Consider the following 71,644-nt stretch of genomic DNA (forward strand, 5'->3'; position numbering starts at 1 on the left):
AATACCATCAGGATGAATTCAATACAATATCAAGGTTGTGATGAGGTTTTATCTTTTAAGTGTGCCCTTCTTCAATGCCCTGTCACTACAGTCCTGGGCTAAAAGGCACCTTATTTGGCAGATCTCTCCAAGTAAAATAGTTTTTCTTTATCTACTCTTCTTGTGGCCATTGCTAATAGTTGGAAAATTCACCATCTTGTGTCTTTGAAATCTTCCAGTTAAATGATAAAAAGAAGTTGCTCATGAAATAGGCATTGTTGGACATATTCCTGACAGTTGCACAAGAAGGAACTGAAGCTTGCAAAGAAACAGAAGCTCTTAAATTTTGGCAGCATTCAGTAAACTGCCTCCCATTAATAAATAACTGACATAATTTCCAACTTTTTACTCCTTTACAGATGCTTTTTGCTTGGCAGCTGGCCTCATCCCAACCAAGTCAGGAGTAAAAATTCATGATGATTTCAGCTGGCCAAAGGGTCAGGAGGCTGAGGATGGATATCTGGATGCTGCAGCACTCTGGGGAGAGCAGGGAGCAGCAGCCTCTCCAAGAAGCCTCTGTGAGTAAAGGGTTCAGTCTGGTCTTCTTTAAAAGTTTTTCTCTGCATTTTAATCTTGGGCATAGATACACTCCATGAGAATCTGCTTCCAGCACTGCTTCACTGACTCCCTTTGCTCCTATTTCGTACTAGGAGCTCCATGGTACATGGCAGCTATGGGGGTCAGGTTTGGAGGGCTGAAGAGTGTGCATCCAGGCTAATCAATACTTGCCAGAGGGGTTAAAGCAACTCTACCATTCCTAACCATGCCCCTAACTGTACCCCATAAGCCCAGGAATAGGCAGGGAGGTGATGCTGTTGTTTAGCTGCCAATGCTGCATTTGCACTGGGGCTGCCTCCATCTCTCAGCCCCTGCTGCCATCAGTGGGGAAGAGGTGTGCCCTTGTAGCTTATAGACCCTATAGTCATGGGCAGCACAGAATAAAAATCCCACCCTGCATTTAAGCTTCAAATTGTAGCCCTGGTAACATTTGTTCCACTGGTGGAAGGTAGGCAGGAGCAGAACACAGGCTTGTGGAGGGTGCCTGCTTTTCCCTAAAATTCAGAGCTCATCTCAGCAGCGTGGCACTTACTGGTAATGACCCCAGGGGATCTCCTCTGTGCTGTGCAGGAATGGGCCTGAGCTTTCTTGCTGCCCTGCTGTTCAGGGAAGTTTGGGGAAGCTCAGAGTTGGAAGCAGAACTTTTGCCTTCAGCAGAGGCACTGCTGCTTGATAGGGCTCTGTGCCTGCCTGTGTAATCCAACTGCTGCGCTGCTTTTCCAGCAACAACTTTAAATGCCATTCATCAATAAATCCATTGGGCTGCTCGGCTTGTATTACATGCCACTGATTAACTACCATTAAATTAGCAGTTAGTGTAATCAGATATAAACATTCCTTTGTGGCTAAGCTGTTAAAGTTTTTTTCCTTTTTACAATTGCGTGTAACACATGTCGGCACGAGACAGGCTCAGTAATTTCACATTACTGCAGCTAAATTATGTTTGTGGGCTCCAGAAACGCTTCTGGTGCTACCAGGCTCGTAAACACCTACCTGGCAGGGAAAGGCTACAACTTCTGCCCCAGAGCATTCGGGCTTTAACAGCATTCGACGTAGTACAGTGAGTGGATTTATTACATAAATATGTGCCTGGCCTATGGGCAAGCGATTGGTAGGAGTTCAGAATTTGATTTCCTGATGTTGACTGCTGACTTTCACCCTGGATCACATTATTAATTAAGTCAGCATCTAACTTGTTACAGGGAGACATGAAAGAAAGGTAGGTGGTGGCAGTTTGAAAGGAGAGGGGTGTGACTCCATGTGGCTTTCAGCTCTGGGGACTCCAGGCTGTCCTAGTCAAAAGTCGATTTTCATTTTTTCAAAAGAAGACATTTCACAGGTATTGTTTTGTATTTTATGTGCAGTTCTATTCTCTCTCCATTGCTAAGTTTTTTTGTAACTCTTGAAAACAGAAATTAAATACACAGCTGCAGTTATTCTTATGCACCCATGCAATACAGAACATAATGAAATTATTACTGGAATCTGCTATTTCAATGCCTGTATTACATCATAAAAAAACCCCACCAGCATCCATGTTCCCATCATAGCATTTTGTGCCCTCACAATGCAAGAAAATAGCTAGAACATGCAGCCCACACAGAGCACAGATAATCTTCAGATAAAAAACATCTGTGGAAATTAATTTTTTAAAATGTTTGGGTGGTAGTGTTGCTATTTTGGCTTTTTTCCCTATATTATCTGATTATGTTTTTATTGCTTAGATATCACTGTATCAGCTTTTAGAAAAATACTTATATACTTTAAATTGTGTGCATGATCATAGGTGAAAATATACACCAACAGACTAATAACTTGGGAGCTAGAAATTGAACTACTAGATTAGCTGGTTTAAAAATTCAGTCTTGTCTCTTTAAAAAACATGACATTCAAAGCATTTAACTCAAGTTGTTGAGAATGATTTTTTTTTAAATTGTAGTGGTACTGTTTGGAAGAACTGTATGGATTGTTAAACTTGGATAATATGTTGTGTTTTGCTCTCATGGAAACCTGTAGTTTCTCCAATTATGTTCAGACAGTTTTCCTGAGACTTGGAATAGGAAAGCAAGAGAATTCAGCTTACACAACTTCCTATGTTGTCTTACATTATGTTTGACTATTTGACAAAACTTATGATACAAAAGATTTGGGTTTCTAAAACCTAATAGTGGGTTACCCTCCAAATATATTCTCCCTCGTTCTATGAGAAATGGAAATCTATATGGCTGCTCTTAATAGTTTCTTCAGGGGTGCAAACCTGTAGAAACTGGATTAGTGTGTTGACTCCCTCAATTAACTTTAATCTAATATCCTGCCTATTTAAATTAGTGTAAACATTGGTGTATAGGGCTAAGGGAAAGAGTTGAACTGAAAAAGATTTATTTAAGGATTAGTGTAGTAGCTAAATTAGAATTAAATCCAGGAAGTAAACATCCCAGCAATGCAAGTTGTGGGAAACAAGAGACCACAGCAAAGATCAGTGGTTTGAAACAATAATGTGCCACCATGGGAAGAGAAAGGAAGAAGAGGAGAAACAAGTAAATCAAGCATTACTGTACAAATAAGACTCTAAGCCTATTACTGCCACACAGGTTGTGGGGAAACTCCCAATTAAATGCAATGGAAAGAAACTTTTATCCTTTTCAGCTTTCTCCTTGATTTGCTCGGTTGAATTACACTGTGGACTGAAATATCCACAGCAATGAGAGTAAAAGGATAAATTTGTAGAAGAATCCCTGAAGGTACAGAAATTATCACATTTGCTGGCATCAGATTTGCTACAACATCTACTGAGGGTTTGTTAGACCCTTTGGATAAGAAAATCAGCAAAAAAAAGCAGTTCACTCTCTGTTAGGCTGCACTGGGAACCAGATTTGCCTGGGACATAAAATCATGAATGCTTTCCCAGACCTAGCAGAGATTTTATCTCTGTTCTGTCCAGCACTGCCATGGCAATGCTCTCAGGGCCACCAGCATGCAGCCAGCCAGGACTGGCTCAGCAATCCCACACCTTGCTGGGGTGAGCTGGGGTCAAACTCCTCTCGTGGGTAACAAGTGATAGAACAAGAGGAAAAGGCCTCAGGTTGTGTCAGGGAGGTTTAAGCTGGATATTAGGGAAATTTTCTTCACCAAATGGATTTTCAAAGACTGGAACAGCCTGTTCAGGGAAGTGTTGTAGTCACCATCTCTGGAGAGATGATGTAGGCGTGTAGATGCTGCACTTAGGGCCATGGTTTAGTGGCGACTTAGCAGGGCTGGATTAATGGTTGGACTTGGTCTTAGAGGCCTTTTCCAACCTTAACAATTCCATGGTTCCATGAAGCATCTGGGACTCCAGGTGTCCTTTGTGTGCCAAAGGCTAAAAGGAGAAGACTGTTCTCAGACTGTTGAAAGCTGCCTTCCAGATTTCAAATAAAAGAACTAAGTCTGCTCTTGTTATTTATTTTGTTGTATTTACTTGAATAAAAACATGCTATCTACTGAACTATGACTTTGGATGTGAATTATTTTTGCAGTTTGACTTGCATGTCAAACTTGCATGTTTCTGTTTGACAAAAATCTGACAAAAATTCAACCTGGGTAATATGGCTGAAGGATGCTGTGGCTGACTGATTTATAAATTAGGTAAGGGCTTGTGGTTTTTTTGCTAAATACAGTTTAAACTGATTTCCTTCCTATATACCCAACATCCTTAGCAAATGTGAGATATTCCCTTTTACCACTGGCCCTTATTGGCAGAAAAACCAGCCCAGTGCTACAGTGCCGCCAAGGAGCACAAGAGCCCCACGTTAAATGGGGCTCTGCCCATCAGCAGCCAAGGCCACAGCACTCTTGTCTGGAGGAGGAGGAGGATGGCTTGGATCTGCAGGCACCCGGCACGTGTGAGCCAGCCTCTCCCAGCAGAACATACAGATTGCTTCCCAGCCACGTATAGAACTCATTTTTTAAAATTGTTTTGGCAGTTTCTTTGCGCTTTATACCCCCGAAAGACTGAAATGATCCAGCCAGCTTATTCCAAAGGAAAATGTCTGAATTTCAGCTCCTATGAGCAATTGTCTTTTAAAGGCAGGCAGCTTAGTATTCCATCTTTTTGACTAAAGCAGCTTTTAACAAGCTTGTTCTTGGCAGAAGGTTTTGGACTTAAGCATGGCTGAAATACATCATGTGCCTTAAGAGCATGCTTTGTGTGAGCTGCCACCCTGCTTGGCAGGGGATATAAAGAAACACTGCTTCTGGGGGGACCTGAACCCTCGTAGTGTGTCTTCTGAGAGGTCAGCAGGGAGGAGTGAAAGAGTCCTGCATCACTCTTCATGGGACATCTGCTTGCTGGGCAGGAAGATAGTTTACAGGGCAGTTACTCACAGGACACAAAAACATCACTCCAGAAATTAATAATCCTTAGTCTAATCCTCTTCTCTGCCTGAGAAGAGAAACACCCTGAACACCCTGCCAAGCAAACCTTCCACAGGTCCCTTCTGGGTGGATGTGGATGGCAAACACAAATACAACAACTCCTCACTCACCTTAACAGGCACAGCCGTATCCACAGTGTTAAACATGAAGCAACAAGATCTCTGGGTAAATGCTCAGTCTAAGAGTGTGCTGATATACCTCCCCAGTCATGTAATTCAAGCTTTCTTCTGCCTGACACCTATTTCAGCTAAGCTGCTTGGGTTTAAGGCTCCATGGTATTTTCAATAATGTTGCTTGACTGGCCTTTAGTTAATGGGTGCCACTGTGATCCTGGGGTGTCTCAGCACAAATTGTATGATGAAAGTGGTGTGTTGGGCCAGAGGGGTCAGTACCCACCCCCAGGGCTGGGAAGACCTCTTGTCCCCCCTGTCCTGCAGAGGCTGTGCTGGCCCAGCCTGATGCTGTGAAGCACCGACTGCTCTCGCGTCCCACCATGCATATGTGAGAGAAGGCAGCACGGACAGAGAGGGTGCAGGATGGAGCACAAGGCTGACCCTAATCACCAGCCACTTTAGGGGTTTGCTGCTCTTTTTCCCAGTGCATGGTACCTCACTTCAGTAGCAGTGCCCCTGGGTTAGCAATTGATATCTTCCTCAAGTTAAGCAGGTCCATACTTTTCTGACAGTGTAGGAGGTCTTGGGTCTTTTATGAGAATTCTTTTATCAGATGCTGGTGAAAAGAAGTCATTGCATAAACATGAAGCTTATGCAGGACCCAGTCTGTGCAGAAAGGGCAAAAATCTGTCCATAGATCAACTTTCAATAAGCAATGGATGTAATTTAAGCCTGCTTAATTGTGTTATGAAGTTCTAAAAAATTGCAAGAGGCCTTTAGGTTCAGATGGGGCATAAAGAGAGAGTACAGGGTGCTGTTTCAAGGCTAAATCCTCTGTGCCTGTCTCTGAAAAATCAGGTCTGAAGAGCTCTCAGATGGAGTATTAATCCTGCGATGTTCACAGGGCACACTGGGCCAGTCTGGACCCATTTGCTGGTGTCCTGACAGGCCCCCAGGAACACACACATTGGGAGTTTGTATTATCCAGAATAACAAGAGTTTGCTGCCTCTACCAGTCTGTCATTTCACCAGCTTTACAGCAGCCTGGCAAAGAGGAGCTTTTGACTTGCAGAAACTTTAGGCTAAGCTGGGGCCACCAGCCCTGGTTGGTATTTGCCAGTGTTGGTTCTCTGTACGGCCCCAGCAATGCTCGTGCTGGAGGGGAAAGCAGCAGTGAGGTGGGGTGGCTGGGGCAGGGGAAGGAATCTCTGCCTCTGTGGGCTCACCTGTGCTCATTCACAGAGCTTACAAACATGCTGTCTTGATGCAACTTGGTGGAGTTTTTCCATTGACAGAAGATTTTTGGAGCAGGTCTTTGTCCAGGATCAGCAGGGATAATGCAAATTTACTTGTGCTGTCTTACTGCCCATTGCATGAACCCTGAATATAAAAAGAGATCATATGCGAGTAGTGCTTTCCTCCTCTTGTTTAAATGGATTCAACTGCTCAGCTTCCATTTCCTCATCAGAGCTCCACATCAGCCAGCCCTGTTTGTGCAAAAGCCAGCAGCTTTTGCAGCAGCAGCAGCCAGTGTGGGGTATTAATGCAGGAAGCCAGCACTGGGTTGGTTCTCCTTGTTCCTCTTGCTATAGAGTTTCACAGCCTGGGATATTAGTAAATATTTATGTTTAATTACTTTCACTTAAGCAAAAAAACCACAGCCAAGAAAACTACAGAGCAATTTAATGGATTTTAACTTGCCACACTAAACTGCCTTCTTAAACATAATGAATTATATGAAGTCATCCGGTTTCAGACTCTCTTAAAGAGGTAATTTAATTCAAATAAGGTTGCATATTACTAGCTTCAGTGTCTGAAAACATTTACAGTGCCAGTAACTGTTCCATTGCCCTGAGTTGTTCTGCAGCCTGAGAGACAATAGCAACCTAAGCTTAGAAAAGCTTGCTGTGGTTTGGTGCAAGTGATAGATGAAATTGCTATATTCATTGCCTCAGGCAAGAAGTGCCAGGTGAGTGTGTTGGAGTCTCCTTTTACATAAGGCAGTCTGTGTTAAAACAAAACCAGGAAAGTAAATATGACATTAGCTGCTCAACAGCATTGTTAAAAACCTTTTTCATGAGAAAACATCTTACAAAAGGGCTTCTTCCTTCTGGTTCCTAGACACCAGGCTGCCTTTCTCACATATGGTGATTAGATTCAGGTATATGTCCTTTGGTCCATTGTTGCAATATAACAGAAAGATGTTTCTGTTCCCTGGCAGCCCTACAGAGCTCATATTCAGGGAGAAAAGCAGAGGAATGTTGGGTTACCTACACAACTCTTTTTCTTTCCCCTGACAGGTACCTAATAGAAAGAACTAAAGAAATACCTGTACTATTCCACCTATAGATCCCCAGCTGCTGAACTATGTGTAGGATTAGAAATCAGGGCATTTTTCCCCTCAGAAGACAAAAGGTTATCATTGGATTCAGTTTGGCAGTTAAGAGTCAGAAGGTCTTGCCACAAAATCTATAAAACTTTGTGAGGCTTTCAGTGTCCTTTAAATGGTCTTTCTTTAAAGTAATTGCATACTCTAAAGCTCCTTATGGGGCTTAAGGGCTTTATTTGCCAGGACAATTGCACACCTTGTGAAAAAAAACCTGTAATCCAAATCCCAAGCTTGGTTCTGCCAACTTTCCAGATGTTGATAGCTAAACTTGCAAAAGCTGCTGGATGTTGATTACTAAGTATGTAGCCTGCATGTATGCCTGTCAACAAGGTAGGCAGAAGATACTCACAGAGAGGCCCTGTATTCTGATATATCTCCAAAGTTGAATACACAACTCACACTTTGCAACTTTGCTCCTCTGTTAAAAGCACATGTAATGACTGCAACACTGAGCAAAGATTACTGTACTAGAAAGTGCTGCAAGTGCAACAGTCCCCACACAAAAACAGTGCCATCAACCTTTAGCTGCCAACCATGACCAACTGTGGAGATAGTACTTTGCCAGATTTTGAATAGGACTTGTGAGCACACAACCTTCAGTTGTGTGCCTTGGCTTCGGAGCTTTTGTTTTCAGTTGGAACCAGCCTTGGCTTCGGAGCTTTTGAAGTCCCAGTGAAATCACAGTCCAAGGTTATTTAAGACCATGTTTTCCAGTCATCTTCTAGTTCAGACACCATTTCCCATCTATTGTCTGAGAACACAGTAATGCCTCCTGATTCATACTCCAGCCTTGGAGCAATTCAATGCCTTTGAAGCCAACTGATTGAAGAGTGAACCATTGATCAGTCTTTGTATGGGTAAAAATATCAGCTTTTGGATTGCTTAAAATTCTGGAAGATCACAGATTGTGAAGGGTTTCCTTCCAATACTTGTGGGATAGGGACTGTATCCTTCCTGGAGTCACACAGCATCTGCCTGAATGGAAGTGTAAGTGTGCAGGCACTGCAAACTACGTGCCTCTTATTTTGTTCTGATTGCAAGCTCTTCATGTCCATTCACATTCAGCTAGCTCTGACTGCTGATTAATTATGTGCTTAAAGTTTTGCTCTCATAATATAAAAGTCACTCCTGGGAGAACATTGGTGAGCATGCCTGATGAATGTACAACATCTTCTTTAAAAGAAGCCACGTATGAAGTTGCTCAGGTGTTCTTACAGAAGACTTCTGATAGGATTATAAGTGAGCATACAGCAATGGAAAAAAATATTCATTAGAAGGGATTACATTTAAACGTTTCAAGATGACTGATGTATTTTCCCTTTTAACTCTGACTTGCGTGAGCTGTTGAATGGAGCTCAGAGATTATTTCTTGTCAGAACCTATCAAAAAACCCTGAGATCACTAAGGCATTAGAGCATGTTAAACATGAAATTTTCATTGCCCTCTATGGTACATTTTAACAATGTCTAAAAACCAGTGTTCGCTGCTAAGGGTACTTAGTCATCTTTTAGAACTAATTTCATTTAAGCTCATGGTCAGTAATCAGTCTGGAAATGAAACCATTAATTTTAATGCAGTAAGTGCATGTATACATTAAATTTTATTGCTTTGTCTGAATTTAAAAGGGCAAAAGTAGGGCAATTTCAGGTCAGTGTAAAGTTGCAGGTGCCTGTAATTTACTGCTCACTTCTTAGGAAAGGAGAGCTCAATGTTTCAAACTTTTAGTCCTGCATATCAGTGAAATAAATTTCCATGCTGTACATTTCAGGAAGATTTGGATCAAGCTTTTGGACTGTACCATTTATGTGTGGGGACTCTCTCACCTAAAGACACAAGGTGTGTAAAGTGCACAACAGGCACGACTGTGTGCTGCCATTACAACCAGGAACAACACAGATTTCATGAGTCCTGAAACTTGCTACCCAAGCTTGATATACCTAAAGATCTATTGAGCCAACTATAAAGACATTAAAGAAAGCACAATAATAAGAGTGCAACTAAAGCCAAGAATATTTCCGTTTTTTCAAAGGCTTCCAAACGTTTTATATGTAGCAAGATCATGTGCAGACTCAAGGCATCACATTTCAAGTTAAAGTCAGGCATTCATCTGTAACTTTGAATATATGGGTTGGAATCAAACACAATATTTTCACGTTACTTGAGTTTAGGCTTTCTTTGTGTTTTTATGTTCCTGTTCAAAAGAAAGGAAATCCCTGATACCAAGACAAGTAATCTATGCTCTGAGCCAATAAATCCTCAGGGAATTTGAAACAGGTAGATTGTAAGAGGCCCTTTTTGGAGTCTGAAAAGCAATGGGTGACATTGGACCGATCTTAATGAGAGTTGCAGGTGCTCAGCTTTTAGGAAGAGGTCATTTCCTGTGTGCTGGCACAATGACAAAGATGGAAGATTGAATGGTTCTTCTGATTCACAACAACTCAGTAATACAGACTTCTTAACTGGAAACGGCTGGAAAGATACCCTTGGAATGCTCTTGGTGCCCTAACACATCCTAAACACTTAAGGCACATCTCAACATCATTAAAATAATAGATGCAAATAAGAACCTGCTAGCTGGTAATCAACAACAGCTCCTCTCCCAGTCCTTATTGTTTGGTTTCATGTTCAATACAGATATTCTGTGGGTTTGTTGTCATCCTGACTGCAGGAAAAAAAAGAAATAAACCCAAAACCCCCCAGCCACCAGTGCCAATGCATGTTCTTTGTATCTATTTTTAGGAATAACAATTGATCAAGGGGAGACTGGAGAGCCTGAGATATTTCTCTTAGCCTGCTGGGAAAGTGGAACTTTGACAACATGTCCAGCCATGGGCTGGGCCTAAAACATCATCTAAAATTACCTAAACTTTTTTGTTTGTCTCTTGACCTCTGTTTTTAGTCACAGCCAAGTGATTCAATATAAATTCCCTCGAATAAGCATGCAAGTAAAACCAGGTATTTACATTTGAAGTGGATTGTCATTAAGGTTTCAAGCTGTCAATAGGATCAGCACAGGAAAATGTTATTATTAGACCCGAAAGTCTTTAAGGGAATGTGTGAGAAGAAAGGCTAATATCAGGGGACCAGTAATCTGTTCCTAGCTGGCTTTTAATTCCACTGAGCAAACATGAATGATTTTGAGTGTTGAATGAAGAAGCAAGCTACAGAACCTGCACCAGGCATTTAAACTACAGCTGGCTGGAACATGATTTGCCTGAAGGCAACATTTTTAAGTTCAAAGGTAAACATTTGGCTTTTTATAGAGAAAATTAGCTGTACAACATACTTGATTGAGTATACTGCTACCCAGTCCAACTTTTAATTTAAATATATTAAAAAAAATAACCCTTATTTCACTGATAGTGTGCAGTTTCCTAGAGAGCTGCATAGTTGCTAGTAAACATCGGTCCTCTGGGCCAGGTCTAGAAGACAGAGGTCAGAACTTCTATAACTTAATATTTTCCAAGGCACCCTAAAGGCTTCCTATTACCTTCCCATGTAAATTGTTTACAGCCAGCTCCAAAGAGGAGCTCTCCTGAAGGACTTTGACCATGCCTGTAAACTGATAAAAAACCTCCCCCTAGAAAATTCCCCTGGTGAACCTCATCATAATATTTTATTGTCTTCGATCTTAAGCATATGCACAGGGATCCTTTCTGGCAAAGTCACAGGCAATAAATAATGCTGAGCAAGGAGAAGTCTATACATTGAGCTTCCTAAGCAGTGATGGTGGCATTTTGTAGCTCTTCTTACTGTTGGACTAAATGGAGCTTTCTAAGGCTGCTCCAATGTCAGCACACACTTTCCTGCAAAGCTGTCACATAGCATTTGCATGCAATTTTGGACCTTTTAGTATGGCCTGCTTAGGTTTTATTTCTCATAATTGTGGGGCTTTTTTTGTTTAAGTAAACTTTTTTTAAAGTGAGGAAAGCCTATGCTTTACAATGGGGTATTGAGAACCATGTGTTCCATGGTACAGAAAGATATGTTATGATTCTTATCTTTGTGAGACTGTGAAAAAATAGTTCTTTGTCCTCAAACTCATTAAAAAGTTATTTAATAAAGAACTTGAAACCATTATCAATATTTACAAAAGAAATGCTTGAGAGCTGAGTTATGTGTTTTGAAATTCACAGAAGGCTCAGTGCATTGAAGCAACAATATATGTGATAGGAAGTATAGCTGACATTTTCCAAATATAAAAACCAGATGATGGAAGGTTTAATTTCTGTGAATTGGAGCAGTAGCTGAGAGCCTAATAATCTCTCAGGAATATTTTCAACCCATTGGGGTGCTCAAAGAACATAAAATTCTCAACATTTCTGTCAAAGCAGTTGAGATCAGTGTGGGTTTTGCCAGATTCAGAGGTGGCTCCGGAATTAATCTAGATTTGAGGATGAAAACAATTTTTAATTCTTTTTTTTGTGTTGGTGTGGGGGTGAGTTGTTTTATTTTCCCCGTGAATAACAGCCTATAGTGTGAAGAATCCTCAGAAATCTCTTTGACCCTTGACCCAGGGGTGCCCAATCCCTATTGGCAGGTCAGTCCCCACCAGCCAAGGCAGCAGGGTGCTCCTGTTCCCGTGGCCACGTGCTGAGCCATGCAGGTGTGAACATCCTCACCCTGCAGCCAATTCAGGGCTAGGCTGGCCAGTCAGGAACCCACTGGGCATCTCCTCCCATCTGTGAGTCCATGCATTAACTGTCCTAAGGCTGACACCAGCAAAATGGGCTTTAAAGCCACCTTCTGTGTTGTTAAACCTGCCCCAGCTGCTGGAAATGTGTGTGAGTGCTGTGTGTCTGTTTCTTTCATATGTATTGAATCAGGGACTGACCAAATGCTTTTATGCAGCAACTGATAAAAAGTACTGCAGTACAGAATAATTTCTGTAATAATTTTTAACACTCATGGTGTTAAAGTATTGTATGAGTATTCATGGTGGAGGGAAACTCATCATGTAGTCTCCTGCCAGAGTACTCCAGTAAGAAATGAGGGACAAAGGATAACTCTGGGATTCAGATATGGAGCTCTCCTGGACTGCAGGACAATTCTAACCACTAGGATTGGAATCAGGACCAAAAATACTAAGCACCAAGTTAGGCAGTAATAATTACAGCCTCAGGCATCAGGTCTGTACATGTGATCCCTTTTACCCATATACTCACGATTACTGAAGGCAGACTTATGTCTGAGAAATTCCCATCCAGGGTCCAACCACACACACAAATATTCAATTAGTAAAAGCAGTTTTGTGGAATATTCATCCACATGATGCATGAAAATCCCAAACTTTTTGTGAGGTTGTTTAACATGATGCAATTGGTTTTTATTAATGATGAAGTGTTCATGTGAGTGTACTTCACTGCTCATGCTAACAGGGCTATATGTTCCCTAAACTATGCCAACAGTTGATTTAAAAATATTCACTCAAAAGACAGAAAAGCCCCAAATAATTTATTTATCATTTTTAATTGCACACCAGAGACTTTAAATTTATACTTTAGCAGGCTTGAAAATGGTCTAATTAGAATGAAGAGATGGCAAAAGGGTCACAAAGGAGATGCAGTGACCCAATATCATATCCAAAGGCAGGAGCCTGACCACTGAGTGCTTTAATTTCCCCAGAAGTTTCCAGCTTGGTCAATGTATACTGTCAGGCTGAGCTTTCAGCAGTAGTTGGATGAAATCTAATCCATACATCTGGAAACAGCCTGTGTATCACAGCGAATACGTGCAGAGGGGGCTGCTCTTGTATTTGTGTCCCATGTGTTTGCTTTTATTTGATTTTGTATTTGGGTGGGAAAGGGAAAGAGGAAATTCTCTGACATTTTCACATGCCTTTTTTTTTAAGTGACTCTGAGAAACAATTCAAACATCTTGTCTATTCAAGGGAAAGGCTGTAAAGGGACCTGACATCTTTCCTTTTCTCTCACAGAAAGCACTGTATTCCCATCTCTAGAAAACACTACTGCAATTATCCTGCCTGCCAGCATCCTTGGAGGCAGATACCAAAGGCACAGGAATAAACTAAAGACCTAGGCCTTCCTCCTTGCCATGCCTTTGGGAGCTGGTAGACAGCAAGAAATCATCTTCTGAGTACAAAATACTCTGCTTCTGCTCCTTTCCATTGTTCTGTGCTGCTGGAACAACTAAGACTCAGACAACCTCCTTCTGCACCTCTCCAGTCTGACCCTTCTATTTCTGTGCTGATTTCTATCCAAGATTGTTTAAGCCCCCTAAAAAACTACTACTGCTGCAAAGGATTTTATGGCCTGGCAAAATATCTGCATCTCTATCTTCTACAATCATGCATAAAAGCTCACAGCTCCTAAACCTCTTCAATGCTATGTAAACAGATGAATTAAAATGAAAACATTGCTGGTGATTAATTATGCCTGGATTAACAAAATGCCAGCTTTTGCTTATTGTTCTGTGAGTAAGAAGGAGAGGAACAAGCACTGCTCTGATAGAAGTGGCTCAGTCACTGCACACCGTCACTGCAGTCTGCAAAAGAGAAGAGGAGGAGGAGGCTGAGAAACTGCCATTTTCTGACAGGAGGAATGATCAGAAGGGATGACTGGGGAGGCTTCATGAAGGAAAAAGGGGGTGTGCTGGGAGCAGCAGGCTCAGAGGTGAAGATGGGAAAGACAAGAAGACCCTAAGCAGAGCCTGAAGAGATGAGGGGTAAAGACACCATGGAGGCAGCCATAGCAGCCATACCTCCCCCCACATCAGAGAGCAAGGCAGGCAGAGGGCAGCCACTTCCAAGGAATGCTAGGGCTCTGCCTCAGTGGTTTGAAGTCACACACTTGAGTTGTAGTCCTTCTTGCTTCAATTCTGCAGCTGCCCAGGGCCACAGGTTGCCCTAGACTCTGGCCTATCCTGATTCCCAGAACAAGTTCCCAAAGCTTATCTTTGTATGGAGAAAAGTAATGCTGCTAATCATTAAAAGTATAAATTTTTAGCCATAAATCCCAGACATTTAGTGACCTTCATGTTTGCACACTATGCTTGTGTAGTATCATAATTACTGCAAATGTTGTTGCTTGAACAGTTTGCCTCCCATAACACTGTGTGAGCCACGGCCAAAGAGAATTGTGGCTTAGGAGTCAGAGGCTTAGGAGCACACACAGCACCCATCCCTGTAAAATTGCCTGTAAAATTGCTCCTGTCCAGTGTGATCCTCAGCAGAACCCTGGTTCCACATGCTGAGTGATTAGACCAGCGCTTCTGAAGGTGTTTCTTCACTTCTGAGCAGGTCCTCATTTGATGTCAATTCATGGAGCTCCACAAAGGAAGCTCATTCACACTGGGAGCCCACCCCCTGCATTAAAGTATTAGGTTATTGTTTATTAGGCTGGCCAGATGCTATGTGCATGTGTGTGTCGTTTTCCATTTCAGACTATGAAAAAAAGAAGTAAAGGTAAGAATCCCAAGAGTGCCTACAAGCCATGGAGAGCTTGGATTGAACTACAAACGTGGGGATAAGGCAAGGCAGTGTGATTCACTGAGAGGGGGGAGCCTTGGGGTGTCTCCTGGGTGCTGCAGGGTGAGAGGTAAGTCCCTTCCCATGTGCATGTGGACTTCCCACTTCCCACCTGGGGTGTGACACCTTCCAGTTCCCCTTGGGTATTGAGCCCCACCTACTCCTCTGGAGTTCTAATGCTGGGGACACAGAGCAGTTCTAATGTAATATAAATCATCAAATGAAAGAGGGGATTTAAAAATCATTTCTTTTGTTGCTGGTACTTCAAAATACTTTACAAGCCATATCAAGAGGATTTTAAAAAATCTTTCTTTATGAGTTGCTTTCTTTTCCAGAATAGTATCCTTGGAAATGACCCACTGGGTAAAAACAAAACAATACTAAATCCCTGTGAAAAGCAGCCGTTTGAACTCCCATGAATGTCATTACCTCCAAAAGCCTGCGCTGTGTTTGGGTGGCACTGTGGGGACAGAGCAGTTGGGACTGAGCACTGGCAGCACTGAGGTGACAGAAGGTGCCATGGATCCATGCAGAGTGCTGTGGGCACATTTGTCTGCACAGCAGGCTCAAACACAGACCTTGCAGGGTGAGCCCAGGCCTGTGCCAGCTCAGGGTGCTGCATTTCACATCAGCACAGCTCAGTTAAGACGCAGCCACACAGAAATCAGTGGGAAGAAGAAGCCGCAGAGTAAACAACTCTAAACAACTCTACCAATTATCCAGGTAGCTGCTTGTGCCTTTACCACTTATTTTATGCACCAGATAAAGAGACCACTATGTTCACACAGATATTTGCACCCCAGCTGTGCTGGCAGGTTTTGTTTTTCCAGGTGCCAGGCACCACTTAGGAGCTTACACGCTCAGACTAAGTGGACTTGAGGCTTGTTACCATGTCATGCTAGTCAGACCAAACACATAATTTTTAAAATGTCTGTGAGAGGTGACCTCTGGAGTTTTTGGCATGTCCTTAGGGAATGATCAGCCACGGAAACTCACAATTGTTTTTTTTTAAACAATTACTGGAGGAGCTTGTGGAGATACTACTCAGAGACTGGTAGAGGGGCCATGTGGGAGCTCACTCTTTCCTCCTGGCATGACTAACTAGGGGAGCTGAAAAGAGCAATTGAAAAGAGTCAAAAAGTACTTGAGATGCTAGGAAATGTCTGCCTGTCCTCTGAGTACCTACCCCTAGCTTTTTTGAGAACATGCCCATGTGCCAGAAGGAGCAAGAGAGCTGCTGTAGGTTCTGAAGGCACTTACCAAGTTGCCCTCATACTTCTGCATATGGTCCTGCCATTTTATTAAATTCTTCTGGGGTTGCTCCTGACCTAAGCTAAGTACTTTTCTATTGACATCAACTTTTGCCACTTCACTATTCACCCCCAGGTTATTAATAAAGCATTAAACAATATTGGTCTGAGTCTCACTCTCTAGGGCACCTCATTATTAATCTCTTTCCCTACTAGAATTGGCCATTTATTCCACACCCATTTATAACCAGATTTTAATCCATGACAGGACTTTACCTCTCACTTTGTGGTTACCAAGTTTCCTTAACAGTTTCTTGTATGGGTGTTTATCAAAAGGCTTTTGAATGTCCAAATAAATTATTTTCTCTGGTTGTTCTTTACTCACTATTTTATTAACTCTTAAAAGTGTAAAAGGTCTGACTGGCAAGATTTATTCTTATAGCAGCTATGTTTCTTTTTCTCTTTTGACTGAGACTTGATATTTCCCTGCAGATTGTAAAATATTTAAAAGAGTGACCCTCTAAATCTAGTGGCTTGAAGCAGCACCAGATGTGTTGTCAATGTTTAATTAAAAAAAAAGGCGAATGTAATATACTGCTGACTTTCTCAACTACTTCCTTGTAATGAAGTTAAGCTAATAATGTAAAATTTCCATGAGCTCGTCTGTCTGTGTAAATATTTACAGGGTCTTTATCGCTGCAGTACCAGATTTCCACATACATTAACAGAGTTATCCTTATAACACCTCTCTGATACAGGGAAGCTTTAATCCCAACTGCCTGAAGAATCAGGGCACACTGACATCTGGCACATAAAACCCAAACTGCTGTGCTTTGAGAATAACAGGTTAGGAGATAAAACACTTTCTCCCACTTACAGATGCTGCATTCACGAAAAATGCAAGAACCATCACAATTCACAAACGTAATGAAAAAGGCTCAGTACCCCAGTGTCTCTTCCCAAGCTCTCTAAACCCCTAAGTACATTTTTCCCTTTGGAAAAATGCAGAGCACTGCAGGTAAAATCCAAGCTTTTCTTTTTTTGTAGGCTATCTGAGCTCGTGGGTTTTTGCTGGCTCTGCTAGTGACCATTTATTTTGGACTCATACCACACATCCAGTGTTTCATTATACATTTTTGCTCCAGCCAGAACTAATACAATTGGCTGCATCTCAGCTTGCTTCAAATATACAAGGGAATGGGTTTCCTCAGAGAAAAGAAAGAACATCAGAAAAAGGGATCCTGCTTAAAGTAAAAAACACTAGAGAGATTGTAAGAAAACTTAAAGAAGGCTACAAAATGTACATGTGCAAGGGTCGACTGCTGGCCCCACATCCCTGAGGAAAGAGAGGCTTTCCACCCTGCCCTGAAAGCTGACAAGTCCTTGGCAAAGCAGGGAATGAAGGAGAAGTTGGCCATGGAAGACCCCTCAGTGAAAAGGCATGCAGTCTGTAGATTCTGTTTTCAAGAGACTTCTGGCCTCATGTCTGAGGTTGGACTTTACAAAAAACTCTTCTTCCACATCAGCAGCCAGAATAGATGGCCAGGAATTCAGAAGGTTATGATGCAATCTAAAATTTAAAATAAACTTAATTCCTTAAGTGTCAAAGAGGAATCATGTGAGCATGGGACAGTTCTGAAAGAACAAGGTTCCTCAGCAGAAACTGAATTATTCCAGCTGCAAGCTTCCACTTGTGCTTTTTTAAGTGAGATCTTGAAGTTACCTATGCTTGAAAATGTGAGACTTCTTTTTTGGGGGCCTGGAGTCAAAATCCCTTGAGGCCAACAGGGAGACTCACTTGAAGATGCCTGCAGGTGAGAGTAAAACAGAGATAATGGAGCTCAGCATAGCAAATTTCTTTGACTCCATAGAGAAGTAATGCCCAAGCGTTGGGCTGGGAGCAGAAGGGCACAGGAGCTTGGGATTTGAGGTGGCTCCTGGTTGGGTTTGGAGGCAACTCCCAACTGTCTTTCCCATCACTCATTCCTGAAGCACAAGCTTTGCCTGCAGAATGGCCATGGCTCCTGCAGCAACAAAATTATTTCCCCAGGGAGAAGCCAATGTATTGCCACGATCTTAATCTTATTTAGTGTGGTAGCATGGTTTTAATTTTTCCGTGTTTGATCTCTCAGCTCGAGGAATATTGATAGAAATAGGGGCTGTGAGGATTAAATAAAGAGCAGCTTGTTGCATATGAAAAAATACCCCTCAGTCCTCACTTTCTCCGCGGTGATTCAGCTTTTCCAACAGCGCTGCCGAGATAAAAGGCTCGCATGTGAGCAGAAGTGTTAGCAAGGGCTGTAATGCTTTCAGCGCAGCCTCTTGCAAAAGGGCCTTGGCTGCGGGAGCAGATCCCGCCTGCTCCCAAACCTCCTCCCGCGGCGGGGCGGCGCTGGGCGCGCAGCACAGGCTGCTGTGCCCTTCTCGCTCGCTGATGGCTTCAGCGGAGCTCTGCTGATGCAGCCGTGTCGTTCTGCCTGGCCGGCGGATGGAGGAGGCGGATCGCGCCTCCCCGCGCAACCGGGCCGGGCCGGGCCGGGCCGTGCCCCCGCCCCGGCATCGCCCCGGCACCGCCGCCCTAATCAGTGGCAGGCCCCAGGCGCGGGGTAATTAGAAACATCGAAGGGGCTTTCTATCTTTTGAAATCTGTCTCTCAACATCAAAGTGCTGCGCGCAAGTCGTCCTCCAGAGGCCGGCTCCCATATCCAAATGAGTGATGTATTTCATGGTATCTGTCGGAAAGGATATAATGAAGAAAACCGGCTTTGAGACCGAGCATGATGTGAAAAACAGGTGACCCGCCGTTGCGGAGCATCTGTTTTGCAGTCCGGTTGTGTTCCTGTAAACTGCGCAAACACGGAGGGTGCGCAGTCCCGGGGATGCTCACGGGAGAAGCCCCCGTGTCGCTGCGGACCCTCTTCCTCCCGGCCTGCAAGGGACGCGGGCACTGCCCCCGCCTCGGGAGATGCGCACCTCCTTCAAACACTGCTGCGGGTACCGTGCGAGGTGCACGGCAAAGCAAGATCTCTCTTCTCTCCGCGCTGGCCCTGCCGGCGCCTTCAGCCGCCCCCACGGGGCTGCAGCATCCCCAGGGCCACACTCCGCTCTCATTGCGGGCACGGCCCCTCGGAGAAGCCGGCTCCTCGCTCCATGAGCCCGCTGGCCTCGGGTTACCCCCGGTATGGCCTGTAAACAATATTCCAAACGATCCCAGGGCCACCCCCTCTATGGGCTTGCACAAGCGCTCCGCCTGAGCGCGGCTATATTCTGACTCTTATCTGTGCAATAATAAAAAGTGTTGGCTCGTATCAACCAAGCCGTAAATCCAGCCGAGCGTGCACGTTTCAAAGGCACGGACAAATCGCCGTGATTTCCCCGGAGGACGGCGGGCAGCGGGAGGAGCGCACCGCTGGCCCCTCCGCGCTGGCTTGGCTGCAGCGCTGGGTGTGGGTAAGAATGCCCCGAGTACCTCCAGGAGCCCTCGGCCCTGCCAGGGGCCGGCGGAGGAAGGGCTGGGCAGCGGGGGAGGGCCGGTGCGTTCAGATCTCTCGCACCTACCGCGGGAAGGCATCCCGAGCCTCCCGCCGCCTGCGGGGGCTGGGGGGATCCCGCTGAAAACAGGGAGGGCTGCAGGTGTCGCAACGTCTTTGGAAATACATTTCCTGCCGTTGTGAACGCCTTTACTTTGGAAAGAAACCCATAGAAACGGCCTGCTATCCGTGAAAATCCCACTTTTAGCAGCGGGAATGGGCTGCCTCTGGAGGGTAAAACGCTGCTCCCGATAGGTAAGAACAGAAACGATGAAGGAAAGGAAAAAAAAACCCCAACCCCCAAAAAGAAAAAAAAAAGAAGACCCGAACCCCCAACCAACCAAAAATCCCACCCTATCTATAAACGCTTCCCCCCGAGCCGTGGCGCTCACCCGCGGGCAGGGCAGGTGGCACCGCCCCGGCGGGCGGAGCGAGTACCGCGGGGCAGCGCGCAGCGGGATGCGGCAGCGGCGCGCCCGCGGAGGCTGGGCTGCGCGCCCGGGAGCCTGCTGTCCCTTCGGGGGCAGACAGCCCTCCCTTCCTACAGCTGTTATTTTTATTTTAATTGGTGATTACGCTCCCTCCCGTCACTTTTCCGCCGTGGTTGGTGCCAGGCTGGGGAGTCCCGCGGGGATGGGGCACCCGGTCCGGCAGCAGCCCGAGCCTCTGCCCGCCCCGTGTGCGGGGCCGCGGGTGGGCCGTGCTCCCGGTGCCTGCGGAGGGCTCTCGGGAAGCGGCGACAGAAAGGCTCCGAGGCGGCTGGAGAGGCGGTCGGTCTCCACATCCCCTGCCGAGGCTGCCTCCTCCCGGTCTCGCCGCTGCCTCCGGTCCCCAGGCGCTTCCCCGCGGGTCTGGGCGCCGGCAGCGGACGGGCGGAGTCTGAGGGCTGAGTTACCCCGAGCTCCGTTTTTTGTCAGTGCTGGAGAAAAGGCTGACGATCACTGATCGCTAGTTCCCGGGAACCGCGGCTGCTGTTTTGGTTTTCTTTTTCAATTTTTTTTTTCCCCTACGGTCTCTCCGATGTGTATTACCGAAATGTCTCGTCCCTTTCCCTTATTGGAAATGATTTCCCACTTCTATTGTGGTGAACTTTGCCTCGCCTGACTCTTTACAGCTTTTCTCTTGTTGATGATCTCTCCTTTGTGGAAGTTTCGCGGGCTGATTGTATTTGTTAATTAGTTGCTAACAGCATCGTAATGTGGGCTTGATGGATAACCATGTCATTAGCGCTTACCCCTGCAATTCACATTTCCAACGGGGCATGGGCTACCCCCTGCCGAGCCCGTGATTTGTGGCTGTTCTTTCCCGTGGGTGACACGCAGCCCCATCCCCTCTCCGCTCTCCTCCGGGCGGTGCCTCCAGCCTGCAATTTTCACTCCGAATGACGAACCCGCAGCTCCGGGCTGCAGCCGCCTCCTTTCGCTTTATTTTGGTGCGGAAAAGACATCGAACCCCTGTCCTTTGTGTGGTGGTACGTGGATGCTCGTACAACACACCCCCCAAAGCCCTCGGCTGCCGGGGAGGGGGATAAGGGCATCCCGCCCAAACCGCTGCCGGCGCGACTTTCCCCGGGCTGCGCGGCCACGCGTGGGAAGAGCCACAGGCACAGAGCTCCCTCCGTCCCCGCCCGGCGGCAGCGCCCGGGGCCCGCCCTGCCCGGTAGCGCCCGCCGGGGGGGTCCGCCCGCCCGTCCCGCCCCTCTCCGCGCCTTCCCCGCCGGGGGGCTCGGCCGAGCCTGGGAGATGTAGTCCCGGCTCCCGGGCTCGCCGGCGGCCGGCGGGGCTGCTGCGGGGGACTACGTTTCCCAGGCCCCCCTGCTGCTCGGCCGGGCCGCGGGAAGGGCCGGGCTGTCAATCAGCGCGCGTCGGCGGGGGCAGCGGGACCGGGATCCCCCCGCCCGCCCGCCCCGTGTCCCGCTAATAATAAGTGCTTCAGAGCCTTAAAAGCAGGGAGGCAAGTGTCATGCGGGCGCGTCGTAAGGGGCTGAGCTCCGGCTGAACGCCCGGGGCCGTTTTGCCGCCGGCATAGCCGGGAGAGGGGGGGAAAAAAAGGGGGAGAAAAAAAAAGGAGAAAAAAAAAAAAGCCTCGGAGCTGGTTCCCGGGGAAGGGGGGAGAGGAGAGAAGCCCGAAAGGCTGGACAAGCCGTCAGCGAAGTGGCGATGAGGCGCAGGAAGACGGCGGTGGCGGCCGGCTGCTGCCTCGCCTTCCTGCTGGGCACCCTGCTCAACCTCCTCTTCATTCCCGGCGGCTCCGAGCACCCGCCGCCGCCCCGCGAGGAGCTGCCGCCCCCCTCCCCGCCCGGCGCCCCCCTCTACCCGCCGGAGGAGGAGATCGGCGGCGGCCAGGCCGCCCTGGCGCGGCAGATCCGCGAGCGCTACGAGGAGGTGCTGCGCTACCGGCAGCACCGGGCGGCGGCGGCGGCGGGGCGGCGGCCGCTGCGGCCGCGGGAGCGGCGCCTGATGGACCTGGCGCCGCCGCGCACCTCGGCGGAGCAGCCGGGGCCGCGGGGCCGAGCGGCGGCGGGGCCGTGGGCCGAGCTCTCCCTGGAGCCGCCGCTGCTGGGCTGCCGCGACATCCGCGATGTCAGCGGCGTGCAGTACCTGGGCTCGGGCTACACCAAGGCGGTCTACAAGGCGGTCCTGAACCGCACGCTGGCCGTGGCCCTGAAGGCGGTGGACTTCGGCGGGCACGACATCGCCCACTGCGTGCGGCAGTTCTCCGCCCTGGGGGACTGCTACCGCCTCGCCGCCTACAAGATCGTCAAGGAGATGATCCTGCTGCAGCGGCTGCGCCACGCCAATGTCCTGCAGGTACGCGGGTCCGGCCGCCGAGCCCCGCCGGGGCGGGTGGGTCGCGCTGCTTTTCCCCGGCGCTCTCAGTCCCGCCGCGGGCAACCTGTCGGAGCTGCCGCCGCCACTCCCGGCGTGCGCGGGGAGCCGGCCGGCACCGTGCCGGGGAGCTCCCGAGCGTTCGCACACACACCTCCGTCCCCCGTTCCGTGGGCAGCCGCACCCCCTTCGGCAGGAGCGGCGAGGGTCGCGGTCGCCGGGGCAGATGTCCCTGTCCCCGGCACGGCGGTCCCGTACCTCCCGTCCCCATCGCGTGTCAGCGGGAAGGCGCGTCCATGGGCGTTTTCCGCTGGCAGCGGCGGTGCTCACCCCCCGGCGACAAGTGAATCGCCCCGGGCCCGGGGCAAGGCCGGGAGCGGTGCGGGATGCGGCGCGTTCCCCCTCCTGCCCGGCATCCCCCCGCGGCGGCCGGCTCTGCGGCTTGCGCTCTGATCCCGCTTCCTCGTAAACAAAACGAATATTGAAGTGAGGAAAGGGGCGAGGGGGAGGCTGAGGAAGGACTCGGAAATGCACAAACACCCCCCGAATGCGGGAAATAAAGGCCGGCTTGAATGCAAGCGCCGCTGGCTCCGGTACCCCCGGAGAGAAGGCAGCGGTGGGATCACCCCTGGCAGGCTCTGCTGGGACTCCCGGCGGGCTCAGCTGGATCCGCGCAGCCCCGGCACACGGGTCAGCCCAGGGGGCTCTCCAGGACAGGCCGGGTGGGAGCCCTGCTGGCCCGTGCGCCGGCACCGCGGCACTTGCCAGAAGGGGCTGCATTGTAGGGCTGTTACACATCAGCATGAATCTCAGCGGGTCCATTTGGATGTAAATGCTGGTATGGAAATTCCTATTGCGTTTCGCATAGCATGAGCGTTGCAGTAGAATAAAAAATGAACGTTAGACCAGACGGTCTCACAGTAGGTGCTTTTTGAACTGAATCGGGTAAAGGAGTTTTGTGTTTCTTCTTCAGCAGCTGCAGCAGGAGTACCAGCTCCCCCACGAGAACTTCAGATCCCAGCGATCAAAGCTCTCGAGTTTCATAAATTGTTCAAAGAAAGGCTAGTCATGATTTATCCACTACAAGAAAATAGATATTAACCAACCTTCCTTCCTTCCTTCCTTCCTTCCTTCCTTCCTTCCTTCCTTCCTTCCTTCCTTCCTTCCTTTTTCCTCTGTGGGGCCAGGTCTTAACTATAATGCATAGGGAGAACAGCATCTCACAAACTACAAAACCCTGCACTCCTAGGAAGGATATTAGTTGTTCCTCTTAAGCTGTGATGAATTCTTTTTGGAAAAGCCATGCTTCAGTGCAGCCATCAGTATTGGTTGCTCTGAGAGGATTTTGTTTCCCCTCCCAAGACTGGTTTTGTTTTGATTTTTAAATTTTTTTTTGGTGTAAGCGAGTTGGCCAGTGTGTGTTTTTTAAAGTTGAGTCATTTTGGTAGGCACTAGCATTTCTTTCTCGTTTTACTCATGTGTAGTTTTCTTCTCTGGAAGGATTAATTTGGAGCCATCCTTCTCATGAAAAGGAAGTGGGGTGTGCTGTCTGTCCCCGCAGGTGCGGGCGGGGGGTCTCTGGAAGCGCTGCCGAAGTTGCCCGGCGCCCTGCTTCCCCCCACAGCAAACCTTGGAGGAGCCGCAGGAATTACCTTCTCCGGTTCGGGATGATGTGGAGGAGCCACAGTAATTCACTTCTCCGGTCCGGGATGTCAGGTGGACTCCGAGCGGGGGAAGTGCAGGCGAGATGCACGGCGTCCCATGGCAGGGGGCCGGGCCAGGAGGAGCTGCAGGATGAGCAGGCACTTCCACCAGCGCCAGGGGAAACACGCCCAGCCGCCGTGCTGGGAAAATGCTTTCATGGGCAAAAATCCCGTCTGTTAGTTAAGGCTTCATATTTACATGCCACCCCATTTAAAAATAGATTACGCTTAAAGCAGAAACATGTTTTCAGATTCGTTCCGATTTTCTCATTTTGTTTCCTTTCGCCTGTCCTCCTGCTGCAGCATCCCCCGCGGTGCTGCCAGGCCGGCAGGAGAGGCAGGAGAGCCCCGCAGCCCCGGACGTGCCCCATTTGTCGTTTAATGCCCCGCGTTGTGGGGGCGCACGGGGCCAAGGAGCTGCGGCCTGAGTCAGGGCCAAACGTGCGATAAGGCATTACCTTGAAGGGAGACGGTAAATATCGACCTGACAGGCGCTCTTTGGACACTGTCGGGACAGCGCTCCGGGCCAGGAGCAAGTCTCCGGTGTCATGCAGGAGTCGTGGAATCGATGTGGAAAATGGGGCACCAGGGAATAACAACATGAAATATATTGGTTATGCCTCTGTTAAAATTTCACACAGGACAGGATCGGCCGACTTCATGTTTTTTAACTTGTTTTCAGCAATAGCCGGCCCCGGGCTTAGAATTCACTGTCCAGGGTTTGCTGCCGAGGCAGAGGAATCAGTTCAAAAGCCGGCGTCTTCTCCTTTCTCTGGCTTTTGACAGGCGCTTCAGCTCCCATTGGAACAGGAGGACCGCACTGGCTACAGACGCCAAAGGCGCTGTTCCACATCTGGGTCAGCGAGGCCCGGGAGCTTCCCTGCCTTTGCTCCTTACCTCTGTTTTGCTCCTTTTCCCCCCTCCCCGGCGGTTCCCGGCATACCCAAACACGATCCGGCTGCTATAAATAGCAGGAAGGACGTGCCACCCTCCTGTCACCGTGCCGTGCCGTGCCGGGGAGGGCAGGGCTGGCGGCAGCCCCGGCTGGGCAGCGGGGAGCCGGGAGGGATGGGGCAGGGCGGCGGCGCTCACCGGGGCGCTCCTCGGCGGCCGCCCGGCGCTGGAGGCGAGCGGGAGCTCCTCTTCCTCCGCCTCCCCACGCCGCGGGCGTGGGCGGGAGCGACCCCGGGGAGGCGGCCACGCAGGCGGCCGGCAGCCGCCCTGCCTCCGCTGGAGCCCTCCCGGGTATCCCCGGCCCCGGTCAGGGCCTGGTGGCTGTGAGTGCCTTCATGAGTTTCTTTTGCTGAAAATAAAGTTTCGTGTCGGTTCAGTCCTAGGAAAGGGGGTTTTCCTGTAAATCTCTGGCAGCTGACAGCCTGAAGTGTAGTTTGTAAGATAACAGGCTTGTTCTTTACTGTCTCAGCAGTTCTCATTCTGGCCTGTCTCTTGTCAAAATCAGCTTTTTTTTTTTTACTTTTTTTTTTTTTTTTTTTTTTTGTAGCCATCCTTTTAAAAAGACTTGATTGTTGTACGATATATGATAGAGGGGAAAAGAGCTCTTTCCAGAAAGTACCAGTGCCTTTAGACAACATGCTGACATATCCACCGTACCCTCCGCCCGGGGAAGGAGCCAGATGTGTCAGCTCTGGCAGATGTGGTGAATCAAGTCTAGCAAAAGAAACACGGAAAACTAGCAAGAGGAAGAGTGGTTTCACATTAGGCAATGCTGAGGCGAGAGCAGCTTGCCTTCCTGTTTTTATTTCCATGCTCTGCTCCGTCACTTGCACGGAGGGGCAGCGCTGGGCCGTCGCTCCCCCTTGCCCCCGCCGTCTGGGGCTGCCCGAGGCTCCCTGGGGCGGCAGCCGCTGGGAAGGGCAGGTGCAGGCTGCAGTGGAAATGTATTTGCTTTGGAGCGGCGGAGAGAGGGGTAGTTCATTAAAGTTGATTTTATAATGAAGGGCACTGGGGAAGAGGGGGAACTGGGTCACTGATTTGTTGTAACAGAGGATTTAGCGGCCCGCTAATTGCTTTGCAGTCGCTCTGTCGAATGCAGTGCCCGATCTCTTCCTTTCACTCCGTGCTGCGATTTCTTTTCTTGCAGAGTTCAAATGCTGCTGTCTGAATCCTGGCTTCCTGAGCATTTTAGTGGGGGAGATGATTTAGAGTGCTTTAATTCCTCCCTGCCCATATTTGAGGAAGAAAAGAAAATCAAACCATTTGCAGTTAATTTCAAACAACGAGCACAATTGTAGTGACACAAAGGCAATGTTTGATTTACTGTAATAATGTAATTATAGCCCTGGAATATCAGAATTAAGGGTGGTGCCATTCTTTCTTCGTCTTTGCATTGCTGAAGAGAAGGGAGGGCAGGTCTGAAACTGCAGACGTTTGAAAAGTGCAAGTTTATTTCTGTGACAACTATTTATCAGCACTTTCAGTGTGAGTTTACAATGATTCATTTAAGAAGAAGCTACCACTCTCTTTTTAAAAACACACACACGAAAGCTCAGGGATAAGGCTTGGCTTTGTCTGATGCTGGTGGAAGACACTTAGCTACTAACAGCACCAATGGCTTGCTGGCTGCCCAGATGAGGCCAGTTCATTTGGCTTATTTAGCTTTAGTGTGAAGTTAAAGTGTGTAGTTGAAATACTGAGGTGGCGTCTGCACTAGAAAAGTCACCATCCAAATATCAAAACAGTTTCTATATGAATTGGGTCAGTTAGCTCTATTGTATTTGTAGCTGATTTTTTAAAAATGGTCATGATTTACAGGGAGAATATTTGTCTCTTGCAAAATTAGTTGATTAAAATAGACTGCAAATAATACATCACTTACTGCTGACAAGTAGATTTAAGATGTGCTAGCCGATCACAATATTTTTAAATACCCATTTTTAAACAGGATTTTCTTTTCTTTACATGTGATAATTAAGAGATTTTTTTACCCTGATGGTTTCCCTATACATATGCATAGCCAACGGGATAGGGCAGTTTTAATTTCAATGCGAGAATTAAAATAATAAAGGTTTGTATACGGTTTGCTTATTCCAGGTGGAAGTAGACAATCTTTCCAAGTGTGAAGAGAGTCAATATACAATTAATTTCTAGTGCAAACTTATTTGCATAGGGATTGTATGGAGTCTTGAAGGTCTGGTCCTTCACCATCCCTCTTGCAGGAATCTACTGTTGTTTTCACAGAAGGCAGGGGGGAAGGGGAGATTGTGCTATTGTGGAAATAGCTACTCAGGGACCTCTTCCCTGTTGCCAGCGGGTGGGCATTGAATGGCTTTTGTGGTGGCAGTAGTGCAGGATTCCCAGCAACCAGTCCTATCCTTGTCTGGCTGGAGTTTGGCCATCAGGACTCTGGGAACTCCTGACCTGAGGAAAGTGCTGCACTCGCTGATAGCAGCTGGTGGGAGTCTATGTGGAGAATTTGTCATTCTTAATTTTTGGATGGGGCAGCAGAGGTTCCCAGGTCTTGGGGATCAAATCTTTAAAAACCAAGTGCCTAATGAGATTTAACCTTTGAGGCTGGAGCTGGATGGACTCTGACAATGCACCCCAGATACAGGACTGCTGCATGCAGGAAGGTCATGTTAGACTGGGAGTGTTTTTCTAAATTACCTCAGTTGATCTGCTCTTGGGACATATTTCTTAAAGATGGGTGAGGCCACCACATGGTGCAAGACTAGGCTGATAGGGGCTGTTTAACTGGTGTTGGGATCAGAGGAACCTCAGCTCCCAGACAGATGAGCCTGTCATATCTTGACAGGGGAGCTTGGCATCTCTTGCTGGCCACCTCCCTCCTCTGGAAGTTGCTGCCACCACCACTGCCCGGGGAGCTGTGATGGAGTGGCTCCTTTGCCCCAGTCAATCTATTGCTTGACGTTATTGTAGGTGCACCTTGAAGGAGATGAGGTATTTAGCTCTCTTGGGCACCCTTGGAGATGGTTAGTGGTGGTCGCGGAAGGTGTTGGGATGGGCATTCATGTGGTGAGACAAAAAAGCAGGCAGTGCCACCTACTGCTGGCTCGGCAGAGACATCTGCTGCTGCTAACAGATGTCCCCACAGCCCCAAGGAGCCCGGGCTGGAGTGGAGAAGGGCAGGCAGAGCAGACAGATGCGGTTTGGCGAGGAAAGAAGAATTACACAAAGTGCTTCTTTATTGTGAGACTGCTTCCCAAAAGGCCCAGATGTTATCCTGCACTTTTAAGAGTGAAGAAAGGATCTGTTAACAAGAACTCCAGAGCTGCTGGAAGCATAGAGCTGATACAATTGCAACCCCACTCTTAACTGTTCCTGTCCCTGGAAGGCAAGCTGCACATCTTGATGCTGAAGTCACCAAATAGTATTTTTTTTTCCCATTGAATTCCTTGGGATGGCAGAGGGTGTTGAACTTGCAAAGTTGCTGGCAGGAATGACTTTCCATAAGGCACATGTCATCACATAAGTTAGAAGGGCTACATTGTCCCTCCTTTTAAAAGTAGCATTCATAAAACTAATCCCAATCATTTGTTGAATGATTTCTATGGTTGTTTCTCAGTTTTATGTGCCACGTAAATCACTCCAGAAGACTGGTTTGAATTTCTGCCTCCTTTATGGGAGTTGATGACTTGCAACCTCATCCAGTTTCTTTGAGGAGAGCCCAGCACTGCTTCTTCTGCTCAGTGGCTTGGAGAGATCAGTGGTCACCACAGGATGCTGTGGGTATGATCAAGTTCTCCCTTGCTGCTTGCCATTTTTCATGGGAGCAACAATGGATGAACGAGGTCATTCTGGGCTGTCAATATTCTGGCCTGGAATTAGTTATGACCAGGACAGAATTGCAGAGGGAAGCACATGGTTTTGATAACTTATCCTTTCATTCCCCCTGTTTAGGATAGCTAGGTAAATCTCTTCTCCCTGGCATCCAGTGATAAGGCACATGGGAATATTTCAAAGCTGCCCTGGAGAAGGTTGAGACCTAACACTCAGGAAGGTGGTCAAACACTGGAACAGGCTTCCTCGAGAGGTGGGCAATGCCCCAAGCCTATGAGTGTTAAGGAAGCATTTGAACAATGCCCTCAATAACATCCTTTAACTTTTAGTCAGCCCTGAAATGCTCAGGAAGTTGGACTACATGATTTCCTGTCCCTTCCAACTGACCAGCGGAAATATCCTATCCAATCCTATCCCCGAATTGGATCATTGTGGCCCTTTTGCACATGCTCTGTCCTCTCGTTGCAGCTATGTTTGGGAAGGGCAGGCAGGGATGTGGTGGTTGGCCAGGGAGGAGGAGAGAACCCCTGGAGGGGGACACCAGGGCTGGCATAGCTCTGCTCCTCTGTCCTTCTGCTCTCTGCATGGACACAGTGTTGGTGGATTCAGGCATCAGCTCAGGCCGTGCTTGGAAGTGTTGCAGGCCTGGTTTGTGAAGTGTCTGTGTCAAATATGCAAGCTGGGCTTTTAGAAAGATGTTTTTTATTGATTTTTGTGTCAACACAGTCATCTGATGGTTCAGGTAGATGCCCCATGACATCTAACTTCTGTTGCCATTTTTTCATTTGAGTGATGGCCGTGAAAAACTTGACAAGAACTAGTTCTCACAGGCACTCTGCTAATATTAATATTGACTCTTGACTAATTTTAAAGGACTTGTTATTTTTCATCACACTCAGCTAAACTGCTCAGTTTGGGTAACAGACACCAGACATGGGTATTTTATATTGTTTTAGGCCAAATTTGGAACAAGTTAGTTTGGATAGACTTGCCTTTTTCTTGGACTGTGAAGCTGCAGATAGACTCCAAGCTTATTTTAAAGCTTGCCATGATAAAGTTCAAAATGACTCATACCTAAGAAAGAAAAATTATACAGATGGCTTTATAATAATGAATCCAAGACAAGCATTTCTGAACATGTGATGCACAGAGGTTATTTGACAGTTTTGTAACGCAAAATCATGTCATGACAAAGGGTTAAAGTTGTGGTGCAGTGGAACTGAGTGCCATGGCTGTGAATGGAGGTCAGGGGAGCTTCTGATCTGGCTATTTACAAGATAATGAACTATGCCTCCAGTGATATCAGCCTGTTTCCATTGAAATCATGGTTGTATGAGTGATCCATTTGTCTTCCCTGGAAGGCTTTACAAGAGTAGGCTGCTTGAGTGACTAAATATTTGCAGGGTTGGGCCTTGAGCTTGTGCAGTGCAATGCAAATTCAAAGTGCTGTAAATGTTTTTAGTAGAAGAATTTTCCACTTCAGAGTATAAGGAAAGCAGGGAGAGTAAAAGGGAGATAAAGTTACTAAATCATAAGATTATAGCCAACATAATATGTGTCTGAGCAGCAGGTATGTATGGATATGTATACACACATATACCTCTAAAATATATGGAGATGTCTGTGGACCTTTATGGATATAGCAACAGATATGAGTAAATACACATAGTGCTCTGTTTCTGAGTACTACATTCCAATTTTTCTATTAATAAAAATGTTTAGTAACATGTTTAGTAATAGTGCCAGGAACGAGATTCTTGTACCTTTTAGTTCTCCTGGAGTTTAGTGCTAATCATGATAATACATTTATAAATAAAGCCTAGGCAGAGCTGTGAATTTAGAGTTTAATATTTGAATTACCCACTACTTTCTCTCGGTTCCAAAATCCAGCAGACAAAAATCCCACCTCACAGCTGTCAGGACACAGTTTGGGTCTCACTCTCAAAAGGTTCTGCATGGTGCTGGGGATGTTTTGTGTGAGTCTTTTTCCTGTGAAACTCAGCACTTTGCAGGACTTGATTGCTGGATCTCTATAGGAGAAAATCAATTTACTTGTCAAACACCATCTTATGTACTCTATAGCAGGAAAATGGGCATTGGATTGATCTTTAGTAAATTTAGGCATTGAGTTCCCTGCATTTTCCAGGTTCCCTGCATGTTACAGGTTTGCATGTGCTTTTGGGCTGATTGGCAATATATAAAAATATTTAGTATGTATTTTAAAAAAATATCAAACATTTAAAAATACACATGCAAATATTGCGTGTATACGTTAGATAGAACAGGAATATACATATATGTCATATATACAAAAATATGTGTATATATGTGCTTGTGTGTGTATGTATGTATGTATATCTATAGATGTATGTACCATCAGCAAGGAGGGGAAATTTTAAAAACACAAGTGATTAATAAACCTTAAAGTGACTGAAATGTCTCAAATCATGTATTGGTAAATCATAGCTGTATCAGGCTGTGCTGGGATTTCTGCTCTTGCAGGGATGTACTGTCTGAGTGCTTCAAGGATGAAAAGTGAATCCAAGGACTTCTTGCCTAAAAATATTATATTAACTTAGCAATAAAGTAGCAAGAGCTTCTAAAATATGCTGTCCTGGTTTTGAACCATAGCAGCTTTAGCAAATAGCTCATAGAAAGGCCAGTAGGAGCTTTTTATTTCCCCTGGGCACCAACACACTACAAAATACAATCTCAACACAACCAGTTTTGATTAAGCAACTTTGTCCCCATGTATTTCTGAAAAGAAAGGCTGTGTCAAGTGTTGACTACTGTCACTCTTCGTACATGTGAGATTGTATTTCATGGCACTTTTCTATTGTGGGCAGAAGCTGGGTCCTACTGTAGTCAAAATTAAAAGAGAATAGCAGTCCAAATTGAAAGAGAAGAGAGTTAGGTTTCTGAAATTTACTTCTGGTGCAATGCAGTTGAGCCTGTCACTTATATTACAGCTGGTAGCAGTGGGCTTGAAGTGCACATTCCAGGACTCACAGAAATCTCACGTTCACTAAAGAAAAAAGGGGGAAATTGCCAGTTTTTGTGGTTATAGAGAGAGAAGAATATTCACAACGTGTTGTAATTTTTAGGGAAATTGTATGATGTGTGCGGGGGTGTTTTGCCCTCCAGCAGTCCTGCCTCAGCCTGGCAGCAGAGCTGAGCTGAGCCAGCAGAGCCCCAGCTGGGGAAAGTGGCTGCAGACCTGTTTGGAAAAGGCAGGTCCTACTGTTTGTGACTGAGCAACCTCCACAAAGGAAATGTGACACTTTGGCAATGGTTCTATTTTGACATTTATTTTTTGGAAAGTCCAGCTGGGGTGTCTACACCAATGCAGGAGGGCTCATCGTTCACACAGACTTACCCTGCTGATGACAGCTTAATAAGCTTCTTCTTTTTGTGTTTTTATTCAGTAAGCTTGTTGGCTTTTGTGTAGAGGCTGACCTCTGCTTTTGCCCTCCCCTGCTGCCCTAGCTCCTCTGAAAGGGGCACCTCTGTCCCCATAATTTGTAGTAGAAGGGAATTGTAAAGGGAGGTGAACTGGCCGGCTGTAGGGACACGGGCTCCTACAATGCAATGTAACTTTCACAGGGCTGACCCTGTATGCCCAGTGTACCTAAAAACTGTTGGGAATCAGTGGGGATTTTGGGTGCAGAAAGACTAATGCAGGACTGAGCCTTTACAAACGAGAAAATCCAAACAGTGAGGGAATAATTTGGTAAACAGGGCTACTCGAAAGAAATGAATTACAGCACATGATGTGAGAACAGGTCAACATTTCATATCTGGCATACATTTTTCTAAACAGACAGAAAGGCATCCCAGTATCGTGACTGTTTGCTATTAGATTCTACACAAAAATATATTGGGGTGGCATTTAAATGCAGTGACTCGAGATAGCAAAAAGATGTGGGATTGTATTTCTTTCCATTCATTTAATTGGAACCATACTGAAAAAGCGTATGAAAACCATCACTCTTCAATATGTCTGAAGTGTAGCTTTGTGACGCTGAGAATGATGTCCAACCTAATAGAATTTCAGATAGAGGAGATATTTTGGCTCATCTTTTGCTTCCAGCTATATTCAGTTTCCCCATGTGGTTATTTTTCTTGTTATTGTATGCACCAGCTATCTGCTTCTTACTTCACTGTCTGGGAATACAAACCATTCTGTCTCATTTCTGACCTTAAAATGGATTGGACAAAAACAAAAGGAAGTTAAAAAAATGTTTTGGGTAGTACCCTTGTACTTGTTTCTCGTGTTGTGTAAGTCAGCTTTTTAAATGGAAGGCCTCAGTATTGCTGCCTGGGAATATTTTGCATCTATATATATTCTGTACTTTGTACCATCTGTGTGCTGGGTGGTGGTTCATCAGGAAGGGATGAATGTAACCATTTCAGATGCTTAACTGGCTGTTGGGACTTGCCCAGTTTGTAATCATGGTAATTGCCCATACAAATATGGCCATGTAATTACATGTGCATTTTTGCATTTAGTTTCAGGAGTTCATTTGGAAAAGTATAAATGCGGCCCAATAAATCCTTCCTATCTCAGACTTCTGTGCTTTTATAACTCTATATAATTATGTAGTAACACTGTATCTGGAGAGGTTTCATTTAAGTGAAATCAATAAAGAGCTCAGGTTAGTTTATAGATACAGTCAGATACTTGGGCAGTGAAGACTTTTGCCAAGGTACAAACTGGACACTAAAATGAAATAATTGTGGGCAAAATTCCAGCTGAGAGCAAATCTAACTTGTTATTACTATTGACATTCATGGATATAATAGACAAAAATAGGCACTGTAATGAATTTCTACTCCTGTGATCATATGCACATAAATAGATAGCGAGACTCATTTTTCAATATTTTTAGTGTGAATATATATATGCATTATGTTTGTATAATCAAAAGGAATGGATAATGGTTGTTTGTCTTCTGTGTTTCTATTCCCAGAGTTGTTTTCACAAATATTGACAATGTCTGATGGAGACTGATACCTTTTTTGTATTCAGTGTTACCGTGAACAAACAGTTACTGCAATACTGTCATTTCCCAGTCTGGATTGCTTGCTAATTTCCCTTATGGCTTTTTTCCCAGTGGATAGTATTACTGTGCTAAAGACAAGAACTGAATTCTGCAGATGATACAGAAACAGATGCTAGATTTTGACACTCAGAAGTGAGGGTTTTCAAATTTGCCAAGCTTCAGCCGATCTCCTTAGTGTGCCCACACACAGGAGGGGTGGGAAGAAGCTGGTAAGGACTGCAGAATCCAACCTTCCCTGAGAAAATAATATAGTAAATATTTTCATTTAAATCAGCTTTTGGTTTGCTTAAACAGTTGTGCTGGTGTGATCCTCTAAGATTTAAGTCCTGGCAATAAACTGCACAAAAGTGGTGCCACGGATGGTAAGGAACAAGCCCAAGTGTGGTCTGAGTGGCTCTAGATGGAGAAATTATTGCTGTTAGTATCTTTGTCATGGTTGTGGCAGTAAAGACAAATGTCCGTTTTCCTACTTCAAATGTTCATGTTGGCATCTATCACAAATCCTCTTTTTGGCTTGTTTTAAAATAAAATCTTTTAGCTCTTTTTTTTTGTTTAGGTTAATGTCCGTGTTTAAGCAGCTGTTTTGAAATACAGTGCCATTTTTACACCAAAAAGAAAAATTGTTTACTTCTTTTACATTTTTTGGCACCCTTTTTTCCTTTAAATGTAGACAGCTACAGTCAAAACTAGCAGCATGGCTCATAACAAATCCCATATTTGCTGACTTTAGCCTGGTCTTTGCTTTTCTGCCTGGGGAGGTCACAAGCTCTAAGAATGTGCTGGGTGCTGGAATCTGCTCGCAGGGGCTGCATGCAGCCTCAGCCGCTCCCTCCAGCCATGGCACTCTGCTTTGAGATCCCAAATTTTATGATTTGGGATTAGTCCCTGTCCTGACTGCCCGAGCCTGGCTTCCTCTGCAGTGCCCTCAGCACTGAGGAACCCCCTGTCATCTTCCCTGAGCTTTTTGAAACTCAGAAGTTTGAAAAATCAAATTTCTCAAGGCAAGGCAGCAGAGGAGTAGCAACAGGGCATTTTTTTCAATGCTGCATTTTCACATCAAACCTTTTACTGTATGTTTTATTTGACTGGGGGCAGAGATTACATTTAATTTTATTTCATGTGCATGCTGTTCTGGCTGGAAAGTTGTGATCAGATCCTTATCTGGCTCATTTAATATCTTCTCTGCCAGGGCTTGGCAGGGAGTTCATAAAAGCCTGTCCCTCAGCCTGTCAGACATTGTCCCGCTCCATATAAAGCAAGACAGTCTCTCCTCCACAGTCTTTAAATAATCTTCTAGTGTGATTATTTGTGCAAGTGGAAATCATTCAAAAATCTTTGGAAAGCAAATAAAAGAAGAAGCTGGAGTATGGCTGAAATTGCCATTTAAATGCTTTTAAATTGTAGAAGCCAGTGGCAGATGGTATTTTGGAGTATTTGCCCTGCTTTAATGATACTGTACACAGAAATTCGTCAGGTATAGCGAGAGGCAATTTCTGGCTGGTAAAAGATAAATGTTGGCTTTTCAGATGCTTTTCAAGGTGCTGTGTCATTGAAATACACATTGCCACTCAGGGCATAAACAGTAAAATGTAAATTCAACTATTTTGCAGTATTTTTTAAGCATAAAGTCAGTATTATTTAGTCAGGTATTGTGTAGGTTAAATTACCTTTCCTCAGATAGTTTTGTTTTTCTGAATTCAGAGAAATGTTAAATTATTATTATTATTATTATTATTATTATTATTATTAGTCATATATTTGTCATGGGTTGACCCTATCTGGATGCAAGACATTCTCTCACTCCCCTCCTCAGCTGGAGAGGGGAGAGAATATATTGTAAAAGGCTCGTGGATTGAGTTAAGGAGAGGGAGAAATCATTCAGTAATAAATGTCATGGGTGAAATACTTGACTTGGGAAAAAAATTAATTTAGCTTATCAAATCGTAGTAGGGTAATAAAAGATAGAACCAAATCTTAAAAACAAGTTCTACCCACTCCTCCCTTCTTCCTGGGCTCTGCTTCCCTCCTGATTTCCCTGCCTCCTTTCCTGAGCAGTGCAGGGGAGTGGGAATGAGGGCTGTGGTCAGTTAACCATAGGCTGTTTCTGTGGCTCTTTGCTCCTCAGGAGAATACTCCTGAGAGTCTTCCCCTGCTCCCTCCCACAGGGGACAATTCTCCATGAGCACCTCTGGTGCTGAGACCTTCCCACGGGTTGCAGTTCTTCATAAGCTGGTCCAGAGTGGGCTGGATGTAGCCCACTGGATGTAGTCCTTCAGCCTGTGCTCCCTGCAGGGTGACAAATCCTGCCAGAAGCACTGCTCATAGCCTCCTCTGGGAATCCTCCTGCCAAGGTGCACTGCACTTATGTTGGTTGTGTTGTTTTCAGCTCTATGGCTATTGCTACCAAGACAGCAATGACATCCCAGACACACTGACCACCATCACTGAACTGGGCTCGCCTTTGGAGATGATTCAGCTTTTACAGACTTCCTGGGAAGACAGATTTCGGGTGAGTAGCAGCTGTTTATAAATAAATAAAATAAATAATAAATAATAGATAAATAAATAATATTATTAAGCAGGGGTTGTGTACTCTTCAGCACAATTCACATTTATTAAATATTTGTTTTGCATATGATTACATCTTGGTTTAGAAGCAGTATTCAGCACTCCCCTTCTGTAGTTTTTAAGACACTGTGTTATTTTGTCTATCAGTGTTATCTAATTGTAACCAGTTATATGGTTTTTACATGATATCTCAAAACATTTCTTACTTGTTAAAGCTTGGGGCCCAGGAGTTTTGGCATTGTGCTCTACAACCGGGATTTAAACAATAGAAGGATGTTACATTTCTCTCCTGATCCTTATCATAGGTTTGTTTTATAATTGTTTTCTACTGCTTCCCGCTCTGTTCATTTTTTTCCTGGGCGAAGAGTGAAATAAATGTACACAAATCTCAAACCCAGTTTGTCCAGCACACTGGCAATTTACCAGGAGCACGAAGGTCACACTTAATTTGTCCAAAATGAAGCCAGACTGCAGCAATGCTTTGATCAAGACAGCTGTCTGGCTTGGTGTGTGTGGGGATGTGTCGTTGTCTGAGGTTCACTCCCTAGGACGTTGAAAGGCAGCAGAGTCTCCATCTGACACACTTTGGATTGCTTGGTTACGTCTGTGCCAGAAAATTAAAAGTGCGCCTGAGTGAGCTCTGGGTGGAAAGAGCAAGGTGCAGCCCACGGCTCTGCTGTTGCATTCCTGCCCTCTCTGAAGGCTGTGAGCAGGATTGGAACCTGCTGAAAATGATCCCTAGGCCACACTGCCGTCTGGATCCTGCCTGGGGACAGTGCAGGAGAACAGCCTCGGTGCTGGTCAGACCTGGCCAGAGACCATGCTAGCCAGTGTGCATGGGGGATTAAGTTTCTGTGCCCAGGAATGTTCCCTGGCAGAGTTTATTTTACTCATACAGCTGGAGCAATTTGTGTTGCCTGCACTAAGTTGCAGCTCCCTTTTCCTGAGAGAATCGTGGTCTTGATAAGCAGCAGAGGTACTCAGCAGGGTTCCCAAAACACAGGACCACCTGCCTTTAGCTCATCTCATCCAGGGAATGCAAATAATGGACTGTGATAGCAATATGTACAAAATAAATGACCAAAAGATTATGGGTTATAAAAAGAGAAGTTTCTTTCCAGTGTGGATATTTCTGAGTGAGCAGTTGCAAAGGAAGATAAAGGAGAATTAGATGAAAACTGTCACAGAGGTAGAATTACAGGTGAAACATTCCTGTGGCCACTGTAACAGAGGTAGAATTACAGGTGAAACATTCCTGTGGCCACTGTAATGAAGTCCTAAATAATGTCATGCTCATTCCTTTGTCTAGGATGCAACTAATACAGAAAGGAAGGAAATAAAATTGTCTTCTTGATATGTGAGACCTGTTTGTGGTCCAGTTCTGAAAATGACGGCATAAATCCATGAGGTCATTCCTACAATTGACAATTTCCTTGTGTGGATGGACTGAGCAGTAAGCTGAGTAATCCATAGGTGTGTGACACAGAGCAAAGCCTTCACCTGTGTGCTTAAAGCTTGTTGTAAGGGGGCATTTGCAGTCCCAGCCTGCAGCAGGTATGCACAGCAGAGCCTCTTGGGGTTGGGCACAGAGGTTGCTGGTGCAGGAACAGGGGGCTTTTTGGCATTTGAGAAATGGCAATAATTTTGGGTGACAACCTGTGGGTTTGCTCAAGCTAAATTCTGGGTTTGTTGGCATTTGAAGATACCTATATTATAGGTTAGCTTGGGCTGGATGGGCTTTTTCTCTACAGTGTATTGCAGGATAACACAGACATGAGTTCTGTGTCCTTCCAAGGGGAGGTAAAGGGTGGTCAAGTTTAGCATCCCATAACCTCACTTGTATGCACCTACAAGCACCTCCATATGAACTATGGTATCCTGCAAGTAGGAGAAAAATGTTCTTGTCTGGTCAGGAGAAGGATTAGGTAGAAGACTGAGATGGTTCTAATGTCCCACAGGGGAAGGGTCTGAGGGATAACTTCAGCTGTGCTCAGCTTTCTTACCAAGGATGTATGGAAGTGCACCCTTGAGTGTAATGTTTAAGCCCCTAGACTGAATTTGGGTTTGGCTACTTCAATGCACATGCCCTTAACATTGTCCTTTAATAGAAAACAAAGATTATATATAGAAAGTAAAAAGCCTGCTAAACTGAATACGACCTGTTATTTATTCAATACATAAAGTAAAAATTCCAGTATTTAACTGTGTTCATGTTACTGCTACCTTTGGATTAATAGGTTACATAGTGGACTTTAAAGGAATGCATGAATTGAACACAGGACTTTGGTAAGGGGGCTGAATTCGATGTTCATCAGGGCTGCTGCTTAGTAAGAGTTACTCAAGTTTCTAATCTGTAGTGGAAAAGTGAAACATCAACACAGAACTCCCACCTCAGCCTTAAAGTGGTGCAAGAGGGTCCACCACAGCAGACCCATCAAGGCAGACAGACATCCACTTACCCTGAGGCATGGTGCAGGATTACACTGGACCAGTGGAGCTCCTCTTCCTAGGAATTTGCTTCCTTCTCCCCTGGAAAAAGGAAAAAATCAGAGGAAGCAGTGGAAAAAAATTATAAAAACAGTCAAGAGGCAGGATCAGTACAGAGGCAATACAGACACTGTCTGCAGTTGGAGCTCCAGGCATGGGTGCAGAGCAATCCAGGCAAAATTTCCAGACCTGGAGTTTATAAAAGAGCAGGATCAGACTCTGTGGTCAATGCCTGTGCATAAAGTGTTATTAAAAGTTAATGCTTTTATTTCTGTTAAAAGTAAGAATAGCAACAATGAACTCTGCTTCAAGAATAGTGTGGGAAAGCACTTGTAAAGAAGCTTATTTTTGTTTCAAGTCTCTCAGGGTTTTACAATCAGCTATGCTAATCCTGTGAAAAATACCTTGGTTGCAACATTTGGTTTTGAAGGGTACGTTATAATGCTTATATTAAGTCATAAATTTATGAGCATATCTTCAGCTAAAGTGGTTTTGTTGTATACTTTGCACTGAGAAAACAATGTGAGGTACCTATGTTTTTGTGTTTCAGATCTGTCTCAGCTTAGTTCGGCTTCTGCATTACTTGGCTCACTCTCCGCTTGGCTCGGTGACATTACTGGATTTTCGCCCTCGGCAGTTTGTGATCGTGGATGGGGAGCTGAAGGTGACAGATCTGGATGATGCCAGTGTTGAGGAGAGCTCTTGCACCAGTAACAGTGACTGCTTCATGGAATTCCCTGCAAGAAACTTCACCCTACCCTGCTCGGTTGAGGGACGGTGTCAGAGCATGAATGAAAAGAGGAATCTCTACAATGCCTACAGGTCTGTGCTCAGATAGAGCCGTGTAGAGTTAAGGGTGGGCCTAGAGCATCCTTTACAGTTATTCACATCAATGAGCACATATTATCTCAGAACCAATGCCCAGGAGTGAGTGAAGCCATGAATAATTGTTTCATTTGTGAAAATACATGGCATTTATAATGTTTGAAATATTTTGCATACTCTGAGTGTGAGTCACCACTCAGTCTAATTCTGTGTTGGTTGAAGCCCACTGAATTCTTCTCAAGCAGAGATTTTCATAGGAGTGAAGCATAAGCACTTTTGGAGCTTGGGGCCCACAAGCTCTGTGGTGCGACAATTGCAGCAGCTCTTTGGTGTGAGTTAAGAGGGGTCATCACATGTTTTGCACCACCAGCTGAGCGAAGGGCTGGCTTCAGAGGGAGACTTAGAGCTCAGTTCACATCCTGCCCTCTGGCTCAGTGCTCCTTGCCTTGCTGGAGCCTGCTGTGGTAGGGTGATAACAGCCCCAGTGCGCCCCTGGAGCTGCTGGGACCACCCTCAGCTGCTGACATTCTGTGTCTAAGCCCAAACCTCTTAAAGCAAGGGTGGTCTTTTCACCCTTCCCTCCCAGTCCCAGGTCTGTGTGAGCAGGTGCTGTGGGACTGATTCCTAGTGCTGTGCCTGCAGCAGGGGACATGTGAGCAGTGGGCCATGCTGGACCAGTTGGCCAGCTGAAGGAAGTGTTCAGCTATTGCAAATCTTCCAAATTTGATTCTAAAGCTGTGTCCAGATTTACAGCTGGGTCCTTCTGGGCCATGGCTTTGTGTTTGTGGTCTTGGCTCTCCCCCATCAACCATCACACCCCCAAAGGGATGTGATGCTGTGGGATGCTGGGGGAGCCATGTCACTGCTTTCCAGGGAGCCAGTAGTGGATGCTCAGTGCCGTGCTCATCCTGCCGTTGCTGCTCCATCTGATGGGTGCTGCTGGGATGGGCGGCCTCCCTGGCTGATCCAGATGGGAGGATGGAGATCTCAGAGCAGCGCCATAATGGTGTGCTAATTTCTTAGGCTTCCCTTTCAAGTGCCATGCCATTCACTGCCTTCCAGACCACAGTGAGGAGAGGCTGCTCCAAAGAGAGCCTTCTGCTTTGGTTGCAGGGTGCTCACCAGCATGTGTGTTGCATTAGCTGACCACACTGAAATGGGCTGCACCACATGACAGCCATCTGCAGTTGTGCAGCACAGTATTTAGTGTGTCCTGCAAGATTTTCCATTTTCATTTGCTTGGCTTAAAGATCTTGCTTAGCTTGCTAGCTTTTGGTGAAGACTGTTTTACTGTTTCTGGGTAAGAAACCTTTAATAGGCACCCATCCATTTCAGTTGTAAGTGGGGACATGTCTGTGGTGTGGTGGGCTTGTGGCAGGTTGCTGGTCACACTGAAGGAAGTGGTCTTTTTCTAATACAGTTTTTAGTATTGCCTTTGAACTGCTCTCAAGTGTGTATTTCATGCACAGTGCCCCAGTGTTCTCAGCCCCTGCTTTGCCTTAATTCCGTAGAGACACGGAGTTTTGTTGAATGGTGGATTCACGGTGTGGGAGGCTGTGACCACCCATGCTAAGGAGTTACATCAAGCCCTATGCACTTGTCTCAGAAGGTGAAATCCTCACTTCATTAGGGATAGTCTGCTAAATTTGTTATTTTCATAGGTGCACTCTGTTGCTGTAGGCTTGGAGGTTGCCCTCTGAAGCTGTTAGATAGAAGTCAAAAGCAGCAGTATGTCAAACAATGCATAAACCCCTTGTAATTTTAAAACACAGCACACCCTAACCTTGAGAGCATATTTAAGCCTATCTTACTGGTTTCTTCATGAGGTAAATAATTAAAGGAGAGAAAACATTTAGGAGAAACCTCTACAGGAACTGGTCTGTTTTGACTTTCAGATGGTTACCTCCTGTCACAAATGTGTCTCACTGTGTTTTCCTCCAAGTGTTTGGGGGAACGGTTTTCAAAGCACTAGACAGTTTTGAAAGTAAACAAAATTAATATTTTGAACTATTAACCAATGGCTGACTTGAATTCTCCATCACTGAGAATTCTTAAATTAGTATCAGATAGTTCTCAAAAAGAAACAATTTGTAGGAACCAATGTAAAAGGATCTGACAGTCTGTGTTATACAGATCACAGGGGATACCACTGGCCCTGGAATCGATGAATAACAAATGTTCTTGCAATTAAGTTGTGCAGACTGCAGTGTCTGTACATGTCAGGATTTCACATGTGGGTGTTTGCAGCAGAGCAAACTGCATGCTTCTGTGGCCCTGTAGCTACAGAAAAACAATAACCTCCGTGACTTGCTTCCAGCCAGCATTGAGCAAACTTAGAGACAGCTACTGAATTTTTGCAAAGAACTATTCACAATCAGTTGGACTCTGCTTTAGGGATAATCTCTAAGCAAAAACAATGAGCTCAAGTTTACCAGACAAATTATTTGTTACAAATGTTGTGCTGCTCTTCAGATTTCTGTGTGCATTTACATTGGTTGTTTCATACTCATCATCAGGAAAACCTACCAGTGGATTATCCGACTTGGGAAAACCATAAACATTATTTTTGTTTGGCATGGAAAAGGGAGTTACATTCTCAGAGCAATGTTCGTTCTATAAATAGTGTCAGCTCAATAATACCTGCCTCTGTGATCAATTTTTATTTTCTAATTTGTGTTTATGTAAAGCATCTGCTGGTCTCCCTCATGAGCATGAGTCCCTGGGGTTTTCCATTTGACAATGTGGTCTCTGTATATTAAAAATTGTTTACTTTGCTTTGCAAGTTAGAGGTGAAGCAGGGCAATTTCCCAGTTGTGTTCCTGTTCTTTTAATTAGCTAATATTTATGTCCTGTTGTTCTGTTTGAATTGCCAGATCCTGACCTGTCCATCTCCATCTTAGGTTTCTGTTACCCTGAGTTAGTTGCAATAGGTAGTAGTATTGGCAGAGCAGTAGAACTCTGAAGGAGGAATATAAAAAGTAAATGTACTTCAAGGGATGGTAATGGCATGTTGTTTTTCATTTGTAATAAAAATCATTAAAATCGAGTTTGGAATCTCCTTCTGTGTAGATATTTAAAAGCCATGAGGACACAATTCTAAGTGTTCTAGGGAGCCCTGCTTGAGCAGGGAGGCTGGACTAGCTGACCTCCAGTGGTGCTTTCCAGCCTCTCCCATTCTGTGATTCTACCTCCATCAGTGAATACCTACATGAATGTACCTTGATTATAGATAAATGATAGGAACAGAGAGGACATTCTGTATTCCAGCAGCATTAAAACAATAGAAGGTGGCTTTCTCCTGGCACTCAATTTGAAAGTCTAAGAAAACTGTAGTAAAGAAAATAGTAATTTCATTTATTAGAAATGAACAGAAATCTAATTTATGCACTTTCAAGGTCTGAAAAAAAAGCAAGCCCAAGATTTATGGGGTTGATGGCATCCTTTTAGTTTGTTGAAGTACAGACAGCTTTGCAAATAGTCACAATCCATGGGGCTTCACAGCAAATTGCTGTATTAATGGAACATTTACACATAGGTACAAGGCAGCCTTGTATGTAGCAGCGTGGTCTAGGTGTGCCAGACAGCTGTGTGTGAATAGTCTCAGCTATGTATTTATTTGAGTATAGAATACCATTATATTTCCTGAATAGGTCAGTGGCATATAAGCAATAGGAATTTTATTCCTGATGATATTCAGGAGTTACCAGATGTTTGTAAACTTGTAAAGAAGAAAAAAGTCAATATTGGTTACTTTTCTATTGCAGGTTTTTTTTTACCTATCTTCTTCCACACAGTGCTCCGTCCGCACTGAGACCATTGCTGGATAAGATAGTCAATGCAACAGGTAATCACAATAAACATAGCGATGCCAAGTAATTGCTTTTTTAGTGTAACTATTATGGTTGGGAGGGGAGGATGCTGCTTTTGTGCTCACTGCAATAGAATTAGATTGTTTTCTATCCAGGATGAAATCGCTCCCATACCAAGAAGGCAAGAATGGGCCCATACATCAGAGAAATCCCATTCTTACGTTTTATCTAGGCTTCACAGAGATATTTGTTTCATCCTGACACCCCAGGGTGAATTGCATCAGAATGCAATTCCTTGTGGGGTCCGGAAAAACTTCTGTCCCAGAAAGGGAAATTTTAATGATAAAACCCAGGATACTTTCTCATTGTCAATGATGTCAGTGGTGTTTTATACCTCAGAAGCCAGAGGCACAAATGGCATTTCCATAGATCTTCACTACCAAAGTAGTGGCTTTGAGACAAGAGTAGTTGCCTGTGACACTGATTTGAGGGCTTTTCAGTGCCTTGCTCCAGTGTGCATCTGAAGGGAAAATAAATGCTGCTGGGCTATAGCTAATGAGCAAGCAAAGCTTTGCAGTTCCCTGTATTGGCTGATGTTGATCCCTTATGGGGAGTTCTCATCAGTGTTTTGTGCCTGCAGGCCTGGGGCTACCAGCTGGATGAGCAAGCCTCTGGAATGCCTGGGTCATGTCAGGCGTGAGACTTGTAGGAACTTGTAGGAACTTGTAGGAACTCAGGGATTTCCTGCCCAGGTCACCACCCTGCCATGGAGCAGGGCACCACGGGACTCCCAGGCTTAGGGCTTCATTCAAATAAAACCTTGTTTTGTCCTGTGCAGGATGCTCCTCATCTAAGTAATTTTTTTCCTCTGCTTTTTTTAAAGGAGAACTTCACTGGGGAATAGATGAGACAGCTGCTCAGCTGGAGAGAGTTTTGAATCTGTATAAGAGTGGGGAGTACCTGCAGAACACAACCCGTGTCCCAAAAGCTGGTAAAGTCATCTTCCTTGAAACTTAAAATCTGAGATTTTGTCATTGTTGTGGGGTGTGCAAGGGCTAATGTGCAGAAAGCAAAGCTCGGTGGTCCTTGAAATCATGCATTGATAATATTTTATCTGCTTTTTGCTTCCTGGGAGCCTCCTGTAACTCTTCTCACTCTGTGATGTAGCTGGACATCCATAAATGTGAGCAGGTTGTAATGGGAATAAGGAAATCCAAAGGGAGTTCTCCATGACAGATTTATGGAAAATGTGTTTCACCACATCCACACACTGCTGTTGTAGTACCAAAACCTGCCTGAACATATATTGGGGAGAATCCAGTCATGAGGCTGTAACCCCCCATGGGCTTCCTGGGACTTAAAATGAATTTTTTGTAACATAAATGTTTATTGATTGGAAGACTAAGAGGAAGTAAATTTTTACTTTCTTTGCAAGGGAAAAATAGTGTGTCCCTCATCTTCTGCTAGCAATAGAATGAAAAAATAGAACAGGATGAGAACAAGGCTGAATAACAGTATCTTTTTCATAACATGTCTGTATGCTATTCAGGCTGTGGTACAAAGTGGTGCATGTTCTTCCTAGAAGGATAGCTGTGGAATTGTACATGTCAAAGAATATTATGTGTGCTGGAAATGACTGTTAAGCCCAACAATTGTAAAAGCTGTTTTGCAAATTATTTTTGTGTACGTACAATGTTCATGTCAAACTGTCAACATAATTGACTGCAAGTTGATAGGAAAATTATGGCTTTGCTGCAAAAGCTCAGTAAAGAGGGAAATATGGGTTCTCAATGAAGATGAATGCTGGCACAGGGGGTTTGAAAAGTTCAGTGAAGCATTTGCTCAGTGAAAGAGACACAGGAGCCAAATTCATTCTAGTTGTGGCTCTGTTAACCTCAAAGGGCCATGATACCAAGGATGAATTTGACCCACTTATCAGAATAATTCAATATTTATTTTGTTGTAAAATTGGCAGGAAAATTGTTGCAGGTGTTCATTTAACTTTCTAATTTTCAGCTTTTCATCACATCTGTGCTGAGTGATACCTGTCAACACAGCAAAATTATTTTCAGCAGTACAATCAATAGTACAAACATGTCCTTTGTTGAAGAAGTGCCAGGAGAGCTGAAGTTGTTCTATGATGCTGGTTGATTCCAGGTTTCACTGCTGTATCAGGATGAGGTGAAGGTTTTGAATTGTAGAGATCTGTCATGTTTATAAAGACTCACAAGGAGAGAAGCTTTGGACAGCAGTAGTCAGTGTATCAGTGCAGGTTTCCACGGATACGAAGCAGAGCTCTGTGTATATTTAGCTACTGTAATAATTACACATTTTTGTGTTAATTTAATTCTGTAGAGTCCTTGATAATGTAACACAGAATCCACTGCCCCCATGTTCATGGTTGGTAATGCCCTGCTCTGCAAGGAGCCTGTTTTATTTGCAGGACACTGCTAATGAACTTAGGCACTTCACAGTGTGACCAAAGATGTTGAAAATCTGTAGATGCTTTATGTAACATATTGGATAATGTACATTAAGTACCCTGAGTGTAATATTGAATTCATTGATAAGAAAATGTTCTCAAACAGGGACAAGCCTGAGGAACTGGGTATGTTACTAGAAATTACACTTAGATTAGATGTGTTCTCAGACTTAGCTGCCATGCCTTTAAGATGTGCAGGCCTATTTCTAGTTTGTTTTAAGGCCATTTTAACCAAACAGAAAAGGTGTTGTAATCTATTTCTATTTTAAGACTCCCTTTCCTTGCCATGCAAATATGAAGAAGTTATATAACGAGGGCTAAAATGGGCTTATATACCCACTTTTATAATTTTAGTTCAAACCATAATCTTTCCTCAACTGATATTTGACTGATATCTGATACTAATATTGTGTTGGAATTAATTTTTAAAATTTTCAATCCAGAGATTATGGAATTAGAAATTATTAATTAAAATTTATTCGGAGATAATGGGATGAGGAACTCTCCTGTGGTCCAGTGGAGTTGCAAGGAGAGGGTGACAGGTGTCCTGGAAGGGAGTGGTGTCCAGGGAATCAGCCTCTTCTACTGGCAGGATGTTCCCAACAGAGATTGCAACCTCACCACTGAAACCAAGGCTGAACAGCTGAGCAGATGGAATATTGTTATAGATCTTGGTAGAGGGGTAGACAGGGATGAAAAGGAACAACTGGGATGCTTTCCCAAGCTGGAGGTTGAGGTCCTGCTTTGGCCCTATTTGGACAAAAAAAATATTTTTAAGATTGCATGATTTTTTAAAATGTTTTCCATGTTGCTCTGCAGCATAGACAAAGTTCAAGAAGGGTGTTTTTCAGCCCAGTGCCAAGTTAAGATAAATGAAAGGTGATTATTTGGTTCTCAGGCCAGACTGGAGTTAATCAGCTTTGCATTCATACCCCAATGGGTGCCAAGATGGGAGAGGCACAAGTTTGCATCCATTTTGCTTCAGATGATAGAACTCTCACATGGTGACTCACTCCCAGGACTTTTGCTCTCACAAATAGTAGAAATGACAGGAATTTGTGATGCCATTCTCCCGTCATTTAAAGGTTTAGTGACAAAATAAGGCCTTTCTGGTGCACGACCTGTTTTGAAATCCTAAAAGAACTGGAGGAGAATTCAGATCCAAGAATTATAAGGTTTTGTTTAGTTTTGGTTTTGAGAAGAAGCTACAGAGAAGGTTCGGGTAATGGAGCATCAGAATTTGTCTTAGGTCTTAAATGCTTGGAATTAGGCATTATCTTGGATAGACCATTGTAAATTCATAGTAGGAAAGACAAGATCATGATCTTGGGCAAGTCATGTAAGGCCATAACCAAAACATTATTGCTGAGGAAACTGTGTGTTATCTATGTGAACTTATGTTTTTGAAAAGAAGACCTCCTCCTGTGAACACCACAAAGCGAGAAAGGTGATATTGATAAGCAGTAGGGAAGTGGCATGAAGAAAGTTCTTGTCAGGCCTAGTGTTCCCATAAATAAAGTTTAACAAGATGACATAGTCATATTACAGAAGGTCTTGGATATTAAGCTTTCACTGTGCTTCAGTTGTAAAGATTTTATAGTGCTGTAAATTATATTATGCTCTGGACTTTGGTTTAGTATCCTAGAGTAGAGGCGTGGGAGACATTTGATAGCTGTGTATGTGTTCTGCAGTCATAAATCACACTGCTGTTCATGTTGATATGGGAACATTGCAGCGTTTAAAACAACACCAGGAACAAATGCTTTTATATTCCATTGGCTGTTGGCCTCTCCTGCTGGAATCCAGAAGAATGTGAATTAAAACAGGAACCATATACTTCTTCTGACATATGTTATCTAAAAATGATTAAATCATTCCATTAATTATCCAGATTAAGGAGACTACAAAAAAGCTACTGATGTTCATCAGTAAAGTCATGCCCCAGTATCAAGGTTTTTATTACTTCAATCAAGTGACAGTGATTTGTACCGAATATCTGGCCCTTGAGCTAAGCCCCAGCCCCTCAGTTAACTCAGAATTTACTCAGAAATGCGTGAAATCAGCTAACACTCGTAAATCGGATAGCTTTGTTATTCATTAAAGCTAATAAATGACCCATTATTAGGTCTGGGGGTGTGCAAGCCCACAGAAAGCTGTAACTAGCTGCTGTTGCTAGCTGAAAGCACATTCTCAAAGCTAAAAAAGCTGGAAGGCTGGACATAAAGCAAAGACATGTTGTGTTTTCCTTTGTCTCAAGACAATTTGGCAGGATTACGCTGTATGTAAATATTTACAGTACAACAGTGTTTTGAAAAAAATATTCTGCAGGGTCACTATAGCAACCTGCTTAGGAATCTGTAAATCTACCCAAGAATTATTGAAATCAGTAACAAACTGCAGCCCAGATTCCTGCTCTATCAAAATATATTATAACAAATCTTATCAGCTTTATATTTTTTTAAATTATTTTTATACATATGCCTTTGGTGTCCCTTTCCCAGAGCCCTCAGGGCTGAGGGGGAAAAGAGCACAGGGCAGAAAGTCTCGTTTGCACCCTGCCTGGCAGCGGGGGGCTCTCACATCAGGAGCCAGGCAGTGCCAGCACACAGGAACACAGGAGCAGGTTCCTTTGCAGCCGTGTGGGTCTGAGCAGCTCTGCAGTGACCACAACCAATTGCTTGTTGCTCACTTGTATCTCCACCACTGTGCAAGCCATTTACCCTGTTCCCTGAGCAATGTGTTTTGCTGTTGCTAAACTTCTCCCTGTCCAACTTAGCTCTGCACAGCAAAATGCTTTCTGCTGAGGTCCTCAGTTCCCTTCCAGAACACTGAAGAAGTCTCTGAGTGTCTTTTATAAATCCTGTGGGCCTCTGTCTTCCAGCTTAAATGCCCCAACACGTGACCCTAGGCAACTTCTGGCTTGTCCATCATCAGCATCCTTGTTTTTATGATTGGGTGGACCACATACAATATTTGAGCATCTGTAGGACATTTTGGGCCTGTTGCCTTTGGTAAATTGGTGTGTGCCACAGAGGTGGTTGTGGGTATGGAACAGCTCCCTGGGATGCGGGGCACGAGGCAGGAAGAATGCTCCAGCTGTGTCATGTTAACAGGAATAAAATGTAAGGGAACATGTTGTTCCTCTGGTTATTTATTTGTGTTTTGGTGAACGCCTGCATACCGATTTAAATACGGCTCTGCTGCTGGCACAACGGGAGCGCACAAAGAGCCACGAGGCCTGGCCTGGCCTGCGCGCAGGACACAGGAATGCTCCCCACAGGAGCAGGGCTCTCTCCTGCTCTGAGGGAACACTCCCCACAGGAGCAGGGCTCTCTCCTGCTCTGAGGGTACACTCCCCACAGGAGCAGGGCTCTCCTGCTCTGAGGGGAACACTCCCTACAGGAGCAGGGCTCTCTCCTGCTCTGAGGGAACACTCCCCACAGGAGCAGGGCTCTTGGGCTCTCTCCTGCTCTGAGGGAACATTCCCCACAGGAGCAGGGGTCTCTCCTGCTCTGAGGGGAACACTCCCCACAGGAGCAGGGCTCTCTCCTGCTCTGAAGGAACACTCCCCACAGGAGCAGGGCTCTCTCCTGCTCTGAGGGAACATTCCCCACAGGAGCAGGGCTCTCTCCTGCTCTGAGGCAGAGCAATGCCTGGCAGGCCAGCCTGGCTTTCCCAGCAGTTGGGATGTGTCAGGCCTGGTGAAGGCTGAGCCCACGGGACAGGCCTGCCCCTCGCTCCCTCAGGCACACCAAAGCCGCTCTCTTAGCAAACTGTGCATGGAGCTTCACAGGGCCTGCTGTCAGAAGTGTGTTTAAATGTGAGGTATTGGAACATGAGGAAAAGTTCAGAGTAAAATGAAGCATACTAAAAACATTAGTGTGTTATTGTCTATTTTGGATCCAGTGCTGTTCTCCAAGAGCTCCCTGGGAATCAGAAGGCACTGTTTGTAGAGCAAAACACTGCTCAATACCACTTTTTGCTGATATTGGCAAGATCAGACTCTTTCTGCTTACTTGAGAGCAAAGCAATTAAAAGCAATTCCAGAGTTGATGGCCAGTGTTCCTCCTGAGACTGGAGGAAAAAAGGAGGGAGAAAAAGGAACAACATTATTTTTCTCTCAAGGATGAACGTGGTTGTGTCTCTGTCATTGACCCACAGTGTATTGGCAGGTGATAAGAGAACTGGGCAAATCTCCAACAAGTAGCTGTAGTTGGTAGTAAAAATGCAGTCTGGCTGCTGTGGCTGAAATAAATGGTCATTAGGACTGATTAAAGTCAGATTTAGGGTGATTCAGACAGGCTAAAAGGGGGAAACCGCAGGCGGTTTCACATAGTTTATTATATACTTGTGGAGCTCTTTATATGATTCAGTCTAGTACAGTGAAAATGAGTATGTTTATAGATTGTAGTCGGTTTTGGGACAATGCAGGTGGTTTTTGATGGAAAAAAAAGATAGAATAAGAATTTAAAGCATTGGCTTTTTTTTTTTTTTGTGCAGCTCTTGCACTGGTCAGTGATGCTACAGATAGCTTTTAAAGATGCCTCTCTTACTTGTCACAACAAGTGGGTGATCTTGGTTTGAGGATCAGTGTGGCCATTATGGGGATGTGGCTAACAGGCTAAGAAACTTCTAAGATTTTGGTCTGATCAAAGCAGCATGTTTTGATTGATCAGAACAACCGTGTAAAAATATTTAAAACTATAAAAGTGATCACAAAACAAAGCTTTTGAGGATTACCTGTCTTAAGCATAGCAAGGCATCTTGAAGCTCCAAAATGTTTACAAGAAATGCTTTGGAGTAGAATCTATATGTGTAACTGTGAGCTCTTGTATTACCTCCCCTGTGTTAAACTCTGGAGTAAACCCATTGTAAGTAACATCAAGATCAGGCTTACTGCACTGCATTTAGTTGCTTCAATCCTCACAAAATTAGTTAATGGAGGAAAGGATTCTTTTTCTGCTGATACCAGTAGGGATGCCTTGCATTTCTCTGATCTATTCCTTGCCATTACCTTGATAGACTTTATGTACTCTCTGTCAAGCTATGTGTATGTACACAAAAGTGTAAATTTATGGCTGCATTTATAGTATTAGGAAAGCATTTATTGGTTTTAAACACCATTAGTCTGGAAATTGACCAGAACTTTGACCTTTTTATGATGTGATTTACTGCTGTGAGCCTTCAAATTCCAAGGACTCCATTTAAGCAAGTTCCAGGTCTTGGCAGGACAAAAACTTGGGCTGGAGCTGTCTTTAAACCATTGGAGTACTGCTTAATTGAGGAGCTGCACTGTGGTGTCCAATTTAAAGGTGTAGGAGAAGCCCAGCTTTCCTGAGGGCTGGACCTAATGTTATTGCTGGGACATCTCGGTGGAGGAGCATCCTCAGGAGGGTCCTTCCTGTTCATGTGAGAGGAGTGCCTTTCTTCACAAGTCATACAAGTAAGGGCTAAAGGGTAAGCTCCCTAAATCAACACTATGCAAGTAAGAGATTCCAGGGATGCTTGCCTTTACCATGCAAATGGACAAGGCAGCTGCCTTGCTCTGCTGGAAAAGGAGTGAGTTTTGAAGAGAAGTGCAGTTTGCTTAGACCACCACTTGATTGGTGTTGCAACGAGTTTCTGATCAGTTCTGACTGTAATAGTTTAAGAGAGGTTCCATGTTGGCTTCCCAGGGCAAGCAGGAGTGCCTGGCTGGTGTGGGAGCAGGAATCAGGTGCAGGGCTATCCTGCTCTCCACTTCTTGTGGCTGCCTTCCATTGGGATGCTCCTAAGGGAAGGCACTCTCAGGCAGCCATCGCTGCAGTTTGCCATGCGAGGGGGGAGAGGGGCTGTCTTCCTGCCTTTCCCCTCACTGCATCCTCCCCTCCCTGTGGGCAGCACAGGCTCCATCCCCAGATTGCAGGTATCCAGTGGCTCCTGCCAGTTGGAGGCCCCGCCAGAAGCTGTCCTTGTGGAGCCCAGCCTGTGTGTCTGTGTGCCTTCCCTCAGATTCCAGCGGCGGTGTTTCCACCCGCGTGGTGCTTGGTGATCTCCCAGCCAAAGGAAAATGCTCTTTGCATCTGTGTCATACTGCCATGTGCCTGTTACTTGTTCCCATGAGTCACTGGAGATGGTTTTGGCTTTCCCTCATGTCAGAACTGGCAGGGAGCAGCAAGAAGGGACAGCCATAGGGCCCTGCTGAGTGGTGACACTACACTTGCATGGCTGCTTCCATCCTTGCTTGCAGACTCAAACCAGGACCTTGGCATCTCTGTTACTGCTGGTCCAACTCCGTTGATTAATGTGTCTGAGCTGCCCAGATGATTTACCAGGCTTGGTCACCTTGAAAAAGGCAATGGAAAGGGAGAACTTTATCTCCTACCTCTGAGTCACTGCTGCTCCTTTGAAGTCTATGTCAGCTGAGAGCCTAACCCCTGAGTGCTGTATTGGGAGCAATGCTGAGGAAAAGGGAAGCGCTTTAGGCCTATTAAGATGCATATCTGTGCTCAGGGAAGTTTGAATATTTTAAATAATAAATAAGCGTCCTCAAGGTGGGATTTCTTGCATGAAGAAAAACACATGATGTGATGTAGGGCTGCTCTCTTAGTGCAGTGATGGTGTGCTGAGGGATGCTGCAGCTTCCTCCCAGCCCCAGCATGGAGCCTGTCAGACTCCCAAAGTGTCCTGGAGAGGGGCTGGGACAGGCTCCCTGCTGTCACAGAGAATCAGGCAGATGCTTCATCTTCTACTGCCACAGCAAGGACCATCCTTTGGTGAATGCCCCCTGTGGCATGGGGCTTGACACAGTGCAGTGTGAGGTGGCTGTTCTGTGGTGTACAAAGAGGAGCTGTGGATAATCACATTTTATATCCAGTCAGCATAGTGTGCATGCTGATACAAATTGTTACATACAGTGCTAACTACAGGGAATTGATTTTTTTTTTTGCTTTTAATTTGTACCCATAATTTTACTAGGCTGTGAGGTACAAATCAATACTCAGCAGTTCCATGTGAAGATAAGAGTATTGCATGTTACATGCAATGATTGTTACGCTACAGTTGATTCAGAAACTGGGAAAAAAGGGACTTTTACCTAGCCAACGGTTTGATTTATGCTCTGACTTCTCTTCAAAAGAAATGCATAAATATTTTTGATGGAGAAATGACCAATCATAATGTGAAACTACATTTTGAAAATTTTTTTCTTGTGCATGAATCTGCATTTCCTGAATTTAGAAAACGTTTTTGCTTTTGATTTAACTGGGACATGATCAGCTCTGATTTTGCTTCTTGTTTGAGAATGTTTCTTATGATACTTTAAATGAGCTAGAGCTTAAAATAGAATGTATTTACTACATTTGTTTCCCACTATTTCAGACTGTGTGGTGAGAATGAGCACTCATGAATGTGCACTTCTTTTTCCAGTTGAAATATTGACAGTTTGGAGTAGCAGACACAGTTGCCTTTGACTCAGTGCTGTTCATACAACGTGCTGTATGAAATATTAGCAGGCTGAATCAGCAGAGCAGGCAGAAAATGCCTGAACCAAAGTGACTTAAGAATAGACTGTGAGTCAGGGCAGGCAGCTCTGGTTTCCATAATAGACACAATTAGAAGAAATATAGAATGTATTTAGTTTTTTGAATAGGACGTGGGGAGGAGAGACAGGAGGGAACCATTAATTTGTGTGTCTGGAGGCTAAACAGAAGTGTTTATAAATGATCAGTTGAATTTGCTGATGCATTCATTAGAGAAAGCCCCGTTAGTGGCTGGGAAAGTGAGAGGAGCAGTGAACAGAGAACAAGAGGCAGCTCATAAAGGCAAGTGAGACTGAACGGCAGCCAAGGAGAGGAGCAGGCGGTGGGGCAGCGGAGGCGCGGCTGGGCAGGACCACGCTGACATGCTCCCGCTACTCCCCCCCTCCCTTCTCTTCAGAGGCCCATCAAGCGACTCCTCTTTTGTCCTAATCTGAGCAAGCAAAAAAAGTTTGCTTAATTAAAAGCCTGTCTTTTCTTCCTTCTCTAAAGGAGCCAGAGAAAAATAGCATGCTCTTCTGAGGGAGAGGGAGGGCTGGGAACGCCTGGTCAGGTCTCACCCCGACAATCCTGCTCACTGTTGGGAAGTAGGACAGTGAGTCAGTTCATTCAAGTGGATGCTGTTTATTCAATGGGACATTCTTCCTGTAAAACTCCTAATAAAACCAAAGCCTCGCCTCCGCAGTGGGGAAGGGGAAGGGGTTTTGTGCACAGACTGTTTATTTACAGACGCTTTCTGGAGAAAAAGGTGAGAAGAAGAAAGGAGGGAAGGAAAAGGAAACGAAAGTGCAGAGCTATAAACACATTTGGGAGTAAACCATAGCTGGTACAGCCTAAACCGTCAGCTTTTCCATCATATATCCTGCTCCTAAGCTGCTCTAATAAACCTTGCCTGTTAAAAACAACCAGTTTACTGGAGCTTTCCAACCACTGCTCTGCTCTGATTTGCAGAGTACAGACGGGTGCCTGAAGCCTTTATTCCTGATGAGAACTACAGATGCTGGCCATCCTACCACCACAAGGGCTGCCTCCTCTCCGTGTTTGATGTCAACGAAGCCATTGAGATCTGTGACAGCTACTCCCAGTGCAAAGCTTTCGTCCTGACTAACCAGACAACTTGGACAGGTAGGTCCTGGATGCTGTGGAGCAGAACTGAGTCACCTCTTCTGGCTGCCCTAAGTGTTTTAATACAGCTTGGGGAGTGTGTTGTGCTGGGCTGGGGGAGCCACCAGCAGCATCTGGAAGTGAGGTAGTTTCTGAAGGTTCAGCTGAGGCAGCTTCTCTTTGGTGAGGCTTCTCTTTGCCAGCTGTCAGGGGAACAGAAATTTCAGACAGGCTCACAGGAGCTGGCACTAGAGGGCTACGCACGTGGACCTCAGGTTACCAAACCACAGGATCTGAAGTGTTATTTTTTTGCATTTTTGTGCTTCTGGGAGGTGTGAGCAGGCACTTCCATGGAACCAAGGAAAATCTAATTCCTGTTAACCTTGTCTGTAGCTAACCAGAGACTACTATGTCATCATGTCAGACTATCTGTAGCTGGAATTTTGAAGTTAATTGATATATTAAAAAAGTATTTATTTGGCGCAGGGAAATTCATTGGAAGTTTAGAGCAGCTCCTATCTCGGCTTACAGTATTAAAAGCAAATGGGACAGCAGTATTTGTAGTCTTATTTGTCATTCCCTTTGCCATACCATTCCTGAGGCATGAGCACCTGAGTCCCTGAAACTTGCAGCTTGGAAATTTGCTCAGTAGTTGAGGCATCCTGTTTGCCATGCAATACTTTTAAAGAAAATAGTGTTATGGGAGCCCCCTAGAGAGGCAGGCTGGGAGCAAATAGCATTTGGTTTTCTCAAGTTTAGAGAGGGAAGGCAGAAGTACAGCAGACAAGGAGTGCATCTCTGTGCTGCAAAGAAAGGCAGTGATTTTGCAGGTCTGTGGGGCAGCAGGAGCTCATCGGGAGACAGGAATGTGAATAAGGTGCCAGGTCAGTGAGTGTGGGGAGGTAGAAGAGCTGTGCTGTGGCTCCCACAGACACCAAACAAAGAAACCTTGCCAAATTCAAGGATATAAATGGATATAATATATACTGGCCTTGGATATAAATGCAGCAGGTGCCTTATGCTACCCAGGCTGTTGTCACTTGCTGCTGCTTTTTGTCTGAGGACTAGAAACCTTGTTCCATCTTGTTTAAAGCCCAGAGCTACAAAGTGATCAGCAAGAGCTGTTTCAGAGAAAGTCATGTTTAGTACACATTGCACTGATCAGTTTTATAAAGATCAAACATGCAAATATGATTCTGCTTCTGTACAATCAAATTAATGTCCTTCATTTAAGCCCCTAACCCAAGCCTGTTTTTATTAGTGGGAGTCTCAAAACACTTTTTTAAAGACCACATGGAATTTGTATAAAAGTCTTCAGACCTTTCTTTCATTTACTGTGCTAGCTGTGCACAGATATATCTTGACCCATAATTAGGTTAAAGATACTGAAACCATGGGAATTTTGGTGTCATTTTAGACAAAAACAGTTCAGGTTTATACCAGCTGGAGTCAAGAGAGAGTTCAGTCTTGCATGGCCTGAAGGTTGGTTGAAGTAGAATTTGAAATGTCAGCATTTTAAGGTAGGCTACCTTTTGCTCATCACTTCTAAATATTCTCCCCTTCCCCCTCTTTCCTATTCAATGCAGGTCGGCAGCTTGTCTTCTTCAAGATGGCCTCGAATCATATTGTGCCTGATCCTGACAAGATAACATATGTGAAGGTGACAGACTGACACCTAAAGTGCTCAGTCTGACATGTGAGTGAAAAGGGCTGTTTGTGTATAAATATAGGCAGCTGTTAGGTAGAAGGCGGCTGTGGCCGGAGAATAATTGCACTATTACTCATTCTAATCTATAGAGTGCTAAAGGAAACTTTAAAGTAATAACCTGCATGACCAGGATGAATGTGCAATAAAACAAGATTTTGAAAATGTGATCTAAAAACAAAGCAAAACAACCCAAAGCAAAGTACAAGAGATGATACACTGTTAGAGTATAATTTTGGATATAAATCAGCTGGCACCTCTGGCTTTTCTAAGCAAGGTTAGCATAACATTTCTGACCTATACATGTGTGTCCAGGGATGAAAGCTGATCATTTCTCTGGGAAGCCTGTATCCTCCACACTGGTATTTATTTGGGCACGTACAATCACAACAGAGGAACTGAAGCGTATCAGTTTGTCTGCTGAATAGCAAACGTTGCTGAGGACAATCAGCATTTGTGTTCAAGCTATGGGATATGCAATGCCGGCATATTTGTCAAACGGAAGGAATTGCTTATGTTTAGAATTGCAAGACTGCAACTAATTTTCATTTTTGCTTCCAATGTTATCATAAAGTTTCATTTTTAATTTGAAAGAGCCATTTTATGGATCTAGCAAATCACATAAGCATATGAATAGTCCCACTGAAAGGGCAGGGACTTACCCAAGTGCCGAGTGCTTTGCTGGATAGGCCTGAGCATATGCTTACAATTAAGCCTGTGCTTAAGACTTTTGTTGAATCAGTTTGAATTGTTCAGGAAGCCACATCTTTGACAGACTGGCAAAGCAGTCCAGCTGGTTGAACAGTACTAATTTAATGACTATCTTGGAGTTATTCATACCTTTTATCATCAGGTCCTTGGTTTTCAAAGGCATCGCTTGCTGATTCTTAGAGTGAATGAAGTAAATGACCTTAATGATGTCAAATGAATGCTAGCCTTAATTCTATATAAAATGCATCTTAAAGGCAGGGTGTGTCTAGAGAATTTGCTTTCAGTGAAAGCAATGAAGTAAATGCTAAAGTGACCAATGTCATACTGTTTTGTAGTTTGTACAGTCAGGAAAAATGTGCTTTTGTTTCTCAAATTGTTTATTTTTGTAAAAAAAATAAAAATAAAAGATAAATAAAATTTCTTTTATTCTTGGTTTTTGTGTGTTTATGTTTCAAATAAATGCCTCAATCTACTGTACTGTATGTAAACTTAAACTTGGGTTATTTTTTCCAGAAAGTACTGAGGTTGTTCCAGTGTCTCCCAGGGAAGGGTCTGTTGGTGCCTAGAGTACTTGGTGGCTTTGCCTATGTGGTTGCCTGTCACAAAGTGAGTCACAGTTAGCAGACAGTGGTTGAGCAGCCTTTTCTGCTCTGTGCTTTGCCTTATGCTGGTATCAGCCTTTGAGCACTTGGAAGGGGCAAAGGTGAGAGCAGGATTTGATGAAATTGCTCCTTGGGCCAAAACAGAGGCTGGGCAGCAGCCCCTGCCAGGGAGGGCAGGGAAGCAGGGCAGGAGAGCCAGGGAAGTCGGGCAGCAGTGCGGGGTCTGACAGGGAGGGAAGGTCTGGCAGTGGCACCACGGGCAGCGGGTCTCGCCTTGCCGCGGTTTCTCTGAGGTCACAGATGCCCTAATGGCTCTGGCAATTGGCTGAAGTGACGTCCTGTAATGGCTGTAACTCACAAATTATCAAACTCCCAGCCCTAATAGCTCAGCTGATTGTGTCGCCCTGCACTTAGGAACCCATCAATCATACTGTGGTAATAAACAAACACTATGGATTCTTTTAAAATTGCTGCATAAATCATGCCAACACATACTGCACAGTTCATTGAAGTGATATGGGTTGTTGGCACTGAGGTGCTGGTATGTATTTTGAAAGTCTTTAACCTCCTGTGATTTCCTTCCCATTAAGCACTGCACAGTTCCAAAAATACTCAACATTTAAAAACGTTCTTTAAATTTAAATCCTTTAGTTGCATTCCTGTGTAAAAAATGCCAACATTTAAAAGAAAAAAAAAAGGCATTCAGGGTATACTTTAAAGCTGTAGTAGGTAACTTCAATAATTTCATTCCATCACTTTGTGCACACTGGGAAAAAATACCTCTTTAGTCAGGAATTGTTTATCCCCAGAATTAAACAAAGTTGCCAAACCAATTTATATCAGCTTTTGCAAACAGAGATCATGTAAGCAAGAAAGAAATGTAGCTGTGAGCCAAGGAGCTGGATTTTAAATTTCAGTGGTAATCAACTTTATACAGGCAGGTTTTATAACTCTGAAAGTAAGGCTTTCCAGTGGAAATGCTGATTAAAATCTTAGTAAGAGAGGTGTGATACTACAATAAGAGAATTTACCAGCCGTAGTAAGCACTGGCAAAATTCTGAATTTATGTGGAGAAAGTGATTTTTGCAGCAGTGGGTCTGATTCAGCAGTGCCTGACTGGCTCATGTGGAATGGATACCCTTGAGAAGCCACAGAGGAAGAGGAGGAAGAGGAGGAAGCAAGGCACAAAGTGAGTTGGCAGGCCTGGGCCAGTCAGCCTGGGACCTGCTTCATGTTTTCTGCAGAAAAGGCATTTCTATCTGTTTTTTCCCCTAACTTTTGGACTGCTTTTTACATTTCCTGGCTTCCTCAAGCCACAAGGTAGAAATATGAAAGAAGACACCCACAGGGCTTTAAAGGACTGCTGTCTGTGTGTGCACATGCACGTGTGTGTATGTGTATACGTATTTATGTACGTGTCATGCTGAACAGGGAGAGCTTATTTCCTCCGTGAAAAACCAATTGCCTGTGCACAAAATGAAGTGCTAAACAGGATGTTGAGTTCATCTGGAGAAGTGAGAGCTGTGTGAGGCTATGGGTGCTGCAGCTCTGCAAGGGGCTGTGCTGAATGTTTGGCCCAGTCCAGCACCATGTTGTCCTGGCTGGTCTGAGGCTCGGAGCACCTCCAAGAGCTGCCCACTGTCTCCTGATGGTTTGGTGAGGAGGTGATTCTAGTCCCACCACTGGGAACAGGCTCCAGGCAATCAAACAAGCACTGACCAGCATCACCTTCAGCCTGATGTCCTGAGGGTTGCAGGGGAGATATGCCAAGAGCTTTCATCTTAGCTTAGAGCAAAATAAAAATGTGTTCTTCTATTTTTCTCTGTCGTGTCTGAGCCTACTGCTTTATCTCAGCTCATTTTTCTGAGCTTTCTCCCCAACTTCAGTGCGTCTTTTTAAGTGGAAAGCTGAGGTCTCCTGTAATCGGCTTCAAACAGGTGGCCACATCTCACATCACATCTGGGAGAAATCTATGGTGGAATTAGTAATACTGACATGAGCATTCATTGCCATGAGACAAAGCCTGAAAAGAAGTGGGCCTTGTTTCCAGCTGAGAGGTTCAGGTAAGTTTGTAGAAGGAGTGAAGGGGGTTGGATGGGCAGTGAGATGCTGGTGAAGAATGTCAGAGAGGAACTTTCAACATGAGATCAAGGAGTTCAGTGTGGTAAAATTATTTGTGATTTGCCCCTTCCTCTCACTGCTTCACTGAGGCATTTTTCGTAGTCCTTCTGCCAGCCATGATCAAGTTTCCCAAAGGTTTGTGAGATTTGTGGGGGTGGCAGAGTGGGGTGAGGGGAGGACAGCAACCCAGCTTGAAGGCAGCTCTTCCTGTTGCAGTTACTGTCTGTGGCGTGGCAGCCACAGGGGACACTCACCTGGGGCAGGACCTAACCATGGTAGGTGCACAGTGAAGACCTTGCCCCTGCCTCTGAAATTCACCTTATCAACTTGTACCAAGCGGATTTGTAATTCAAAGCATATGGAAGGTGGCAGTGAATGTCCAGAGATCATGTTATGTTACCTGTCAGGAAATAATAATATGAACAGTCATGATGTGAACACTGATGTTCAGATTTAGTAGGGAGAGCTTATATTGTATTCTTTAGCATGAAATTCTGAAGGCTTAACTACAAACTACTATTGGTGGAGGGGGAAGAAAAAAATGTGGAGTGGCAAGACTGTTCACAAGTTTTTTAGAGGAAAACTTATCCCTAACCTTTTGGTCAAAATGTGAAATGGCGTTGAAAGAAGTCAAACAGATTTAGGTTGAAAAGACTCATCTAAAGTTTTCATCAATCGACTGCAGAAACACAAAAATGGGACTCAAAGAAGAAGAGGAACGAACATTGGTGGAAAGAATGCAGTATATAAAGACTTCACAGTCATACTCTGCTTAATGATTTTTGAGATGTGATCACTGAACTGGTTTTTTTGGTCATGAAAATATATTTTTTCCTCTTCTGTGTTTTAAGTAGGGGCAAAACATGTTGGGCTGCCCTCCTCTAGAGCTCCCAGGGCACACAGAGTCCCTGTCCTTCCTTCAGCCCAGACATGGGCCTTGGCATTTGAACTCTGACAAGTAGGTTTCTTACAAGTAAGTACAAGAGATGTTTTTTCTAATTGGAATGGATGCTTTGAAGAGGTGCATTTAAAAAAATGTGAAGGAAACAAGATGTTGTGTTGCTTCCCTTTGTGCTTGTGTACAGTCAACAATTGCCTTTGTGTAAAAGGTGCCCCACTTCTCTCCAAACTGATGGGAAATATAATTCAGCAGGAGCCACCCTCATTATGAAACTGTCTTTGATGTCAAGCCAGAGGGCACACAACGCATTTATTGGAAATTGTGGCTTTTAAACAAAAAATCCCTGCTAACCACAGTTTTTCAGCAAATGACTGGGAGGCGCTGAAGGAAGACTAAACTATCCAGTGGCTACTTGAAATGATAAAGTGAGAATCTGATCTTACTTAGCTTGATTTTACCAGTGTAGATCAGTTAATCTTTGATTTATGTTCCCGTAAAACAGTATCAGACTGTTTGATTTTCAACAAAGAAGGAACTCAGTAAAACCTACCTTTTGGACCTAAATGTTTGAGCCATATAAGTGAGGAAAAATACACTGATTTTCCCATATGTACATGACCATGTGAGCACATCTAGGTTCCTGTGAAATTTAAATAAAGACAACATGAAAACTTATATTTCTTTTAGATGGAAGCTTTAACAAGATACAGAAAATTAAAGACATGTTATTTCATAAATAATGACAGGAAGGCAATATGAATTCTACACATTTACACTCAGTGTTTAATAGATATAATGCCATTCCTATTTATCATCCTTCTGCCAACTTCAAGTATGCCCTAAGAACAAGTTCCAGTTTCCAAAACTACAAGTACCTGGCATGTATGAAGATAATGGTACAAATTGGTATTTATGAATTACAGCTTTCCATAAATAGAGTAGAAGGAATGCAGAGCAGCCAGTCGGACAAATAGATGACCAGGGGCACAGTGGCACTTTTAGAAGTGGGTGTATTTAATGTTTTATACAAGACCTTGGGTTTGTGCAAGTTCATGACCTATGAAAAACCCCATATGACTTACTGGCACGTACTGCCTCATTCTTGGGCACAAGCTGTTGATCATCATGCGTGCTACTATTTCTACATGTTTTACCATCCTGTCCTTAAACCCCCATGAGATACAAACCCAAAACCTCTTTAAAAAATGGAAATGCTTCAATTAAATGTCAGGTTTTTATTTGTACGTGGCTCTGATTTGTGATTCATTATAGAACTTTGGTCAATGACAGCTCTTAAGCAGAAAGAATACTACGGAGGCAGAAAATAATGTACATTCATGCAGTGAATTTGTGAAGAGACTCTGCACTGTCTGCCTGGAGAACTGAAAAGTTTAATGACTTGGATTGAGGGTCAAAGTGGCAGATGCCAAAAGAAATCACCATTTTGGTGGCTTACATTGCAACGCATGTTCCATGGCCTATAATTATTATGATATACAGTCCATTTCTTAGAGACCGAGCTCCTGGAATTGTGTATTCATAGGTGAACAAACTCCTCTTTGCTTCTTTTTACCAGCTACTAAAGAGTAGGAGTGAAACAGAGCTCCATGAGCATAATAATACTCTTGCAATTCAGAAACCAGGGTAGCAGTGGACTTCGCATGGCTTCCGTGCAGTAACAATGGGCAAGAATTGGTGGCTAAAGTTAGCACTAATTCCAATGTGGATGTTGAAGCTAACAAAAAAAAAATCACTGGATGGCAAACATGTCTCATTCTAAAAGTAATAGGAAAATGACATGAGTACTATATAGTAAAAAAGGTGTAAGAAAAAGGGAAATACTATTTTTATAATAATTGTATAATTTGCTGTGGGGGAAAAACAAATATGCAGTCCAAAAATTCCACCCTACATCTCGGGGGAGATTAACTCTTACCTTTCCAAAGTCACCAGCCCATGTAATACCAGTTCACAGTATCTTCAGTATCCTTTGGAATTTATTTTTCTCCAGGTTTCAGTCATCCCATTCTTGCTCAGAGGTGGTGGGATCCTTGTGTGTGACAGAAGAAAACTGCAACAATGCTGTCACTGCTCAGCCAGCCTTGGTTCTTGCCTCATGTTCCAATTCCCTCACCACAGAGCATGCCTTTAGCTTGCCTGGGTTAAATTCAGGGTGTAAACATTGTGTTCCTGATAAAAATTACTACAGACTGTTTTCTTATGATGAGATAAAGCACCCTCCAATGCCATCTAGTGATGCTGATAGAATCTTATTTAGAACCACAAACCTTGTGCATTCCAAGTAAATGTTACATGTGTCTATACTATGAAGTAAAATGATGCTTTCAGAGCAAACCTAGAAGAGGTTTTTCTTCAATTAATTTCAGCAGTTTTTACTAATTTACCTAAGTAATTTCCTATACAGTTGTATATGGCCTTTTTTTCCCCCTCTAAGTTGCTTGCTGATGTAAGAGGCAGCTGAATCTGCTCCAGCTGTCACCTGGGACCTTGGTGCCATATGCCATGTTGATTGCCCTTTATTCAAACTCTGCCACAGGGCAATGTGAAGCTGCCTGTTCAGTACCTTCCAAGGGCCACAAAGCTTGCTTTAAAGCAGAGCTCAAAATGCAGAATCCTACAGAAAAATGCTAATAATTAAAAAAATGCACATTGTTTATTGCAGCAAACCATATATGAATGGCATCACATTTCTGTTGCCATGTCCTTTCCAAGCTGAGGCTGATAAGATTTCATGCAGCTACAGAAAATCTGGGGAGGGGAACATGGAGGGGATGGAGAAGGGAATGGCAAATTTGCTGTGTTTAATGTATTGGACACCATCTGTATTTTATTCAAATAGGGTTATATATTTTGTGAAAATAAAAACCAGCCTCATGAGTCAGTGTGTGCAAGGCAGTCACTTGAATATATATAATGGGAAACATGTTTTAGGCTGGAAGTTGCAAAGGGAAATCAAATGTTTGAAGTGTCAAAGTTGGAAAAATATAAAATAGGCCTGACACCGTAGCTATTGAAGCCAAAATGAATAAATCATCATCTCAGGAAAGAAAACCCCACCAAGTTCTTGGCTATAACCTTCATTTTCCTACACTCAAATAAAATTACATACAACCTGATAATTTAACCAGACTTGTCAATAAGAACTGATGGCTTCAGCAGACACTATCACTTCATGCTTCAGTGTAGACTTCAGAAGCATCCAGTAATTTATCCAAGAGATAAATTTAATGTCAAACTTGTCTCTTCAAGTTGATAGATAGAAGAACCTTACACAGTGGAGCTGATGTGAAATATACCATATTGCAGAACACTAGAGTAAAATTAAATTAATGCCAGCTCAGTAGTTTATTCCCCACGTACAGCTTTTCCTGAGCAGTTATACAAGAAGCATTTTAGTATCTTTCTCAGTAGTGCAAGCATGACTTCCAAGAAGGAATTCGAGAGAAACTTTGAGGTTACAATATTAGGAGCCTGAGTTTACACTCCAATTTCTTTTGCAGTCTCGGTATTGATTCAGGTCAAGTTTTAAGCCATTTTTTCTTCACAATAGGCTCTACGTCAGGAATGTGATTTGCAAACATAGTAAGACCTATCTGTGCCTATCTGGGGAGAATTACTGGGACATGGTGTTTCTGGCTTTGTGTGCATTATTTATAACAAACAAAGCAGTCTGATGGAGAACTGAGAGATATTTTAGCTGTAATTTGACATGCAATTATCTGGGCAAACTGAGGCCATTAATTCATTGATTTGGTGCATTCATACCTGTTTATTTATTTGTCAGAAGGAAGAGTCCCTGAAAGTTGCCAATCAAACTAATGATTCATTTTTATTTGCTGAAAATATCCTAGCTGGCCTTTTAGTTGCTAAAAATATGCAAGTTGGCCTAAAATTTCTGCTGTGTAAAGCCTGAACTGAATGCACCAGCAGGGGAGTGATCAGCACTGGATATGGCATCCCAAATCTCCCTTTCCCTCTGGCCCTACACACGTGTTGCAAAAGACTTTCCTTACTTGTTTAGGATTTGTACGGGTCGCAGAGAACCACGGTTCCCTGGAGATCTGTCACAGGGCTTCACCCACTCTGTCCTCTCTAATTTCTGTCCCTTTCCCAGCTGTGACCCACAGTGAGGAGTGCAGATTCTCGGCCATGGCCTCACCCTGTGAGAAGAGCCCAGCTTTGCCCCATGGGTTACATGCAGGTGTGCATTGGACTTGTCCTGAATAGTGCCAGGGAAGCAAACTGGCAGATAACAGAAACTCCAGCTCCTTACCCTGCACTAAGCAGCACCTGTGTTTTGAAAGGTCACGTGAAGTTTGAGCTGCAAAGCTGTGGTGACACTGACAGTCTGTCATGCAGGCAACGTTCATCTGCTCCAAACTGGCCTTGCTGGGGCTCACTAATCAGCCAGTGCCCCTGGCTGCAGTGTCTGACAGTGTCCAGCAATTGACCTCGAGGGGAAGAGTAAGTATAGAGCTGACCTTTCCTCTCACAGTCTCCTCCTCTCTGTCAAGCAGCCGATCAGGATTTCCACGAGCTTAAATTATTAAACCATCTCCAGACATTGTCTGTAAGAGTGTTATATCACTTCTCTTGGCAGCTGTGGCAGGACCAGTATCTCCCACTTTGAAAATAAGCTCTTCAGCCTAGTCTCAGAACAATGATTTTCTGCTGCTGTGAATGCACCAAGACTTAGTGCTTTTCTATTGGCGTATCTTAATTAAATCTACAAATGGAGCACATCTTTGGTGTTTTCAGCAATTTTTTTCCTCTGTGAATTGCTTTCAGAATTTGTTTGTCTGTCAGCCAGAAATGCTGTCTGAAGGAAGTTGGAAACCATGCTCAGCTTAGAATCTTAATACTAGCAGGTACAGTCCCCAGAAAGCCATTCAAAACATTTGTTTAGCAAAACCTCATCCCCCCAACAAAGAAGGTAGGGTTTTTCACCATCCTGGAAGATTAATTTTAATGTCTTACAGTAGATATTTCTACAGTCAGATTGGAATCGCTCATTGCTATCCCCAACAGTTATTTCAGAAAGTTTCTGAAAGCACCTCTGCTAATGGAACTAAAAAAGGGTGCAATACTGCAGTCTTTTTGGCATATGTTACTATTATATAGACCTGGACTAAGCAGTGAGTTTCTGATTTTTCTGGGCATAGTTTGTGAAAACAACTGAGGCAGATTCAGTGTCATCTGACACTGTAGTGCAGGATCTCCAATCTCAGTTTTCAAGTTTTTGTCCACAATTACCTTGTTGAATGCATAGCCCTATAGGTTGAAGTATTTTGGGAATTATGGTGAGGTAACTGAATTCTGAATTTGGACTTTAAATTTCAGATGACTGTGTGGAAATGAGATGTCTACTGTGTATATGTTTTTTACAGTGATGCTGTTAAATTCCCTGTTTGGAAGGCTGAGTTTAAAAGCATGTCCAAAACTTTCTCTTTTGAGGTCACTTGCTACTTACTAGAACACATTTATATACATGAAATTGTTTTCTAATCTCTAGTTGCACTTAATGAGATGAACTTGAGAAGCTCAGCAATCAAAGGTATTAGTTACCCTGCTTCATATGCTGAATACCTTTGCTGTAAATGAGCATGAGATCTGATCCTCTTTTCAATCTGGGTGAAGATTTTCTAAACAATTCTTTATCTTTAAATGTCTAAGTTTCACAGATATAGTTATCCAGATATAGTTATTTCTGGTAAATGTAGAAGACTACTAAGAGCTAAATACAAAGGAATTGGATGAGATATCCTTACCCTTGAAAGCAACCCTTGAGAACAACCTGCATCCTATCTCTAAACCAGAAAAACACTTGTGAAAAACTGCAGGGGTGCAGAAAAGAGATGAGGAGGAGAGAGCAAAGCCTGCCTACTTTCTGTAGGAACTGTTGTGTTCCCTAGTGGAACTCTACTCAAAAATCTTACCTCTGTCATGTGAGGTGCATGAGAGGCAAAGGAGGCTTAAGACATTTACATTCCAGCTCCTTTAACTTGCCTTTCTTCCTCCTTTTGGTTTCTTTCTCTCTATCAAATAAACACTATCATTTTTATACAGCAGTTGTATGTGACTTGATGACTTAAATTGGAGTTGCATGTGAATTGATGATTTAAATTGGTTTTGTCATAGAAAGGTCAAATTCCTCCTGCCGCCCACCCTTTCTGAACAGGACTGCAAAATGCGGGCTCCTCATGCAGCCTTTGCTCTCAGGCAAGTCCCAGCCCAATACAAACAAAGCTTTTGACTTCAGCGTGCCTGCTCTTGTGAATAAGGCCTGTAAGATACAGCCTGTACATTCCAAATTGCCTCTTTTTTGTGCCATTCACACCAGGGATTAATATCTATGGGAGGCTTTTGTGAAGCCTTCACCCTCTTGCCCTTCCACAGCCCAGCAGTAGCTATGATTTCAAGGATGCAGATAGATTTTTTCTCTGTACTGCCCTTTGTAAAACAGCTCTTTAGCTGAGCTTGAGGAAACTGAAAATTTGCTTCCAGCCTGTAATTTAAAATCCTGAATTGCCTTTATTGGAATTCTGATGGAAGGTCTGAGAGCCAGTACTTTTCAGTTCCCACTGCCTGTTGATACTTCTCTGCCCTCTGTCAAAATTTCAAAATTAGAGAATGGCAGTGGCTGCAGAATACAAGCTGTCCATTAGCTCACCTAAGTAATGATGCATTGAATATTCATTGTTCCTTCTTGCAAAATGTCATTTTTCCATGAGTACAGCTTAAAGCAGTTCAGAGAATACATTTGCATAAACCATTTGTCAGAAACAGAAGACTCTTTGTGAAGAACTATTAAGAAACCACATAATCTACTTTTCTGTTCTTATGTAAGTTCCAGAGAGAAGACAGAGCTCCTTTGTAAACAGAATCTAAATACAAGTGCTGGGTATGTTTTTTCTGCAATCAAAATTCCATAAATAATAAAATTGGAGTTCAAAACCAGAAGTACCTGAAATTGTTAAATGTAACGTTAATGATTTCCTGGCAGTTTATGAGATTCAGAAAGTTTAACACTATTAACACCCACGCTATTTTGACTGAGCCGAACTCCCCCTCTGCAGCTCTGCTAAATAAAGCTGTAATTAATCTGCAATACAAATATGGATATCTCCAGTTCCTGGGGAAAAGCATTTTTATAATACATCAGGGGAAGCTGATTCTGTAAATTCAGTTGTGGGTTTTAATAGCCTTCATAATTCATTGCTTTCTCAATGATTTTCTGCATTTATTGCCTGTCTGAGCCCTTTTTTCGAGATAGGTGGCCTTGAAGGTTGCTTTTTTAATGGTAGCACCTTTCTTCTTTAATGTTTCATTGCTCTACCCCAGTAGCTGATCTCGTGCACACTTAAAGAGGCCCTCCAGCACCTCCATGATCACACGGATTGGGGTAAGTAAGCCAGATAAGTAAAGGCAAACAAAGCCCAAGTGTGGCACACTGAGCAGCCAAAGAGATTACTGCTCATGCGATTAACATCTTTTCATGCCCCTTCTCCCACCGCAAGATGGTCTTGTTTCCTTTTCACTGGACAACACAGTTCAAGTATTTACTTGTTGCATTTGCCTACAGTGAATTACTCAGGCGTTCCTACCACTCCCTGGGAGCCCCTCCCGTGCCTGGCTGTGCTGCTGAGGGAGGTGCAGGGGCAGCGCTGCTCAGCGGGGAGGCACTGCCAGAAAAGCTCTGCATGTGCTCTGCTAGGCAGTCTGGCAGGGAGCACGTTTGTGCAATGGCCTTCTGTTTTTATTAATGGATAACTCCTTGCTTGAAATGAAATGTGAAACCTCTGCAGATAACGGGTGCCCTCGGCGCATGGTGACAGTCATCGGGACTAGCAGAATGCAGCCAGTTACCTGAAATTGTTATCAGCAGAAGTCATATGGGCTAATTATATGTCACCTTTAGTCCCAGAGTCCAGGTCTGCTGCCAGCATTCATTTACACTGGCCAGCCGTGCAGGTGCTGAGTGCCTCCTGATACCAGGCAAAGTCACCGTGCCCTGGTGTTTCCTGGGGCACTGCTGGGCCTGGCTGCAAGCCCCATCACACTGTTTTCTCTGTGCCTGGTTTTCCAGCTGATTACATTCCAGAAGCCAAAGAGAAAATAAATAAGTTGATAAAGTTAAAAAGAAGAAAAAAGAAAGGGAAAAATATTGGAAGTACCCAACGCAGGAATCTGGTTTAAATGCCCCACATTTAAATGATTGTATGATATTTTATAATTGTATAACAGTTCTAGGTCCAGCACAGCAGCCATACAGCATATATTCCATGTGACTGCACTGCACTGCAGGCTAAGCCCAAGCTTAAGTAGATAGAAACATTCCTCACTATTCACCCCTTACAGTATATCCTGGATTTGGGCCTCAAATCCTTGATACATCAGCTTCTTAGTTAATTGCACCAAATAATACACATTCAGCAAGAGAAACTGAGATCCCTTTTCTTTGGGAACTAAGGATAATGGTTCCTATTGAATTCTGCAAGTGTCCTCCCTGGATTTGAAATTGATTTATTTGGCTTACAGCTGTTTGGTGTTTGCTTTCCATAATGTTTGTATGATCAGACTTGACCATCTGAAATATCTGCAGAAAGTGGATTACTGGAAAACTTGAGGAAACACATTTTGACTTACACTCTAAATGATACCTTCTGGATGTATTGGTTCACAGATTCAGTGCTGAAGCAGAGCCAAATCAACCTTAGGCCTTTTCACCAATCTCTACACAGCACAACCCAAATGCGCTTGTCAGTGACTCCAGTAAAAATTAAAAGTGTATCTGAGAGAGTGGAATGAGTTACGATTGAAATGCATACATTGAGAAAAGAAGCAAATTTCATCTCAATGTTATGGGCTTGCTGCAAACCTGACTGAGGCTGCAGGTAATTTTTCCTGTGGGATTTTGCACCCCAAGATGTGGTGTGCGTCCCATGCCACCTTCTGTCTCTGTCCCCCACTTCCTGTGCTCCCTCAGGTTGCTACTGCCCCTGGTGGGATGTGCCAGCATGTGGTGAGAACAGATTTAAAACTGTCCAACCTTCTTTACCAAGCCAACCAAGGAACAAACCAATGCAAATCAAAATAGCATTTGGTGGAAAAAGGAATTCTTTAATTTTAACTTATATTATTTAACACCTTTGTTGGGAAGATGGAGAGTGGGGTTGAGTGTACCCTCAGCAAGTTTCCCAACACCACCAAGCTGTGTGGTGTGGTCAGCATGCTGAAGGAAAGGGATGCCATCAAGAAGGACCTTGACAGGCTTGAGAGGTGAGCCCATGAGAACTCCGTGAAGTTTAGCAAGGCCCAGTGCAAGGTCCTGCCCCTGGGTGGGCAGCAATCCCCAGCACAGACAGAGGCTGGGCAGAGAATGGATTAAGAACAAGCCCTGAGGAGAAGGTTGTAGATTGTGTTGGTTGATAAGGAGCTCAACAGGACCCAGCAATGTGCAGTTGCAGCTCAGAAAGTCAGCTGTGTTCGGGGCTGCACCAAATGCAGTGTGGGCAGCAGCAGAAGGGAGGGAGGGAGGGAGGGGATTCACCTCGTGAGGGTTTTCAACAGCAGATGAGTCTTAAACTCACATTTTCTCTTATCAGCATACCTCTCTTTTGAGCTCTGATACATAACAGCTCATCCAGTACTAGTCAACAAAGCTGGTTTGATAACAGATGGTGCAGGTAGAAAACGGAACAATTAACTCTGAGGTTAATAATAGAAGTATATCTCACATACCTATTCTATCTATAAATCTGAGAGCTTGAAAACAGCTGTGGGCTTTAAGCAGATTATTTACATTTGATTAGAAACAACATTTTTCTTAACATCCATGGATTCAAAAGATAGCATCCTTGCTGGAATGCAGAATTGTGCCAGATAACAATCTTTTCTTGTACAGTGTTAGTGCTCATGGCTGGGGTGGATCAGGTGGCTTCAAACTCCGTTGCTCTGTGGTGGTGTGTGAGCTTTATGTTTCAAAAGTTTATGAAATAAACTGGCTGGACATCAGAGTACTCACTTTCATCAACAGCAATGTTTTGTTCTGTTTTTAAATGTTCCTTAAGTGTGGTTTTCTGGCTGCCTCTGCAAAGTCCCAGCAAGAATACAGTTTTTCTGCTAGATTCTTGAACTGATAGTTATCACATGGGATTTTCAGGCTGTAATTTTTGAAGAGTTTATTGCAGCCAGACAATAGCTGTCACCTATATTTAGCAAAAGTCAATCCCTAAACTCTTCTGAAAATCTCAGCCTTTCCAATGAAGTTGAAATTTGGGTTTCTGAACCATCCAACTGAAATTATTTTACAGAGTAACTGTGCATGACAGTTACTCTGTAACTGTATAAAGGGTAAACCTATGTACATTTTGTGCACTATTGGTCTTCTGGCTGAAGAAGCATGGCATTGGTGCAAAGAATTTGGACAGCCAGCTGGAAAATTTAATCCTGCATATTTTTCTAAGAATTAATGTTTGTTCTTTAGAGACATAGAATGAAACAGTATGAAAATAATACTTATATTGAAAGTATGTCGCTCTACTCCCCTTTTCAGGGATTTTCTTCTGTTTTTTACGTTCTTTATATTCCGTATTTATATGATTTAAAATTGTACTTGCATATTCCTCCTCTCATAAATATGTTAATTGGACATAAATTTG

At 44.3% G+C, this 71,644-nt stretch overlaps 1 protein-coding gene across 1 annotated transcript; it reads left to right on the forward strand.

Annotated features, from left to right (window-relative positions):
- Positions 1–21,526: 21,526 nt before the first annotated feature.
- On the forward strand, positions 21,527–57,770 carry PKDCC (protein kinase domain containing, cytoplasmic). Its single transcript, XM_071427077.1, has 7 exons — positions 21,527–22,588; positions 36,517–36,639; positions 39,736–40,007; positions 43,775–43,854; positions 44,703–44,810; positions 54,770–54,943; positions 56,509–57,770. Exons 1-7 carry the CDS (start codon positions 21,938–21,940, stop codon positions 56,592–56,594), a joined length of 1,494 nt encoding a protein of 497 aa, XP_071283178.1. The 5' UTR covers positions 21,527–21,937; the 3' UTR covers positions 56,595–57,770.
- Positions 57,771–71,644: the final 13,874 nt, after the last annotated feature.

Source organism: Agelaius tricolor, unplaced genomic scaffold (assembly GCF_023055355.1).
Source record: "Agelaius tricolor isolate 1412-34295 unplaced genomic scaffold, bAgeTri1.0.p SCAF_1, whole genome shotgun sequence".
Lineage (NCBI taxonomy): Eukaryota > Metazoa > Chordata > Aves > Passeriformes > Icteridae > Agelaius > Agelaius tricolor.

What these genes read in the sequence shown, in the direction of transcription:
- PKDCC (XM_071427077.1), top strand. Translation starts at nt 21,938, where the DNA reads ATGAGGCGCAGGAAGACGGCGGTGGCGGCCGGCTGCTGCCTCGCCTTC. An exon ending in GCCACGCCAATGTCCTGCAG is followed by an intron (nt 22,589 to 36,516) that starts GTACGCGGGTCC and finishes TGTTGTTTTCAG; the next exon opens with CTCTATGGCTATTGCTACCA. An exon ending in AACCCGTGTCCCAAAAGCTG is followed by an intron (nt 44,811 to 54,769) that starts GTAAAGTCATCT and finishes TCTGATTTGCAG; the next exon opens with AGTACAGACGGGTGCCTGAA.